Source organism: Xiphophorus maculatus, chromosome 19 (assembly GCF_002775205.1).
Source record: "Xiphophorus maculatus strain JP 163 A chromosome 19, X_maculatus-5.0-male, whole genome shotgun sequence".
Classification (NCBI taxonomy): Eukaryota; Metazoa; Chordata; class Actinopteri; order Cyprinodontiformes; family Poeciliidae; genus Xiphophorus; species Xiphophorus maculatus.
This window is the reverse complement of record NC_036461.1, coordinates 3,389,744-3,461,832: the sequence shown is the minus strand read 5'-3', so window position 1 is coordinate 3,461,832 and position 72,089 is coordinate 3,389,744. Positions and strand designations below refer to the sequence as shown.

General features: G+C 35.8%; 1 protein-coding gene across 4 annotated transcripts; it reads right to left on the bottom strand.

Annotated features, from left to right (window-relative positions):
* Positions 1-28,744: 28,744 nt before the first annotated feature.
* On the bottom strand, positions 28,745-63,736 carry ppp2r5c (protein phosphatase 2 regulatory subunit B'gamma). Of its 4 annotated transcripts, XM_023352807.1 has the most exons (16): positions 62,962-63,736; positions 62,805-62,870; positions 59,680-59,830; positions 41,127-41,326; positions 39,416-39,526; positions 37,749-37,841; positions 37,531-37,661; positions 37,377-37,436; positions 36,098-36,206; positions 35,835-35,888; positions 35,587-35,757; positions 34,424-34,551; positions 33,438-33,539; positions 33,238-33,310; positions 32,063-32,179; positions 28,745-30,521 (listed from the first exon to the last, which is right to left on the bottom strand). In XM_023352807.1, exons 1-16 carry the CDS (start codon positions 62,986-62,988, stop codon positions 30,387-30,389), a joined length of 1,728 nt encoding a protein of 575 aa, XP_023208575.1. In that variant the 5' UTR covers positions 62,989-63,736; the 3' UTR covers positions 28,745-30,386. The 4 variants fall into 4 exon arrangements, with proteins under 4 accessions (XP_023208575.1, XP_023208576.1, XP_005801330.1 ...); XM_023352808.1 differs by lacking the exon at positions 32,063-32,179 and having other exon boundaries at positions 62,962-63,726; XM_005801273.2 differs by lacking the exons at positions 59,680-59,830; positions 62,805-62,870; positions 62,962-63,736 and adding an exon at positions 50,696-50,941.
* Positions 63,737-72,089: the final 8,353 nt, after the last annotated feature.

Here is a 72,089-nt window from a genome sequence, read left to right as displayed (position 1 = left end):
TTTAGTTACTTTTATTTCCAACAGTATTTTCTATTTTCTTGTTTCTCTTTTGAACACAAATTGCTAATAACATCCTGTCAACAGTGGTGGTTAAAAATCCTTTATGACCCTCTTTCCTTTTCTGTATGTCTTAAAGATGACCGACCTGCTTGGTTTCCTTACGCAGGTTAGGACAGGTCTTCGATCTGCACCAAACATGTTCATCACATTTTCTGCACAAAATTACTCTTAGATAATGAGATTTTAGTCTGATCATTTCTGCCTATTTTGAGCTTTTTTAGGGCGTCTTGTCACTTTAAATCCAAATAAGCTGCTGCTGGCTGCAAACAGATGCGCAATTATACAACGTACATCTTTGAAAAGCATAAGTGGAGCCTCCTGCACAACAAAAAGAAAGCAGCAAGTTTATGGTCAAACACTTGTCTTTTCCAGCAGCCATTGTACAGCACATACAGCAGTACAAATCCCTGATCAAGAGGCTGGAGCTCAGCTGGGGTTGCCAGGTAACGAGCTGGGCTTTGCTGGGGTTGCCAGGTAACGCCACTGTGCCTTTCTATTATGAATTAACAATCCAGAGGTTCTTGAAGCAGTTCATTTGCCAGACACCAAAAAAATAAAAATAACAGCCAAAACTGGCTGATTTTTAAAGCACTTGGACAGTTTTTAGAAGTAGTTGAGGCCCAAATGGAAGTACAAAAACGTGCAAAGAATATGACTTGAAAAAAATTTGAGTTACTATTTAACACTTTAAATTGGGCCTCTGTCTCTTTAAGAAGGTCCTGCTCTTAGCAGTTAGTCTGAGGTATTTTTTTGTTTTATTTGCTTCAGTTGAACTTCTTGATTTCATTTGGTTAGTTTAATGTTATGGGTGATTATTTTATTGCTAATATTTGTTGAATCTTTGCTTTTTTACCCATTTTGTTTGATGAAAAGTTATTTAAACATAGTTAAGATTTTAAACTCATATCAACAGATTGTAATTAACACAACAATGGCAACTATTATTTGCATGTTTACTTACATGGTCCTCTAAATTTAAACTTTACAATTTGTAATCATTTAATTTATTTACTATTGATCATGCTGATGTCCTATTTTATTGTTAGTTTCTTTGTAGTATTAGTTTTAAAGTTAACTTCAGTAACCCTAACCATTAGTTGGACATGCTAATTTGCGTTTAGCTAACATCTTTAAAATGTAATTTTATGTATTGTTCCTGCTACAATAAATAATCAAAATATCTCTTCTAAAACCTTCAAATCAAACCCAAACAATTTGAAAAAGCAGGAAGTGTTTGTTTGTGTCAGAATCTTTTGCATTGCTAACAAAAAGTCAAACATGAAGTAAAAACAAAAATGCTAGAATAGAGTTTTATTCTCTTCAACTAAACTTCATCTTTTGTAAAAAGAGATGAAAACAACATATCTGAGAGAAAAAACAAGAAAAGCTTCCTCAACATAAGTTTCAGTCTCCACCTCCCACACAGAACTGAGAAACTTTTGTTCAAATAATCACAACTTGACAGTTTGGTTGCATAACGAGGCGCTTTTAATTTGTGTTTCCATTTTTAATGTGTTTGTGGGGGTGGTCAGATGTTTTTTAGAGACTAAACACCTACTTGCTTACCGCCCGGCGTGTGCTGCCTGGAAGAAAGAAAAACAACCAGAAGGAGAAATTATGTGAATTAAACACCATTTAATTAAAAAGCATTGCAATTATACACTATTATGTTAATGTGAATAAACATTTTAATTCTTTGAATAAAACTTATCTGTAGGCTGAATCATTTTCCAGTCATATATTGAAAGAAAAACCTTAAAATTTCTTTATATTTGTCAAGATTTAATTAGATTATTCACCACTGTTTAGCCAAACAAAATAAAACAACAAAACAAATCTGAACACTAATTGATTTACAAGATTCTAATCAAAAGTGATATTTAGACAAGAAAATTATTCAAACTAGCACCAATTAAACAGATCACGAACTGTTTCCTTTTTAAATCGTTGTGTTTTAAATCGATGTGTTTATGTCCGGGATAGTGGAATCTAAAGTGTGAAATTTTTGTTTTTGTTTTGTTTTTCCTTTGTTTTCTTTTTTTGTCACATAAGACGAATCAAAAAAATTTTAGTTTTTTTTTTTTTTTTTTGTTTGTTTGTTTTTTGTTGTTTTGATCCATAGTTGAGAAAAAGGGGCAGATATTATAAGATTATTTTCTTCTTTCTGCTACCTTTCATTTCATTTTTTTTTAATTATTTTATTTTTTCTTTGTATTAAAAATTTTTTTTATTTGTATTGAATGAAATGAATAAAAAAAAAAAAAAAAATTCACAGTGTTGTGCTGTGTCAGGACCAGGTAGGTGACTTTTACTAGTCACCTTAATTACAATGAATACATAAATGAATTAGAAAGGTCAAGCCGTCAGTTTCGTTTTCAGTTTCAAGCCTTTAGCCTGCTGAGGTGAGATTAAGATGTTGTTATGCATTATTGCTGTAATGTTGTAGATTCATCAGTTGTGTAGCAGTGATGAAAAGCAGTTCAAAATGATTAGGAAAAATAAAGTTATTTTATGTGATTTCTGAGGCTCTAATTCAGTGTTAATGAAGGGATTCAATAAGCTGTGTTGTCACCGATAGCTATATTACAGAATATATTTAATAGAGATGTAACTTTTTGATGAATTAGTTAATCTAAAGTTGATTGATCTTATCGATCAACTTTAGATTAACTAATGATTAGTTGATAAGTAGCTAGTTTCTTAAAAACTAGATTTTTCTCTTCTATGAAAGATTTTTTTCAACACATGAAAGGCTATATTTTTCGTAATATGCTGTATTTAAAAATATATTTTACTTTAACATTTTTTCTCAGCTTTATTAAATGCTGACCAAATCAACAGAAATGCTATTTTTTATGTTGTTAAGCTGAGTCATATATAGAAAATATAACTAAACCGAAACCTTTTAGGTTAGCTTCTTGTTGCAGTTGCCATCTAAACAGTTACAGTTACTCTTTAAAAATGTTTAAACTTTCCTCCATTAACAGCGTTAAGTAAACTTTTTCTGAATAAGCATTGAGATGAAAATTTAGGAGGTTTTCAACAACTTATATTTAAAAACAAAACCACTAATGTGCATTTTGCGTCCCAAAGCAGACTCTTTGGACCGTTTCTCTTTCTCATGCTAATACACAGCCGCCATTTTAGTTTCTGTATAACTGGAGCCGCCACAGCGGCGCACTCTGGTGGATGGCGGCCAAATTACAACACTTAAAGACAGTTCGTCTAAATCAGGGGTCCCCAAACTTTCTCCTGTGAGGGCCACATAACTTGTCCCTTCTCTGATGGGGGGCCGGGGTCAGTTTGTAACAGAAAAAGTGTGACGATTGTAAGAGTGCTAAACATAAAAATGTATTGTTTTTCAGAAAGCACAATCAAATAACCTTTTCTGGATTCTTCAGAGAACAAAAGTCAGGAAATAACACTATTTATGAAATAAATAATAACCAAATAACACTGGGTTCTCCACATAAAAAAAAGGGATAGGGTCAATTATATGCATGTATAAAACAGTTACTAACTAGTAGTTAATAATAAATAAAGTTCATTACTAAGGAACATTTATTTTATTGCAAAAGTCCAACTTATCAAATAAAAATGCACATATATGAAAATACTCTGGTATTGTTCAGGGGGCCGGACCAAATGTGGAGGCAGGCCGCATCTGGCCCGCGGGCCGTAGTTTGGGGACCACTGGTCTAAATGTTATTAGATCAAATGGAATAAATTTTAATCTAGTAAGACGTTATTTGACAATCATTTGTAAAAGTACCCAAAACTCAAGTAAGAGTAGTACTACTTCAGCATATTTTGACTGAAGTAAAAAAAAAGTATGTTATAGGTTCTATCTTTTCCTCTATGTCTGCTAGCCTACTTTTTAATCTGCTTACACTCACACTCTGCAGCTCACATAACCATGTTTATGTGTGTCTGCTGGCACACATTAGACAAGGAGGGCACAGATTGCAGAAAAGAACAACTAGCTAAACTCGCGCTACAGTCTTTGCCTCACCTGGTTCCGTCCATAATCTGAGCTCAGTGTGGCCCGGTGCTGGACGGTGACTCTGCATCTCTTCCATCTGTGTGACATGTGTGGCTTGTAACATTTGGCCATTTTTTGGCATTAAAGCCTGTTTTTCTATAACCAAATCTCATTATTTCTCAAGGTAATTTACACTGAGGGGTTCTGGTCGGGTCCTGAAACTGGTTAACGGACCTGGTGGAGCGCAGAGACAAAAATGAATGAACTCCAACAAGTATTTGGTAAAAAATCTACTCAAGTACTCAGTAACTGATCAATGATTTAATATTTTAAATTTACATAATCATACAGACCAGAATTTATATAGAAAATTAGGCATTTTAAGGACCAAAATGACAATAATTCAAATAAGTAATAAAAAATATTAAAAAAATTTCAGATCAGTTTTTTTTTCAATAGAAAACGTATAAAACTTTAACAGAAACTGCAGCTGTGTGTCTGTCTGCTTGATTGTTGGTTAAAACATGTTTGTTTTTCATTCAGTGGGTAGAAAATCCTGAAATTTCACTCAAGTAATAGTAGAGATACTTCATAGTGAAATTACTCAAAAGTAAAAAGTACAGCATAGGAAAAAATATTTTTTTCAAAAAAAGTTACTCAAGTAAAATTGAGTAAATGTAAAGTTAATTCTGATTATTTGTTTGCATCCCTAATATTCACTATTGTTGCAATTATGCTACTAGATCAAGAGAATATGTGTAATTTAAGACTTATTTTTATTGCTAGAAATATGATTTCCGTTCAGTTGCAAGTAAAATGTTAAATTTTTTAGTTTTCTGCTCTAATTGTCGCAGCTCTTTTCAACAGGGTGGAAAAATATTTTAACGTCTAAAATAACCGTTTGCCTTCTTCTGCTGTTTATCGCAAGCGGTGTTTTTCTCACAGATTTAGACCTGAATTTAGTCCAAATTTACACCTTCTCATCGCAGATGTTACTCGTTGACATGCTGTGAGCAGGCGGGTAGCTTTCTAACGCGGAGCGAGGAGAGGGGGAGAAAAAGAGAGAGAAGGAGAGAAGCCACGCAGCGGTGGGACTTCGCTGTTTCATCGACTCAAAAGTTCAGATGAGGACGCTCTCTGCCTCAAGATTAGCCACAGTTTCTTAGCCACGGTCTTTCACAGCAGACCAAAACATGGAGATTTGAAGAAAATTTCACCTCATATTTCCAGTTCTCCTCATTTAGTGTTTGTATTGATTGTGTGGGGATCTTTGAGGCACGTCAAAGATGTGGGGAAGGACGAAAAAAGAAAAACAAGACACGAATCTGAAACAAAAACGGTTAACCGTGGTAATTTTGTTGACAGATAAATGGCTTCAAGGCTATAGGCCTGGGGGGCGATGGTGGCTTGAATCATTAACGCGTAATGAGAAGCAGAACATATGTGGAGTACGTGCTTAGCATGCATGTCTGCTCCCAACATATCAAACCTGACCAAAAAAAGTTCAATTTTCCAGCATGTTAAAGGCTAAAATGTGCTTTTCTGTCTTCCGAACTGTGTTTTCTCCGTTATATTTTTAGTGATGTCTTTCTAAACTGTGCAGGAAAGGCCTCTTAAGGCCGTCAAGGGGAGCCTTTCCAGGAGTTTTAGATCTGGTAACTTGAAACATCCCTTGGAAAGAAGAAAAATATAAAGTAGAATAACTTATAAATGTCAGTTCGACGACTCAAAAGAACCCATGGCTGACTCACAAGCATAGGCAGTGATTTGTGCAGTGACATGAAAAAAATATACAAGTTACAGCTGTAATGTGGAAGTCCTCCAAAAGAGATCTGATCTGTCAGATAAAGGGAAATAAATAAAGTGTGTGCATTAAATCAAAATATGCCTTCATAAAGATCCTTAGCTGTTTGATTCTAGCGCTGGACATCTCTCTTTTGACGATCTAATTCATGACTAAATCTGGGGGAAAGGATGCCTTTGTGATTTGTTGCTGCGCTCAGTCACGTCTCAGCTTACTCTCCAGAAGACGTGACACATTTCCAGTCAAGATGTTTTTGTTATGGGAAGAACCCCGAAAAACGGTTCCCGACAAAGTGAGTCAGTTCCTAGAGATAAATTCTTCTTTCTGGTATGAAGCTGAGTCTGCTAAGTAAAAAGAAAACCTTACAATCCAACATTATTACCTGTTTAATCTGTTTAGCATGTGTAGCTGAAGCCCTTCTTTGTTCGTCTCATGTCCAGCAGGTTGACTGATTTATTTTACAAAAGATGAAATCAAGTTGGTGGTTAACGTCAATCCAACAGCTTCAGCTTCTTACAGATACCATAAATATCCCTAAACAAACTACAGAGCAATAGCTTCCAGTTAGCAACAGTTATCCGTTGTAAAATTAAACATAGCTAAAATGCACATTAATAATAGTAATAATAACAGTTAAAAATGTATACAAAACATAGCAAAATTACTCATGAAACACTGTAAATGATTAAATTTGTCTAATATATATGTTAAAAATGCTACTTGTAAATAAAACACAGAGCTGATCCTGATACGTAGCCCAGTTACCGAACAAGGCGGAGGAGCTGTCCGGTTGTTACCGGTTGCTATGGTAACCACCAACCGCCAAGAGCAGCGCAACAGAACTTAGTACACCAATAAATAAATGTCTGGAGAAACAACATCTTGACCAAACAAAAATTAATTCAAAGAATAAATAAACAAATAATCTATAATAATGTTAAAATCATATTCTAATAAAAGAGGAAATCAAATTGGTTGCCCCTTAACATTAAATTAAACACAATAAATAACAAACAAATAATAAAACTACACAGCAATAACACCCAATGAGCAGTTAGCGGTCGTAAAATTAAACACAGCTAAAATGCACAACATTAATAATAACGGTTAAAAACATAGCAGAGTTACTCATGAAACACTGCATATAATTAAATTTGTTTAAAATATATGTTAAAATATAATACTTGTAAAGAAAACACAAAGCCGATTCTATATGTCAGTTACAGAACAGCAACGTTACAACGATTGCTGGTTGCTATAGTAACCGCTAACTGTCAAGAGCAAAACAACAGAACTTGGTACACCAATAAATGTCCGGAGAAACAACTTACTGACTAAGCAAAAATAAATTCAAAGAATAAATACATTTTGACAAACTTCACATCTATAATGTTGTTCAAATAAAACCCTGTTACTGCTGTAAACTTTCTTTTTATTTTATTGGTGTATCCATTTCACATCACAATCCTTTAGGAAACATGGTTAATGAAGAAGAGCGAACGCTGGCTTCACGCAACTCATTTCAGAAGTTAAATTAATTCATCTTGGCCATGAAAAGCTGCGTCTCCGTTACAAATGTGCACAAAACGTTTTTGATACTCCGCCAAAGTTGAAAAAACTCAATTTTGCAATTGCGGTGTTTGCATTAAAAAAGAAATTAAAATCAGACAGGAATCAATTTGTTCAGTCGTAAATAATCATGCTGCGCTGTCATCATACCCCACCACTTCCTGCCGTCTCCTTCGTCGTTTCTGCCAGTAGTAACATCTGGTTGCTGATCATGTGACACTTGTGATGTGAAAAGAAGTGTTTCCAAACAAGCTGAACACTGCAAAAATCACAAATATTACCATGTATTGTCTAGTTTCTAGTGCAACTGCACTTGAAATTAGACAGGAATAACCGATACAGTATTAGTTCCACTGGCAGATTATTTCACTTATAATGTGACATTTTTCCATGTTATAAAATAAAAAATCTGCCAGAGAAACAAGACGTTTTGGCTTATTTTATGTGAAAAATGTATTGTTTTGATTACTTCTCTTATAGTTAGTATAATTACTTTTTCCTTAATATTAATGAACTATTGACCTAAAACAAGCTCCTGCCAAAAACATTACTTTTTAGTTAATTTGACCTTATTGGCAATAGAAACTAGACCGACGCTTAGAAAGATTTTGTGTTTTTGCAGTGTGAGGTAAGGTCCAAATTGATGCCTAAATGCATTTCCTCCTCTGTGTATTAGAGAAAATGTGTCATCTCCCGACGGGAACTTTGGTTAACCTTCCCAGTCAGCTGAAAACTGAAACTCTACTGTTAATGTCCCGGTCCATGTGCCTTCTGGACCTCGCGGTCAAAGCAAGGGCTTAGTGTAATTCTCAAGTACAACAGGATTTGTATTAGTCTGAAAAAGGTCAGTAAGGTTAGGAGTTTCTAAGTAGTAGTGTTTAAATCCTTCCTAAGCTTTTCCACCACAACACTACGCACACACACTCCTCTGGACTCGCTTTGCCGACATGAAGCAAGTCAGACAAGCAGAAAGGCAAAAAAGGATGATTGCAGCAAACATGTGTGCGAGTCGGTTAAATCCTTCCAGGATTTCCGGAGGAAATAATCAACCACAGTCCATAACTCTTAACTGTGGTTGGTTCAGTGTTAGTGCTTTGGTTTTGACTTAATTGTTTGTTTACTAGAGCTTCAGTTTCAAATGGTCAACCTGATTTACACGGATACGCCGCAGCTTAGCTGTTGTACAATATCATTGGCTGATAGAACTCCTCTAGAGAGCCGGCAACCATATTGGGAAGAAAGAAGTTTAAGTTCTGTCTGTGGAAATCATTGATTATTTAATCTGATTGATTTGACACCTTCCTGGTGCATTTGATTGCAGCTGTGACCGTGAAGATATCTGAGTTAATGATGCTTTGAGCAGATTACAGATCAGCTCTTTCAGGTCAGGTCACAGGAATCACTCAACAGGCGGATATGAGATTCTCATGGTGCGTGCGTGAAAAACTAGGACTGTACCTGTCGAGTATTTTAGTACTCGCGTAAAAACACAAAATCTTACTAAGTATTTTCTCTAGTTTCTAGTGCAAATATCTTTGTATTCTTGAAATAAGAGAAAACTAACGTACAAGTTGGCCAGTAACTCGTTACATGTGCTTGAGTAACTTTTTTGACAAAAATGTACATTTAGGAGTATTTTTACCATGCTGTACTTTTTACTTTTACTTGAGTAATATTATTATTAAGTTTTGCTACTCTTACTTGAGTAAAGTGAAAAACAAACATGTTTTAACCAAAAATTCACCAGACACACACCTGCAGTTTTTGTTAAAGTCTCATAAGTTTTAAAATACCAAAATTTCCACTTAACTTTATATTTTGGTTAATTTGATTATGTACATTTTAAGTATTAAATGATTGATAATTTGATCAGTTACTCAGTACTTGAGTAGACTTTTTACAAAATTCTTTTTTACTCCTAGTTTAGTCATTTTTCGCATGTCTACTTTTAACTTTTTACTTCAGTGAAAATATGTTGAATCAGTGCTAATCTTACTTGATTACTTCAGCACCTACACCCATAAGTAACTTTTTAGATATAGGAATTTATTTTAAGTCAATAAATCCTTAACACATTAAAAACAAAGAAACTAAATCAAAAATACTTGATATGATTTGGTATTTTTTGCAGTGTGGTTGCTGAGTAGTAAGTCAACATCAAAACAAGTGTCTCTTCCAACTTACATTCAGTGAAAAACCAGCCAACCAAACATGCTGGAGCTCTGCTGGGGTTGCTGGGCAACGGGCTGGGCTCGGCTGGGGTTGCTAGGTAACAGTGCATTGCCCATGGAATGTGACTCAACATGTTATAAGTGAAATAATCTGCCAGTGGATCTAGTAGTTTTTCATCAATATTAAGAAATTATTTACTTCAAACAAGCTTCTATATCTGTATATATCTATATCATATATAGTTTTGTCTTATTTCAAGTGCACTAAAAGTATTGGCACTAGAAACTAGACCAAAATACTCAGTGAGAATTTGTATTTTTGCAGTGTAACTGGACAAAACATTGGCACATTCAGCAGGTTTGTCATATTACAACTTTAGCCCATTTTGTACAATATTAAAACCCATAAAAAATACAAATAAACAATTCAATGAATTTTTAAAATAAGAAAACAAACATTTTATTGCCTAAAATGTAATAACAGCAAAGTTTGATCATTTGCAGCAAATAATGCATCTGCAGTTAAAAATACTTCTAACACTTGGAGTTCTGGCTGTAGCTTATTCAATTACTAAATTAGTTAATGATTGCGTCAATAATCGATTAATCCAATTAACTGGTTCAGCGCTGATAAAAACAATGAAGTGAAGATGTAAATCCTGATCTAACACTTATCCATCCACACATCCATTTTCTAACAGCCTTGTCTCTCTCTAGCGGGGTCAGGAGGTTCTGGTGCCGATCTCCAGATAACGATCCTGGCGAGAGGCGGGGTCACCTGGACAGGGCCAAACACTTATCACTTATGTAAAATAATAAAAATGTTATGGAGGTTTGGAGTCTTACCTCACTCCATGGAGCCTTGTACACATTAACACATGTGAAAATATGTAACATTTGGTGCCAAAATGCTCCTGTGGGTCAGTTCTATGGAACTAAATTAAGACCACAAAGTTGCTCAAAAGAAAAAAAAAAACAACTTAAAAAGACATTTGAAACTGAAAAACACCTGTTTGAAAAGTACTTTTGAACATTTTTGTCAATTTCAAAACACTTTTTTCAGTTTCAAATCTTGTTTTTTCAGCGTCAAAACTTTTTTCATTTTCAATGCTTTTTTTTTTCAGTTTCAAATAATGTTTACAGTTTCAAACTTTTCTTTCAACTTCAAATCTTTTTCCTGAGCTTCAAAATAGTTTTTTTGTTACAAATCTTTTTTTTTGCATTTCTTTTAAACAAAGTTTTTGGCTACATTTTAGGTCCATACACCTCCCCCCAGCTGGTAACACAACATAAATAATAATTTTTCATAGCATTAATCCTTTAATCTCTTCTCTTTTAAAAGTTATGCAACCTTATTGGCAAGCTGTCTGTCAGAGATGCTATTTTTGACGGTTTTCTGGAGTTCCTGGCTTCTCGCTCTGGCTTTGTGGAAGAATGACATGCGGTATGTATTATACATGCAATTTATTATTCACTGAAAGGTTCTCTTCATAAATCTCAATTTTTGAGAAAACTGTGGGGAACCGCAGCATATTCCACTTTAAACAACACAGTTTGATTTAAACAATGGTACAATACCAGATAATTACATTGTAGTTGATTTGCAGACAATTAATCTAATTTACTTAAACACTTGTCTCTGGAAAATCCACATTAAAGGTTGAACTGGACCGGACGCTCAGTCTACGGGTTTGGAAATAGTGAAGAAGAAGAACAAGAAGAGAAATATCTTTTATTGTTTCACAGTGGGAAAATTCAGGAGTCACAGCAGCAAGTTACAGGAAGAAAGAACATCATACAAAGTATAAAAAATATGAGTAAAAGAAAATTTACAACTTAAAAAAATCAATAAAATGCAGGTTTAAAAATATGTGAATAAGTTAGGAAAAAGTTAAGACTGTGTGCTGTATTTTTATTTTGATAAAATTGAACTACTTTCAACTGATTGTGACTAGTTGGATTGGAATTGATTTAATTTGGATTACCGTATTTTCCGCATTATAAGGCGCACCTTCAATGAATGGCCTATTTTAAGACTTTTTTCTTATATAAGGCGCACCGCATTATAAGGTGCATAGAATAGACGCTACAGTAGAGGCTGGGGTTACGTTATGCATCCATTAGATGAAGCTGCGCTACAGGGAATGTCAACAAAATAGTCAGATAGGTCAGTCAAACTTTATTAATAGATTACAAACCAGCGTTCTGAAAACTCCGTTCATTCCCAAAATGAATGAACAGCTGTTGCTTCCTCCACTTCCCACCATTGATTCGTTCATGTTAAATTCTCTGGCTGCTGCTCTGTTCCCGTGTTCTACTGACTGATCGCCTTGAGCTTAAACTCTGCATCGTCAGCTCGTCTCTTAATAGGAACCATTTTGGGGTCTTTACACAAAACCCAGCCTGCACCGCGCGCTTCTTCTTCTACGGGGGAAAATGAAGTCGGCGGCTGCTTACCGTAGTTATGAGACCTGTTGTGGCTCAATATTGGTCCATATATAAGGCGCACCGGATTATAAGGCGCACCGGATTATAAGGCGCACCGGATTATAAGGCGCACTGTCGGCTTTTGAGAAAATTGAAGGTTTTTAGGTGCGCCTTTTGTAGTGCAGAAAATACGGTAGTTTAAGCTAACACCTCACTGCAAAAACACAAAGTCTTACCACGTATTTTTGTCTATTTTCTAGTGCAAATATCCAACTAACTTAATAGTAACTTTTTCATAAAGATGTAGAAGCTTGTTCTAAGTAAATAATTGAATATATATGTTTTTTGTAATGTAGTTCCACTGCCATATTATTTTAGATATTTTCCTCATAAGTAAAATAATATACCTTTGAAACTAGAACTTTTTTAAAATCAATATTAAGGAATTATTTACTTAAAATAAGCTCCTATATCTTGCTGAAAAGTTACTTGTAAGTCAGTTTTGTCTTTTTTTAAAGTGTACTAGGATATTTACGCTAAAAACTAGACCAAATATTTTGTGTTTTTTGCAGTATATTCAGTATATTCAATAGTAGTTCAAATGAATAAAAATACTACTGAATATGTCATTATTATTATACTTTTATCAATTGATAAGTAAAATAGTTATTGATGGGATAGTTTTAGACCCCGAACTGCAAAAACACAAAAAGTAATTTTGGTCCAGTTTCTAGTGCAAATATCTTAGTACACTTGATATAAGACAAAACTAACTTATAAGAATATTTTCAGCGAGAAATAGGAGCTTGTTTTAAGTCAATTTCATCAAATATTGATGAAAAAGTTCTAGTTCCACTGGCAGATTATTTCACTTATGACCTGGGAATTATTGACATAAAACAGCTCTTATATCTTGTTGAAAAGTTACCTGTAATTCAGTTTTGTCGTATTTCAAGTGTATTAAGATATCTATACAAGAAACTAGACCAAAAATACTTGGTATGATTTTGTGTTTTTGCAGTGCATAGATCGAAATGACAGACAAGGAAACGGTTTTCCAACCTCTGAGCTGAAGAGACAAACTGTAACTCATGAGGAAGGATGAGCTCAGATATTTACTCTTCTGGGTTTTTGTTTGTGTACAACACTTCCTGTGTCATCAACATTGTATGTTCGTTTCTTTTTCAGAGTATACACGTTACAGCTCAGTGAGCTAACGCTGCTAAGATAAAGTTGTGTTGATGTGAGTGTTGTCAGCTGTAACCAAATTTTAGATAAATGTTGAGAGAAGCATTTTGAGTTTGCAAGACCATTTCAAAATCCTCATCTAAATTCCATCCTTTATTGTGGGGATTGTTTATCCGAAGCAGATTTACCTCGGATGAACCAAAGTATTTGGCTGTGGGTAGACGTGGGCGAGAAAAAGAGACGGAGAGAGAAAAAAAAGGAGAGAGACGACTGTGAGCAATCTGAGCTGGCGTAGCAGGAGGCTGATTTATAATTAGAGTGAATGTTTGTTCAGTCCTCCTGCTGTTCTGGTGATGGCTCTATTGCATAAAGAGGCCGAATTGCTGCTGAGAGCTTAATTTGAATTCTGAGGCGTCTTTCAGCTTTTGCCGATGATCTCAAAAAGTCTGAGAAAGTCACGAGTTTGAGCTGGATTTTCTTTCATTTTTTAAAATTTACGTCATCTGCGGCTATCGCTTTGATCTGATTCACAGCAAAAACACAAAATTATGCCAAGTATTTTGGTCTAATTTCTTACGCAAATATCTTATTAGACTTGAAATAAGACAAAACTAACTTTCAAGTAACTTTTTAGATACAGGATGTTGATGTATAGTACAGACCAAAAGTTTGGACACACCTTCTAATTCAATGGGTTTTCTTTATTTTCATGACTATTTATAAGGCAAGAAATCCCACTTATTAACCTGACAGGGCAGGTTGACCTATGAAGTGAAAACCATTTCAGGTGACGACCTCTTGAAGCTCATCAAGAAAATGCAGAGTGTGTGCAAAGCAGTAATCACAGCAAAAGGTTGCTACTTTGAAGAAACTAGAATATAAGGGCTATTTTCAGTTGTTTTACACTCTTTTGTTTAGTGCATATTTCCACATGTGTTGTTCATAGTTTTGATGCCTTCAGTGTGAATCTACAATGTCAATAGTCATGAAAATAAAGGAAGCTCATTGAATTAAAAGGTGTGTCCAAACCTTTGGTCTGTACTGTAAGTAGATAATTCCTTAACATTATCCCATTGGCAGATTATTTCTCTTATAAAAAGACATTTTCCCATGTTATAATTGAAATAATCTGCCTGTGAAATCAGTACTTTGTCCTCTATATTAAGAAATTATTTCAAGAAACTAGACCAAAAATACTTGGTAAGATTTCTTACTTTTACAAAGTGGTTTCTGAATAGTAAGTCAACAACAAAACAAGTGTTTCTTCCAACTGATACACAGTGAAAATCCAGCGGACCAAACTTGCCAGAGTTCTGCTTGAGTTGCTAGGTAACCGGCTGGGCGTGGCTGTGGTTGCTAGGTAACGTCGCCCATGGAATGTGACTCTACATGTTGTAAGTGAAATAATCTGCCAGTGGAACTAGAATTTATCAATATTAAGGAATTATTTTCTTCAAACTTTCTCCTTTATCTGAAAAGTTACTTATAATAAAGTGTGTCTTATTCAAGGTGTACTGAGATACACTCAAAACAAAACCAAAGAGTTATATATAAAATCTTTATGGTGTAGTTTCTTGTGTCAATATCTTTCTACACTTGAAATAAGACAAAACTAACGTATAAGAAACTTTTCCGCATCATGTACAAGCTTGTTTTAAGTCTATGCTTCATTAATTTTGATTAAAAGTAGTACCAGCTCCCCTGGTAGGTTATTTCACTTATTACAAAACATTTTTTCTGTGATACAATTAAAATAATATAGTTTTTTTTTTCAATATTTAAGATTCACTGATTTAAAACAACTACTATATCTTACTGAAAAGTTACTTGCCAGTTAATTTTGTCTTATTTCAAGAGCACTGACATATTTACACTAGAAACTAGACTACAAAACTTAAGATTTGTGTTTTTTCAAGTTGAATATTGGTTCAAATAAATGAAAATACCACTAAATATATCATTATTTAAAAAAAATACAAGTAAAAATAAATAATGATTGGATTTGGGTTATTGAAGTTCATTTAAACTGGGTCACAAACGTAACATATATTTAAAGTACAGAGCTGGAGTGTGGAATAGGATATTTAACATTAGAAAAGATTTTAAAAATGGTCAAATGCAAAATGTTTTGATAGATGCTATTGAGAGAAAAAAGAGATCTTAATCAGATTATTGTAAAGTATTTCTCTCCTCATGGATTTGATCTGTTTTTACTTTTATTTGTCAAACTGAAAAGCCTCAAATGACCAAACACATTTTAACATCAGGCAAATTTAACTTTGTAATGATGTGTTGTTTGGCAGGGCCAAGGCACAGACTTCCACTGTTGAAGATTTTAATAAAAAAACAAAGAAACATACAATCCTGGAAACAGATGCAGGACGCAGAGACACAGGAAATGGCATGGAAGAAATATCAAGGCATAAAAACGGACAATCCAGCGAGGAACAAAGGAAAACTCTGGAGCTTTAGACTTAAACAAAAACAAAAGTCCAGGCGGACGACTCGGATGCAAAGTCTGGAACGAAATCCTACGTTTTTTTATTTTATTTTATTTTTATTAATATTTTAGCGGATCACTGTTGCAATGCAGCAAGAAAATCCTGAGTTCAAATCCCAGGCCTTGGACTTTCTGCATGGAGTTTGTTCTCCTTGCCAGAGTTGGGTAGTAATTTAATTACATTTACTCAGTGTAACTGAGTAACATTTAGTAAAAAAATAACTTTTAGGTGTACACTGCAAAAACACAAAAGCTTACCAACTATTTTTGGTCTAATTTTGTGAAAATATCTTTGCACACTTGACAGAAGACAAAACTAACTTACAAGTATCTTTTTTTAAGCAAAAATAGGAGCTTGTTTCAAGCCAATAATTCATTAATATTAATGAAAAAGTTCTAGTTCCACTGACATAATTTTAATTGGAACATGTTTAGTCTGTGCCGTTACCTAGCAACCACAGCCAAATCTGCCCGTTACCTAGTAACCAAGGTGGAGCTCTGGCACATTTGGTCAGCTGTTTTTTTTCCACTGTATATGTTGGAAGAGACACTTGCTTTGTTGTTGTCTTAATATTCAGAAACCACACAGCAAAAATAAAAAACAGTATTTTTGGTTTAGTTTAAATTATTCTTTAATATTGGTGTAAAAGTACTAGTTTAGATTGTTTTACTTATAATATGGAAACATATATTGTAAGTGAAATAATCTGCTAGTGGAAAAAGTACTTTTTTTGTCAATATTAAGGAATTATTTACTTAAAACAATCGGCAATACATTTGCTGAAAAGTTACTTGTATGGTAGTTTTGTCTTATTCCAAATGTAATTAGATATTTGCACAAGAAACTAAACCAAAAATTCTTGGTAATATTTTGTTTTTGCAGTGCGTGTCACTCGTCTGATGCTTTTTTTATCTTCTCTGCATATTCTGCGATTGCTCAGTTTATGATCAGATCAAACAAAATAAACACACTGCCTTCAGTTGCTGTTTAGGATTGTGAAATAAAAATGATCTTCATGAAAGAAAACATGCTACATTTTATTACAAATTACGACTCTAAAAAGTCAAAACATTCAGTAGCACCAACCAAATTAAGTTGCAGCTTAGTCATGAAACAACCTCAACGCATTTGCCCTCTAGAAAGACTTAAAGTATGCAAGTAATTGCACGCAGTATCGCTGTGCAGCTTGCATTTAAAAGCATGCTGAATTTTATTAGAGGTTTACTGCCAGCTGTGCTCTTTTGTTTGACATGGAGCTACAAACACGAATGAGTAAATGTTGTGTTGTGATGGTGATGCTGTCAGCCTTGTGATTCTTTATGCCACCCAAGAGGCTTGTTTGTCTGCAACATTCAGTCTTCTTCTAGTGTAAACTGACAGTCAAACATATAAGATCATAATCTTAGCTTTCTGTAGGTCACAGTTTGTGCCATCATGGTGCGATTTCAAGACGTAAACAAGGCGGGATATACGTTCGCTTTTATCTGTGGATGTGGGTGATTACTGCCCGACATTCAGCAATTACAGCTGCACATGTATGTCTAAGAAGTTTCTGTTTCTAGCCTCCGAAATCTTCAAAGGGGAATATAAACATTTAATAACTACACACAGGACTAAGAAAGACAGACGAAGAGAAAATTAACTTTCATTCTTTCCGTCATTAGGTGCCTTAAATCCAGCTAAAATCTCCAGGATATTTGGCTCATAAAAGAAAATGGTACTCCTTTACACCTAATAAAAGACACAAATAAACACAAATCCTCGTGATTCAGCACAAACCACAGAATAACATCTAAATAGCTGAAAAACTCCAGCATCCAACATCCTAAGTTAAATTATCAGTATGTTACGTTATGTAGGATGTCGATGTATATAATTTTCCGAACGCTGTCATTACCTAGATGTCAGTATGAGCATCCTGCCTTCTCATTAACGCGAAAAAGAAAGCACAAGCCATCCACTTCCTATATGTAGGCATTATCCATAGCACGGTAGGCATTAAGTTCGGATGCTTTCAGATGTTTTCCACCGTCTGAAGTTAACGAGGCTCCATATGATTACAGATTATCAGCTGCAGCTTTGACATCCTGTTTTGTCTCACAGTGGACAGCGATAAAGGAGACATGGAAGATACATGAAGGGTTGAGAACCAAACATGTGCGGTAAGTCAGCCGTGTACTGGGAACCATATGGAGCCAAATCGCCACATTTTTAAAAAACCATCTTATATAAATAAAAACCTCTAGAACCCACCACTAGAAAGCATTCAAATCTATGCCTGTTGGACTAAATCGATTAATCATGTAACAGATTAAAACGAGCCAGATGATTTCCATGATTATTTTTCTCTCTGGAGACGTTCACACCAGCCTGGATTAATCCGCTCTAATCAAACCCCAGTTTGTTTGCCTAGAAAGTCTGGTTCGTGTGTGTAAATATGCGATGGGACCAAAGAATGGACTCAGGTCCATCTACAAACCAAGATCTCGGCAAGGTGTTTTCCCGCCTGATGGTCCGGTAGACTTGGTTTGATTTTGGACCAAAATTGCAACATTTGTTTCATTTTCAACTGCTGCAGTCCTCTTTTTCACTTCACTGAGTCAAATGAACCAACCTAATTAAAAAACCAGTCCCCCTCCTCGCCTGTGGCGGCGCTGCACCAAAAACTGCTGGTGGAAGCAACATAAAAACCTCTGAAAAAGACTTCGAGCCCAACTTCTATCTTTATGAAATGTAAACAAAAATGAAGTAGCATCTGATTTCAGCGGTTGTAGGATTTTTCTTTTATTTCTGGTTAAAAACCAAGAGTCATTTCTCCTGCTAGCGCTAAGCTAACGTATTTATTTTGGTTGTATTTACCCAGAATTCCCTACGCTGTAGTCCGCTTCCTGCTTTTGGGGCGGCCTTTGGTCCACTTGGTGTTCACTTAAGGATCCACTTTGGTCCACCTATAAGTCTGCGTTTGAAAAACGTAGGTTTTCCCACTGCAGGGCGGACAAACCCGGTCCGGTCCGGTTGTAGGGGCGCTAGGAACTCTGGTCCAATCTTGGTTGAAGTGAACTCTGCATATATGAACGCCAAGCAGACTGGAGACCGCTCCAAAGGTGGGAAGCGGAGTACAGCACAGGGCATTCTGGGTAAATGCAACCAAAACAAACATGTTAGCCAGGCGCTCATGTTTTTATTTTTTTATTTTATTTTTTTTACAAAAGACAAAAGATAAATCCTACAACCTCTAAAATCAGAGTTTTTTGTGTCGTTTCCTTCAGTGGTTCTTGGTGCAGCGCCGCCACAGGCGAGGAGGGGAACAGCTTTTCCAATTATTTTATACAATTTGATAGTGCAGTGTCAAAGAACCACACAGCTGAAAATGTAACAAATGTTGCAATTTTGCTTATTAATCCAACAAAAATGGTAATTTTAGGATTTTTTCTGTTAGTTCTTATGCAAAATCTTCAGATAACTATCAAATAATCAAACTATGCTACCTATTTTTCTTTATTTTTCATATTTATTGAAAAGGCTAACAATCTACAAAATAGTTGTTTTTTGTGATAAAAGATTAATTTTGTTCTAAAATCTGGAAATAGAAATAGATTTTACTTTAGCTTGTTTTTTTGCTTCTTGAATGAGGTTTATTTTGTAGCAGCGAGGGCAAAAGTGTCGTTTTGAGTGCAAAATGCAACAAAAAATTAGTAGAATATTAATTAAACAATTATTAAGTTTAAATCTGATTGGTTAGCCTGTGCACTAACTATTTGTTAAGCTAATTTATTTCATATCCTCTGGTTAAAATGATAAAATGTAATATTTCACAGATGAGGAGCTAATTAACCCAATACTTTTTAAAAGTTTTATAAACATTTCATTGGTTCATTTCTTTTTCTATGTTACTCTAAATAAATTAAATGAAAAAACATCACAATGCAGCACACTTTTCCTGCATATATGAGTGTTTAGACGTAAAACTAATCAGAGGGATGTGTGTTTTACGGTACGCAGTGATGAATCACACAGCCCATTTAACCTCTGATTACATATGGAGCCTGTTACAGGACAAACATCGCTGAAACCAATCTAAATATTGCCAAGGTCAAGTCATATCAAAGTGAAGACTTCAAGAGGTCCACCTGCGCTTTTCTCTAAACACCTCATTACTTCAGGCAAGCAATCAAATAAAAGTACAGTAAAGTGAGAGATGAGAGAAAGTTTAGCTAACACTGAACTAAACATTACAATGGAAAATCTATAAGCTAAACCTTGTGCGACTTTGATCTGGGTCGTATATTTATGTTTATTCACCATATCATTCTCTGATGGAACATTAGCTAAATTACCTGTGATTTATTAAAAATCTGCATTTTTCTAATTTAAATTATTCTTACTGGACACAGATTCACTTAGCATTAGCATGCTTAGCCATTAGCAGGAAAATACTGCATACAATTTTGGCTGCGGTGAGTAAAAATTTCATATCCTGAAATGATTAATTGAATTAATTGTGATTAATCAATTATTAAAATAATTGCTAACTAATTTAGAAATCAATCAATTGTTAACCAGAGTATAAAACCTGTAAGAAAATCCATTTACTGAAAGAAAAACATACTCAGAGCAGCAATAAAGCCAAAACTGTATACAAATTTATACGTTTTGCATTTAAGATAAAAAAAACACCAACTTTTGTCTTTAAATATGTTCTTTCCAGAACTCCTCAAGTGGCATACTTTTAGCTTCACCTGGTTCAAATTCTGTAAAAACAAAAAAACCTTCCATTAAGCACCTTTTGCTATCCAATTATTAATGTATTACTTCAAAAAATGATCAACAGATCAGCTCTACACTGTATCAATGATAAATAAAGCAGAAAGCTTTTCACATGTTGATGTTAGAAATGTATATTTTTAGGCAGCAGAAAGATCCAAAAACGGTCTGATCCTGTGAAGGGCTGAAACGATTAATCGGATTAATCATCATTAATCCACTATTGAAATAATCAACTAATTCAGTGATCGATTAATCGATTAACTGAAGTTTACAGACCCAAAAAGAGGCCATTTGTGGAAACCTAACCCTAACCCTGTACCTACGGCTGACACCAACATTTAACCAGTTACTAATTGATTATTTCAATAATCGATTTAGAACGATTAATCTGATTAATGCTTTCAGCGCTAAGTACAGGCTTAGGCGTAGGTTTAAGGTTTGCTTTTTGCAAGTGTCCATTTTTAGAACCTGTGTACTGGAGTTAGCAATTAATCAATTGCTAAATTAGCTGATTATTATTTCAATAGTTGATTAATCACGACTAATACGATTAATCGTTTCAGCCCCAGGTACGGGGATAGGGGTTCCTTTCCATAAATGATCTTTTTTTTTGAGTCTGTATACTCAAGTCAACGATTAATTGTTAGTGGCATCAGCTAACTCACTCACTCTTTGGTTACCTAGCAACAACCTGTTGAGTAACTTGCGCAGCAGCAGTTTCAGGTTTTGCCATTGTGCCTAAAAACGGCTATAAAATAAAAAACAACGGCATGAAGTGAAAACTGGATAAAACAGGAAAGGTAACACCACCAGTTTGGCAGTATTTCAGATATTTAAAACAAAAAAACTAATCAATAATTATTGATATCGACTGATATGAAACGCTTATTTCGCCTGTTGCTACAAATAATCAAGCGTCCACTAAAGGAATGCCATGTTATTGAATTTTAGGTGATAAAATGTTAATTTCCTCACTGACAAAAAGGAATTGAATTGTTTGTTTTTAATCTATTTCTAAATAAAGTGTGGAAAAATCTGCAGAATGCAGCAATTTTATTGTCAGAATTAAATAATAGTTGATTTCCTATATCAAATAAATTCAATAAACAAGTAAACAAACTGATCTTTTACATCTAAACTCCTGTAACTTCCACATGACTCCAGATGGGAGCATGAAAGTCGCACCGGGCCGAGTTGGAGTCTGAATCAGCCGATTAGATTACTTTGCTGGGGCCGGAGTGACGCTGCAGGTCGAGGCCGCCACCCAGACGCTCACCTCAGCTGCCCTCTCGCTCATCCCCGCTGTTTCCCGGCTGCTGCTCTGTCCCAGCAGAGCTACACCGCCCCCTGTTGGTTAGAGGCAGGACATCAGGCTGGCATCCCACACATATTCAGAGGATAAAATATTTAAATCTTCAGGAATTATGTTAAATCTACAGAACAAGATTAGGGCCACTTAAAAAAACAAAGATATGTTGACTTTTTCACAATTTAACTTTTTTTTCTCACAATTGTTTAAATTCTTGGGGAAAAGTGAGAAAAATGCAGGTTTACAAATCCTATAATAAGGAAGAAATAATTATGTGATTATTTTATATATATTCATCCATCCATTTTCTAACACCCTTGTCCCTAGAGGGGTCGGGAGGTGCTGGTACCGATCTCCAGCTAACGGTCCGGGCGAGAGGCGGGGTCACCTGGACAGGTCGCAGGGCTTATATATATTAACATAACGGACATACAGCTAAGAATGTTTAGTTATTGATTTGGATTTTCATGTTGATTGACACAAAATTAAAATTTTGAGGAAAAAATAGTCAGAAATCTGAGTAAAAGATGTGAATTATGAGAAAAGGTCTGAATTCAGAATTTACTTTTGAAACTCTGAAATTTCATTTTTTTAATAGAAAAATTCTGAGATTAATCTAAAAATTTCTTAGGTTTTTCAAGCAAATTTTTAACTTTTCAAACTCAGAAATCTCTTCTTTCTTTTTAGAATTTGTTTTTAAAAATGTCCTTGTTTTTCCTACCCGATTTTTGACTTGTCGAACTTAAAAATGTCCTGGCTTTTTCTAAAACCCCCCGACGCCCCTAAAAAAACAACAAAAAAAACCTTTTGCAATTAACCAAAATTTTTGGGGGGGAGGAAATTTACTCTTCCTTTTTTCTGACTTTGCCATTGTAGTTCCTAATCTCAGATTAATTTGAGATTAATCTCAACATTTCTAGATTTTTTTCTAGTAAAATTTCAACTATTCAAACTCAGAAATTTCTCTTTTTTCTAGAAAATTTCTGAGATTAATATAAGCATTTCTGAGTTTCCCCCCCAAATTTTCCACTTTTCAAGCTCAGAATTTTTTTTGGCAGAAATCTGCTCCTGCTTGTCTTTCTTTTCCATCTACAATGGCCCCAATGCGCCGTCGTTGTAAACTTACTGCGAGGGAACTCAAATCCGAAAACTCCCCCACGTCCCCGTGGAGGTTGGATATAAATATGACCAAAAGCAGAAACGTTTGGAGTGAAGTTTAAAGTATCAAAATTACTTTTACAGACTAGGAATCATAAATTACTGGTTCTGGGTGTCCAACATCGCAGACCTGTGAGGGATGTGATGGAGGTGGGTCACTGCAGGAGAGTTTTGAAGTTTTATTGTGGGAGCAACAAACAGAAACGAGGAAGATCCACGAAACGCAAGGTGACACTTACATAAGTCTGGGTTGGATGCAAACAGACACTAGATGAACTGCAGGTTGTTTACTGCACAGATGGAGACCATCAGGAAGAGAGGTTATGTCATCTGCTAATTGTGCAAATTGCTGATAGTAGTTGCTAACAGCTTTCTGAGAGTGAGGATTAAAGCCCAGGCTGCTCCTCCGAGCTTCCCTGAAGCGGCGCTGCTTGGACTGGGATGAAAGCACTGGAGAAATAAAAACACGCCCACCGCGTCCTCCCAGGTTCTCCAGATGTGGGATTTCTCCAGTATTATTCCCTCAATGGAGCGTTTTATAAATGCTATCTGCTATGAAAACACAGTTTTACTCTGAAATGCACGTTATTTGGCCGCTGGTTGTTAGTAATAAGCAATCTTGTCATGTTTTTAATTGCAGCCGTTTCTTAAAAAAATAACTCGCCACAAACGTTGAATAGCAAACAGACGAATTATTAATTTTAATGTTTACATTCCTAATGTAATATTTTATCTTTATAACCTCCATAAATTTCCTCAGTGGGTTTTTTTGTGAGTATTTTGTCACACACAGCAAAAACACAAAATATTATCAAGTATTTTTAGTCTAGTTTCGTGTACAAATATTTTAATACACTTAAAATAAGACAAAACTAACTCATAAGTAACTTTTCAGCAAGATAAATCACCTTGTTTTAACGAAATAAATCCCTTATTGTGATGAGAAAGTTGTAGTTCCACTGGCTGCTGTTACCTAGCAACACCAGCCAAGCTCAGTTGGTCACCTAGCAACCCAGTTCTAGTTCTACTGAACTGGGACAATAGAACTACTTTTTGTCTTACTTCAAGTGTACAAAGATATGTGCACTTGAAACTAGACCAAAATTACTTGGTACCATTTTGTATCGTTCAAACTCGACTTTCAACAGTGACAAATTTTTGTTTTTTGTCTGAATTTGAGATCAACTGAGCATCCTGACAAATTTCTACCAAAAAATCTCTAGAAATTTCTAGAAAATCCCCCGGAAATTTATGAGTTTGAGATTAACCTAAGAAATTTTCAAGAAAACAACTTGGAAATTTCGGTTCCGACTTTTGATGCTCAGAAAAATTCTGAAAATCAAAAATGTTTAACTTTTGAAATCTTCAAGGGGATGATGGAAGTCTTAATGTTTTTTTCTAGAAAATTCCTGAGAATTTTAGCCTTTTGGAGCTCAGAAATTTCCACATTTTTCTCTTGAAAATTTAAAAGATTACTCTCAGAATTTTGGAGATTTTGTAGCAAATTTTCAACATTGCAAGTGCAAAAATTTAGAAATGTTGCTTTGCAAATTTCTGTGTTTACTTTTAAAATTTCTGAGTTTAATGTTTTCACGTTTTTTGTAGAAAATTTCTGAGATTAATCTAAACATTTTTGAGTTATTTCTCACAAATTTTATACTTTTGGAGCTCAGAAATTTCCATGTTTTTTATTTTAAAGAGTATTCTCAGAATTTGGGGGGTTTTGTAGCAAATTTTTGACATTTCAAGTGCAGAAATTTAGAAATTTTTTTAGAAAATTTTTAAATTTAATCTTTAAATGTCTGAGTTTTTGATGAATATTTCCTTCCCCTTTTTGTTTTCTATCTACAGAGGTCCTGATTTGCCACTGTTGTAGTCAGCGCCCCACTTTAATATGCCAATACTGTTTTTTTAGCATTCCTGAATGTTAGACTCTAACATTTTCTTATTTGCTAATGTGTATGCATATAATTATTTAATATATTAATCTAATTTATTTGATGTATTGATCTTACGTGGGTAAGCCTTTCTGGAGGTAATCGATCAGCTACTTCTTAAGAGAGTTTTCAACCATCATATTGAGTTTTTCTGAGTTTCTCCATTTCTTCTTGGTCACAATAAAGACGAAAGTGGTTCACAAATTTAATCCAAATGAATTGTAAACAGTTTTATTGGAATTATTTATGTCCAGCTAATGTCTGTGCAGACATAGAAAGTGTTTATGTAAGATTTTCTGCGAGCCGCGCTTGGCAGTCAGCGAGGTTCCAGATGGATGCCGGTTTCCTCTCCAGCAGACTGCGAGTCTTGGTTGCGCGCCATATGTGAGTAAGGTAGGGCAGGTGAGGACATCTTGGCAACAACATGGTACTCTTTCCAAGAAGAGGTTGTTGGATTTCAGGAGAGCACAGCGATTTCTGATCTCCATCAGGGAGTATTCATTTTTTGTTTCTCAGAAACAGATCGCACTTGCTCAGCCTTGGGCATATAAAGTATTGAAAAGGTTTTTTATTTCTAAAGTTTCTTTTCTGCTCCTTCAATACACCAACACTGCAAAAACACAAAACCTTACCAAGTATTTTTGGTCTTGTTTCTAGTGCAATTAACTTCAAATAAACCAACTTACAAATAACTTTCCAGCAATGTATTGGAGATTGTTTCAAGTAAATAATTCCTTAATATTGACAAAAGAGTAAAACATTATGTAACTTAAAACATGGGAAAAAGTCTTGTTATAAGTTATATAATCTATCAATTTACTAAAACATGTGTCTCTCACAACTTGTATACAGTGGAAAAACCAGCTGACCAAACATGCTGGGTTGCTAGGTAACGGAATGGGCTTGGCTGAGGTTGCTTGGTAACCATGGAATGTGACTCAACATGTTAAAAGTGAAATAATCTTCCAGTAGAAAAGGACATTTCTCCCCAATTTTAAGTTAAAATGTCTTGTTCCACTGATTATTTAACTTATAATTAATACATTTTAATCAATATTAAGGGATTATCAATATAAAACAAGCTCCTATAGATTGCTGAAAACTTATTTGTAAGCTAGTTTTGTCTCATTTCAAGTGTTCTAAGACATTTGGAAAGATTTTGTGTTTTTGCAGCGCAGTTTCGGTTCCTCTCATTTATCACTTAAAATTAGCAAAAAATCTGCTTAAAAATCTCAACAATTCTTATGCACAACTACAGATATTTATACCTCTTATAATGAGCATATGTGCTAATGTTAAGCCAATATAAATAAAATACAATAAGTAACTTTTCAACAAGAAATAGGAGCTTGTTTTGAGTCAATAACTCATTCCTCACGGCTGCTCGTGAACTTTTACAGGGCGATGATCGAGAGCATCCTCTGCCTCAACATGACTGTGTGGTATGGTAGCTGCACAGCACTGGAGAGGAAACAACTGACACGGGTGGTGAGAACAGCGCAAGGCATTGTGGGATGCCCCCTCCCAGACCTGGACTCCATTTACACAGACCGGGTCAAGAAGAGAGCTGGATCCATAGCCATGGATTCCAGCCACCCGGGCCACAGACTGTTTGTGCCGCTGCCATCAGGCAAGCGGTACAGGAATATATGGACTACAACAAATAGACTGAGAAACAGTTTCTTCCCCACAGCCGTCAGAGCCATTACTCCCTGCCGCCCCCCCCTCCCACACATATCATAACCTCGCAGTCACACATACATATCCCCCACCCCCACACAGCCACACTGTTCTGCACTTTGCACTGTCACATTATCTGTATTTTGCCATAATTGGACCTGCTGCTTCTTCTTTGGTGTGGTTGAGTGCCTTTAGTTAATTTTAGTTGTATATATATTGTTATTATTATTATTGTGTGTTTGTTTATTTTATTTATTGTATATATTTGACTTTTTGCACGGGAGCTGCAATAGAAATTTTGTTGAATCCTGTTCAATGACAATAAATGCTATCTATCTATCTATCTATCTATCTATCTATCTATCTATCTATCTATCTATCTATCTATCTATCTATCTATCTATCTATCTATCTATCTATCTATCTATCTATCTATCTATCTATCTATCTATCTATTATTGGTGAAAAATAACTAGCTATAAATGAAATAACTAAACATTTTAACTTAAAATATGGAAAAAATGTCTTGTTCCACTTATAACAAGTACTTTCCCCCCAATATTATTTACTAGATGTTCTCACTTGTAACAGGTTATTTTCCCCTCATTATAAGTTAAATAATCTGCCAATGGAACTACAACTTTCTCATCAATATTAAGGAATTATTTACTTAAAACAGCTCCTGTAGCTTGCTGAAAAGTTACTTGTAGGTTAGTTTTGTCTTATTTCAAGGGTATCAAGATATTGACACTAGAAAGTAAACAAAAATACTTGGTAAGATTTTTGTTTTCGTGCAGTGAACTTGGATTCCTTGAAAGACAAGAATGACAATTCAATTAAAAGTTTTTTTTCTTCTTCTTCTGCCAAACATGGGAAGAAGTTGAGAATTGTTAACCATTTCTAAAAGAGCATTTCTCCTTTTTAAGCAGAGTAATGTGGATGATAGAAACAACCGTCAGTAGCAGCTGGATGCTGCGCAGGATGTTCGGTTATGGCGACATAAAAGTTCTGCAAAGTGTAAACATTTTATGTCAACCAGCAGAACACCTGCGGAGCGCAGACCGTGAACACGTCAACAGGTGAAAACGTCAGAGGAAACGTAAACCGAGCAGACTTCCTGTGTGATGTTGCTGCCACCTGCTGGACAAACAAGGAAAGGGGTTTCTGTGTTATCTGCTATTTTACCTTACAAAACGTTTCAGACGTGCAGGAATGTTAATTTGTTTAGTTTTTATGGTTGCAATGCAGACTGATCTGATGATAAACTCATTTAACATCATCATAGCTGCAGTTAATCCGCATTATTATCCAAAATTCACTGGTTTAACGGTTTAACGTGACGTTTTGATGTGGATATGCCTCCCTCTTGTGTCCATAAAAGCTCACTGCTAAAATGTTTATGGTAATTTAAACAGATGGGGGAGAAGATTTTCTTCACACATGCAGTTCTTCATGAAAGTGGTAACATTTCTAACCTCAGGCCATTTTATAAACTAAATATTTCAATTTATTAAGACATACTAACTGACAGAGTATTGTATTGATATGTTTTTTTATTGAAATGTGTCTAATTTAATGATAATCGGTGTAAACATCATTACATTTGGGGCTTCATCTTACATTTTTTGGTGAGATTTCTAACTGAAGGTTACGTAAAGCTGCGTTTACGTTACAAATGTGCGCAAACTTTGTCTAAATTCCACTAATGTCGAAAAAACACTAAATTAGAAACGTAATTAAAGTCACACGTGAATAACTTTGTGAAAACGATGCTACTAAAAACATGCTAAGCCATTATCCTCCGACCACTTCCTGCCGTTTTCTTCTTCGTTGTTTGCGCCAGCGCCAACATCCGGTTTTTGATCACGTGACTTGAAGAACGTATAAACATATCATTTCACTACGGCTAAAAAAAATTAAAAAACACTTGATCCTAGCGCCAAAGGTTTTATTGAAAAATTATAGATTTTTTAATTGACATGTTTCCTTCAAGAACATTTATTTCTGAAATGTTAAATTGCGCAATTATATAGTTAAAAACACAGCTATTGTTATTGAAACTGAAAATCTAACCCCGGCACCCCTCAATAAAATATATCTTTATTCTACATTTAAGACAAATGTTCAGGAATGACCTAAAACATATTTTTTACACTTCAGAGACAAATAAAATAGGACAGTAGGTAGCAGATGAATTTCTTTCACTTGCTATTGTATGTTTTATTCTGTACAGAGGGACAATTTGTACAAAATAATCTAGATATATAACACTACATGAAACAAGGTAAATCATATATACAATAAATGAATCATATAGTACAGGTCACATACAAAAGGACACTTAAGTTAACAAGTTTTGGAAATTATGTGTTAAAATTAAAATACCTAGATCCTGTGGAAAGAGAACAAGCCACCAAATAATTTCTAAATCATCTTTTCTTATTATAAATGACTTGTTTTCAGCATTAAAAGAACATTTCAACATTCTGGACTGAATAAAATAAAAACCCATTTCTCCCAGCAGGCAGAAATGTATTGACCGACAGAAGAAACCAGTTTGGTGAATGGCATTCCTCCAGGGTAAAAGGTACATGTTTGACATGGTCAGTCTAAATTTACAGCTTTTTTTGCATTCAAGCAAATACAGTATTAATACAGTTCAACTAAGTCACAATGTCAGTTTTTTTATTATTATTTTTTCACATCTGGCATCTTTGAGGTCATTTTTCACACCAGTCTGTTTCAGCACTGGGCTTTTTAAATGGCCAGGGATGGAAAAAAAGACAAGAAAACAAAATAAAAAAGATGTAATCCAGCAGATGTTTTAAGTTTAAACAATGGTACTTACTGGGAAACACAAAGAGGGACTTAAATTATTTAACTTAAAAAAAATTATTGATAGTTTGACTGAAGGATAATAGATTTAAAAATAAATTACCTCTAATATTTTAATTGCATTCAAAATCGTATAAATGTAAAACAGAAGAATAATAAAGGTCCTAATCAAAGTTTTCAGATGTAACAGAAGAGATTTTTTCCTTTTACCCGTTCAACCGTGCAAATCTTTCAACGTGCGCACAGAAAAAAAAAAAAAAAAGGAAAATAACTTTTTATGGCGTTGCCATGGCAACAGCACAAACATTTTTCCATGTCATTTTCTTCCAATGCAGAAAGTACCATTGTTTTAACTCATCTGGTTTTCAAACATAGAAATAGATATTAGGAAAAAGAAAAAGGAGCGGCATATGGCACAAAAACAATTAGATGGAAACTTAAAAAAAAAAAAAAAAAATGTCCACAGGACATTTAAAAAAACGGTAATCCTCTTCTTTCCTCGTCATTTTTTTATTTGTTTTTTTCTGAGCAACGCAAGGCTGAGAACAGGCCCAAGTTTGGTTTTCAGTGTGCTGGAGAAAAGAAAATCAAAACAGTGGCAACAAACAAAAAGGCAGGCAGTAAATAAATCAAGCATAAAGAACGCAACAGTCTTGGCACCAAAACAGAAATAAACTACTATCGTGTTTTATTTCTTTAACTCGGAATAGCAGGGTTCTCTGTTCCCGCTGAACTAAAGACACAAACCTTAAACGTCTGATTGGTAGAAACCAACGTTGTGCTGTCCACAATGATTACAGTGATGAAAGAACGGGGACGAAACGGGATAAAAGACACAAAACATCATCATCATCCTCGGAGAAAAATAAAATAACCTGAGAAAGTGGAGAAACAGAGAGGCGGCTGAAGAGTTTCTGCAGGAATGAAGACAAACTGAAGGATTCTGGGTAAAAGAAACGCGTTTCGCCAGCGTTATTCTGTCCGTGGCTCTGGAGGGTCTAGAGCCCGTCGTGGGTGGTCAACATTTCCTCAGCTCTGCGGTGGGACTCCAAGGCTTTTGTGGTGTAGATATCCTGAGGCAACTCAGATTTGCGTCTCACCATGGGCCGCTCTTTTCGCTGCTCCCCCTGCAACTGAGGTTGGGGACAAAAACAGAAATTTTGTCATGCTCAGCGTGTTTTATGGAAGTCGCCAGGTAACGACGCGCCGCGTTGTTTTGTTTACATTGGGAAATTTCACGCCTGCTCACAACGCTGGAGGGCAAAAAGACGATTGTTTTACTAACCGTCTGTTAAATAAATGAGGCTGGAGATGTCGCTGATTAATTCAGCACCACAGCAAAGGGGAAAATGACGCAGAGAAACCGTTATGAAACAACTGACACCTGCTATGAAGGGAGAATCGTTGTCATAGCAACTGACAACAGCACTTTACGTTTCAGGATTCAACAAAAAATACACTCAAACATTTCCCACATAAAGAACAGAACGCTACACTTTTATGTTTTTAGGCTCAATGTTTATTTTGCAATTATTAATAAGGAATTGCTGTGTTAGCTTAGCTACCGCTGCTAGTGGCTAAGCTAACAGCGGACGTGGATTAGCTCATTTAAACACCTCCTCAGCTGATGATTTATCAGAGTTGGTGTTTAGTTCACCTTTTTTTAATAAAAATTTCAACTGAATTCCACAGCACATCTTCATGTTAAGGTTGTCATAGTCAAGCTAGCATAACTGACCTACTTCCTTCTGCCTCGCAATTTCTTTTTCTTATTTAAAACTTTTTCCTGACCTTGTCGTCTAGTTGTCTTAGTGTTGACAATTATTAGCAAAGCCCTCTGTCCCTTTTTCTTTTCTATATCTATAAGATATAGTGCGCTATGTTGATAATTTAACAGCTAAAACCAAGGCTAGTCATCATTAGCAAGAAGCTTTTTGCCTTCCAGCAGGGAGATGAGGGCGGGATCATCTGTGACTGTTGAAGAATGACTCAAAACCACATTTTTCCTCACTCTTTGTCGGCTACGCTACGCACAGACGCGTTGCCATAGCAACTAACAACAACGCCGATAATGTATCACGATTCAACACCAAAAAAAAAAAACGCAAACATTTCCCATACAAACAGATCATTCAGTCCGTTAAGTTTTATATTTTCATTTTTAATAAGTGATTAGCTAATTAGCTCCCACAAATACCAGAGGTTCACTCTTTCAGTTTTAAATTTTCCCTTTACAGTAATGTATAACGTTTTTCATTTTTATTAATTTATTTTACTTTGGGAGAACAGTTTTAGTTTTGTCTTTAAGAGTATTTACGTAAAAATTTATATTTCTGTAATAACAGCAAAATCCCAACCTACATTTATGGGAAAGCAGATATTAAACATTATTAGGCAGTTTGGTATTTTACCAACGATAAGCTAAGACTTTTTCTATAATTTAAGTCAGATACAGTCATATATTTCATATATCTCTCTTCAGCTATATTCTTTTCTTACTATTTTGGACTTTGCATTACTTAAACACTTAAGAAGATGTCTTTATTGAAGTTTAGTTGTTTCTTAGATGTGTCCCTGAATTTTTCCGTAAACGAAGAAAACTAAATAAATTTTAGTTGAATAAATTAATTAGTCTAAGAAGGATAAGTGGAGATGGAGAGAAAGTCAGGTTTACCTGAGTTGCGCCCTCCTCAACTGCCCTTTTTAACCTCTGTACATCTTCTATGAAAGGGACATCCGTTTCCATAGCAACGGGACTTATGATGTCATAGGAATCAAGATACAAACAGAACTGGATCGCAAAGAGAGGGAAGCAAGAAGAAGAAGATGGAGAAAGGAGTTTCAGTGGCATGCAAAGGAGAAGAAGAAATCAAAGCTAATCTTCAAAACTCTTCACTTCTGGGGCAAATCTTTAAAAAAAAACGTAATTATTATTAATTAATATTTAAAGTTATAAAGATTTAAAAAGTTACAGGTGTCAAACAGAATCCGCTCAAAAAGCTCTTCTTACATGTTTTCTATATATTTAAAGTTTTCCTGATGTAAATTTGTGAATATAGACTTTTGTAGATTATGTTGCTAAAATAAAGTTACAACAAACACTGACTCAACACACACAAGTATCTATTAGTCATTCATTTTAGTCACATGTGATTGTAATAACACAAAAACACTTAAAATACGTTAACTTTAGACTATTTTGTTTAAAACAACAAAAAACATGTTAAATCGGTTTGACAAATTTCCTGTTTGCTGAATTTTGGAAGGTTATTTATGAGTTTTGATGCATTTGATTGTATCTGGCTAAAAACATTTTTTGTGTGATCATGGTTTCTGTTTGAACATCATTATTTTTTTCTTTGTACAGATGGATTATTAAGCTGGATTACATGTTCATATAATTTGTTTAGGTTTTTTTCAGTTTCACGTCTGTTTTGTTGACCTCCTTCCCCCGGATTTCACAGAACTTTAATTTAAATAAAACTTTTTCATTATGAAAGTTTTTGTATGCCAACATTTTGGTAGGTGACTGGAATCAGCTGATTTTACGTTGCTTAGGTTGAGCTAAAAATAAAAAATCTGATATTTTTCAGGTCAGTGAACACACCATATCTGTATACTTTCAAAATCAGAAATGTATTAAAGATTAAAATTGAGCTGTTTTATTCAATTTTAGTACATAGTTGTAAGTTATGGGTTTATTTTCACTCTTTTGCTCACTAGCTAACATTTTAACAACAAGCTACCTGTTTAATATTTAAAGATGAAGAATAATGTGAGGACTGGTGAGAAAACACCCTGGTTTTCTAGAGAGAAACAGGTAAAATAAATGTTAAACATGGAGTTTACCTGTGGATTTGACTTGGCGAGATTCTCAATCTTGATCCATGCCTCTTCTCGTTCTTTCGACTTTGCTTTTTCTCTGTTCATCAAAACACCAAAATGTCTCAGATTTCATCGTTTTCATCAACCAACAAATTAAAAACACAAAAATCCAACAGCAGTAAAATCATCTAAATCATCCTAAAATGATGAAAATAAGGACTTACTTATTTTTCTCTGCCCTGAACTGCTGTGTGCAATCATCAAACAGTTTCTGGTTCATTTCCATGAAAAGCTTCAGAGCGTTGTAGATGAGGCCGTGGATGGTCCTGTGGGAAAAAAACAAAAAAATTATAATATTTAAAAACAAAAACATAAAGTTCTGCCACAGAGCGACAAATTTATGCAAATTATCTTTCAATTTTCTGGTCAATTAATGGATTTTGATTACTTTTAAGGTTTCTAAACACTTTAAAAAACAAAACGAACATGACGTTTGGTCTAACGTAACGGGAAAATTAAACATTTATGTAGAGAATTGTTGTGAATGACAGAAATTTATTGTTTATTATGTTTAAGTGTTGCGGCTTAAATATAAATTCAGATATATATTTTATTCATACCAGATTAAAATTTTGATTTCTTCATATTTTTTTTCTACTTTCTTTTCTAATGAAATAAATTACTAATGACAGAAAATGTTTTGAAAAAGTGGCTTTTATTTTTGTGAGTCCTGCTGTTAATAGTACCAGAAAGTATTAGCGCCCAGCTATGAGAATAATTACATTCCTGTAATTAAATAAGTTATAACATTAGCAGAAAAAAGGCAGAATTTTACCAGAAAGACATCTTAAAATTATAAGAAAAAGGTTGTTTAAATTAGAAAAAATATAATTGTTTTTTTTTTTTGTTTTTTCTATTAATGGGACTTTTTAGCCTCATGTTACTACAACCGTATTCTGAGAAAAATGAACTCTGAGGGAATAAAAAAATCTGAATAAGGAGAAAAGAAGTCAACAGGGAAAAAAGTCAAAAATTCTGAGGAAAAATGTCAAAACCTGAGATAAAAAAAGACAACCGAGAAAAAAACATCAAAACTCTCAGATTAAAGTTCTGAGGGAACAGAAATCAGACGGGACTGATTCTGTTTGCAGTACAAATTGAGCAGAAACTCCCCAAACACAACAGCAGGTGGCGACCTTGCGTAACTTACTTGTTCCAGTGAGTCTTTGAGTTTCGGTAGAGAGACGGAAACATGATGGGCAGAATCTTTGCTGCATTGTCGCTGATCAGACTCATGATGTACTCGTTGTTCCAGTAGTACAAGGCCCGCTCCGCCACCTGACGGAGGAAAACAACACATCGCTCAGTTTACACAAAATCACAGTTTGATACAAATCCTGACACAAGTCTTTACTCTTCAAGGCTAAAAACCCCAAATACAGATAGATCTCTGCAGGTTGATTTTGTTCTGATTTCATTTTTAAACTTCTGACTAGAAGCACCAAGAAGCAGCTATTAGAAAATTACAGTTGATAAGGTTTACATATGATGCTGAATCACTGCCAAAAATACATAATTTATTTTTTATGCATTTTGTATATTGTTCATTTATTGAGTTTTGTCTTTCTATGTCATGGACATCATTCTCTGCGGTGGGTATTTTGGTGGAAAGCATTTTTCAAAAGGGGCAATGGTCCCCTCTGACCCACCTTTTGGGATCGCCACTGCCTATGTCAAATGATATAGTCAAAGTCCTGACAGTCATTACTATTTTAAGACAAATTGCCATTGAAATCATGCTCAGCTGTGACATTATTAAAAATGTCTATTTTTTTTTTAAATTCGTCACTAAAATGTAGCATCTTGGAAAAATAATAAGGAGAAAAGCTTGAAAGTACAAATATTTCTTCTTCTTTATCTGTTGTCTTTCTCAACTTCTCCAGATATGGGGGGAAAAATACTTAAATCTGTTCTCATTGGTGTGGTCAGATCAGGCCAGTAAAATTTTTTAGTAAGGCACAACTTAACTTTTCTGAATTATTTATTCTGGATTTATTAATTTATTGGGCTTCACATTAATATCTTCATTGAAGGAGATCACTGTATGTCTTTCTATGACATGAACATGATTCTCTGGGATGGGCCTTGTGGTGGAAAGCATTTTCCAAGAAGGGCCATGGCCCCCTTAAGCCCCCCTTTTGGGATCACCACTGCCCATCCGTAATAATGACATAACATTAACTCAATCAGTGCAATTTATACCTCTAAACTGTTATATTTATCTAAATAAGTGGACTTCTTGTAAGTAATGTAACATTTTGAAGGTTGATTGAACCTTTTTAATTCTGTTTTTCCTTTATTTCTCTCCCGTACCTGGAAGTGTGGGCTGGATACACACTTGGCCAGCTGCCGGAAAAGTGGCTCCTGAACTTTAACGAACTCCGAGGGCTCAATGACGTCCAGGATTTCCTCCAGCTCATTGAGAAACATCACCTCCTTTGGGCTGTGAGTCTTTGGCCAGTACTTTAGCAGAGCCATTACTACCTGTGGGGATAAATGCAGGTTGGAAACCAGTTATAAAGGATAAAGTGACAAAACAAAAACTTATTTATTGAACGTACCGGCTCAGTTAATGTGCTGTCCTTTTCCAAAAACTGCACCACACAGTAGGCCAGCTGCATAAAGCCAAACATTAAGAAAAAGTTTGAATTTATTCAGAAGAAACCCCGTTAAGCAACTGTGCAGCGAGGTGAGAACATTCTGGCCTGTTCAACAACAGGTCGGGACAAGAAAAATGTAAATAATTTACATGCCACACCTAACAGCTTCTTAGAAAAACAACAAGTTGAGCTTTTATTGGTTTATTTTTTCAGTTGGAACAAACCTGTGGATGGTAGACACTGAGTGATTTGACTTTGTGCAGAGGCAATAAAACCTTCAACAGGAAAATCTTGTGCTCCTCTTTCAGTGGTAAGGCAAATCCATTGATTATGCTGAAGAAAACATAAAAAAGCCATAAAAACTTTGAACTATTTCAGTTATATGACAAAAATCCTTACAAAACATAAAACTTTAGAGGTATGTAAATCAGAGAAACATTGAAAAGTGTATTAGAAAGATAAAACCAAGCTACTTCCAAGTAGTTATTTGTATTGTTTGATGATTATGGCTTTTTTCTCCATCAAAATTTTATATAACAAAAAAATGTAAATGAGGAAAAATGTAATCAAAGATTGATAAAGTTGTGGAGAACAGTTTGTTCACAAAGAATAAATTTCCACTAAAAAAAGAATCTAGAATATTTTGGACTTGAAACTAGTAAATTCCTATTTTGGTGGTGACGCAACACTCATTCACTGAGTGCTAATAGAAAATTGAGTGGAAGGAAAAAAACATATTAAAAACTTCTTAAGGTTGTGAAGGAAACCACATTCCCAAAGAGTGCTGTATCCAAGCATTTCAATGGAAAACTGAGTGGAAGGGAAAATGTAAGAAAAGCTTGATAAAGTTGTGGAGAAAAGTTTGGTCAGAACATTTCATGTCAACATTTCAAAGAATAAATTTCCACAAAAAAAAAAAAAAAGAATCTAGAAAACCTTTGACTAGAAGCTAGATTTCTATTTTTCCTCAAATTTCTGAGATTAATCTAAAAGTTTGATTTTTTTTTCTAGTAGTGTTTTGACTTTATCCAGAAATGTCCTTGTTTTTCTTTTAAATGAAATTTCTGAGATTAATCTAAAAACTGCCATTTTTTCCCAGAATTATTAAATTTTTTAAACTCTAATTTTCCCGCTTCTCTAGAAAATTTCTGAGATTAATATCAAAATTTCTGAGTTTTTTGTGGAAATTTTCTACACCGACAGTAAAACAGGGTACAATATTTTCTACTATGAGAAGATTTTAATTTGTTTTCATTTTCCCCCTAATTAAAAATAAAAAGCCTTTATTGCATCGTTGTTGAATTGCAGTCAGAGGCTGTGAAAAAATAAGCTGGGGGCCGCAAACGGCCCACGCGCCACACTTTAGACACACCTGATCTACTCAAATTTTCTGAGAAACTGAAATCTGGGTTTTCATTAGCCATAATCATCAAAATAAACACTTGATTTGTGTAATTTCTAAGAGTTTACTTTTGGTCTGGAGTGACTGAAAGAATGTTTTACCTTCCAAGTATTTCCAGTAGTTCAGCTATACCGTTATGGTGCTCAGTTTCATAGATAAACCTGTAAAAACAAAGGCTAATGTTAGTCATGCTAACCCAAATCAATGATCTGGATGCTAGCAGTGTGTTGGAGCGAGGAGCAACAGGAAACTGACCTATAGAAAATGTTATTGATCTGTTTTCTGATGTACGCCCGCAACCCCAGAAACTTCCCATAGATCCGGTGGAGAGTGGTTTTCAGGAAGTCTCTCTCTCTGGGATCCTCACTGTCAAATAGTTCTAAGAGCTGCAGAGTCAAACAGAAAGCACATTTTTATTGGAGTTGAGTCACCGTGTCTTCTGTGTTTTATGTTGGAGAAATGTTGGGCTTTACCTGCATAACAAATTTCTGATCAATGTATTTCTTTGCTATGTTGGGCTGGAAGTCGGGAGATTCTAAAAACCTAAGAAAAAATTCATAGACGAGCTGCAAAAAAAAAAAAGAAAAAGAAAAAAGAAATGCATTTAAAAGCTGGAAAAAACAAAAGAATCTTACCAAGTAGGATCTACAGCAAACATATTAGTACACCTGAAATAAGACAAAACTAACTTTTCTATCTACACACATACTGAAAGAAACAAATATTTTTATTTGTATATAGAAACTAAACATATCTTTTTAAAATCAGCAATTTCCCAATACCTATAATTCTATCAGCAATATCCTCATGTCAGTAATTTCCCCATATATGCATATTTTTTATCTGCAATTTCTCCATATATGCATATATATACAGTATACATACAGTGAACCCTCGCTGCTTCGTGGATTTTTTTGTGCAGTTTTTTTTCCACAGTGCTCGGTGTTCTGCGTCCTGATTGGCTAAACAGTCTCCGCGCTTCTGCTCTACATACCGTAACGTGCCAATAATGTTACGGTATTTAAATATACATAATACAGCAAATTTTGGCAAATGTTTTTGCCCAGAAGAAAAAAGAGTGACAACAACTACAGATAACTATGTTCTTCTCTCGAATAAACACACCTGCACCGCAGGCTTTAGAAGAAAAAGCCACTAGAGAGCGAAGTCACAGTCAGAGGATCAGGGAAATACACGAGTCACAATTTTTCTTGTACTTCATATTGATGATTAAAATGATTATTTTACTGTAGTGATTTGTAAGTAAGTGTTATATTTGTTTAAAAAAAAAAGCTTGGTCCTGATAACAGGTTTTTGTTCTTTGGTTTCAATGTAGAATATTTAATTATGCTGTATAATAATTGTAAAAACTAAAGGTAACTACTTCACGGATTTCGCCTATTACAGGTTCTTTTCGGAACGCAACCCCCACGAAAAACGAGGGTTCACTGTACATATACAGTACAGACCGAAAGTTTGGACACACCTTCTAATTCAATGGGTTTTCTTTATTTTATGACTATTTATAAGGCAATAAATCCCACTTATTAACCTGACAGGGCAGGTTGACCTATGAAGTGAAAACCATTTCAGGTGACGACCTCTTGAAGCTCATCAAGAAAATGCAGAGTGTGTGCAAAGCAGTAATCACAGCAAAAGGTTGCTACTTTGAAGAAACTAGAATATAAGGGGTATTTTCAGTTGTTTTACACTTTTTTTTAGTGCATATTTCCACATGTTATTCATAGTTTTGATGCCTTCAGTGTGAATCTACAATGTCAATAGTCATGAAAATAAAGGAAACTCATTGAATTAAAAAGTGTGTCCAAACTTTTGGTCTGTACTGTATATATATTTTTAATTAGTCTTGTCTTGCTTGACTGATTATTTCACTTATAACTTTTCCATCAACATTAGGGATTTCAACTACGCAGTTAAAAAAAGCTCCTATATGTTGCTGAAAGGTTTCTTGTAAGTTTGTTTCTGTCTTAATTCAAGTGAACTGAGATATTTGCACTAGAAAGTAGCCCAAAAGCACTTGGTAAGATTTTGTGTTTTTGCAGTGAACAAGCATAAATTTGCATGACAAACCACAGATTGCAGAACATTCAGGTTAAAACTAGTTAAATTCAATCTGGACCTGCAGGTGGGGCCACGCCGCTTCCAGCGTCGGCTCGTCCTCCTCGGGATCAAACTCCGCTCCCGTTGGGTTGGACGACGGAGGCAACGTTCTGAACATATTCACAGCAAACTGAAAGAAGCAGCAGCAAAACAGGAAGTATGCTCCCATCAGACGTTTTCATTATTTACCTGCAGTTGTTTATTCTGAGAAAACAGAAAGACCTGATTTTTCACCCTCCCTCTCTTTATTTTTCTATTCTTTTTTAAGGTTAAGCTTAACCCTGTTCCTACAACCACCCTGGAAGGTTTTGCCCCTCCATAATTTAACAGTCTTGTGTTTCTGGTCTTTGTCCGTGTCAACTGACTCCCCTGTGAGCCGCCGCACAGATCACAGGACAACGCAGATGGCCTACTAAAACACTACGAGCCTTGTTAGAGAAGATAAGCTACAAAGGTAGGCTGGAGTGCGCCCAGTGCACCCAGTACACCCTGTGACGGAAACTCTGGATGCTAAAATCATGACCAGAATGGCTCAGTTGGACGGAAAAAACAAATTAAACTGAGAAAAGTTTGGATGAGTTGGTAAAATCCTAGGGAAAACTAAAGGAAAAACTGAATTAAGTGTTTCAGATTCAAATCATTTTTATGTTAGACCAAAAAAACCAAAGTACAGTGGATTGCAACCCGTCCAAGAATTTGCTAACAAAGTCTTACCAAGTAATTTTGATTTATCTTCGAGTGCAAATACTTTACTACACTTATAGTAAAACAAAAACTAACTAAAAAGAAACTTCTCAGCAAGTTACAGGAGCTGTTTTAAGTGAATAACTTCTTAATATTGATGAACAAGTACTTGTTCCATCGGCAGATTATTTCATTTATCACAGGGGGAAAAATGTTTTATTTTAAGTGAAATAAGCTGCCAATGGGACTAGCATGTTTCTTCAAATTTAAGGAATTGTTGACTTCAAACAAGCTCCAATATCTTGCCAAAAATGAGTACAAATAAAATAAGGTAAAACTAAGATCTGACTTGAAATGAGACCAAAATTACTTGGTAAGAGTTTCTGTTTTTGCACCGCTGTGGAATTTAACTCAGCATAACACACAGAAAATCTATCCACACATTTTTTTGTAGTGCATATCCAAGGCTACGTTCACACAGCAGGCGAATGCGAACCAACTGCACATTTTTCATCACAGTCTGAACGGCCAAATTCCAACCTTTTCACCCAAAAAATGATCAGATCTGTGCTCATTTATTATTTTTTATTTTGGATATTTAAATATATTCCAGTTCCAGTGTGGAGTGTTTGATACTAAATTAAAGTTTATTGGTCTTTGACTGGTCTGCCATTGTGAATATTGTCACCTTGCTAAAATAATGGCCCAAGTCGTCTTATTTTTTACAAAAACATCAATAACATATATCACCATCTTCAGCTCTGAATAAAACATAAACTAAAATATCACAGGCCTGTCGATGTTGACAGTCAACTTAACCAGGTGGCAAAGTTTTTATTTGCATGAAAATTAAGTAACTGCGACTAGAATGGTTGCCTTATGTTAAACGTGAAAGTATAAGTTGCCATAATTAATAAAGTAAGCTTTAGAAAGTAAAGCTTTCCATCGTGCAAAAACTTCAACAAATCTACAAAAGTTGCGTAACTGAAATGGGTTGGATTCTTTTTTTCTGCCGTTTCTCCCTGAACAGTCGGCGGCCTACTGACCATGTGCACCACCTCCGGGTAGATGGGCTCCGTGATGACGTTCCTGTTGTGGGTGATGTACTCGACCATCTCGCTCAGGGCCGCCCGCTTCACCTCCTTCCATTTCAGGTCACTCAGGGGGTCAGAGAGGAAGTCGAAGAGGACGCAGCACTGCCGCAGCTTCTGGATGAACAGCTTCTCCTGTTCTGCTGGAGCCACATCTGCAGGAAAACAGGAAGAGGAAAATCAGTCAGGAAGAAAAATAGAAAATAAAGAGGGAAAAACCCTCAGCAGCAGAGAAATACGACGCAGTTATAACAAGATTGTTTCTTGTTATAACCTGAGCTAGCAGCAGCATGTAGGTATTAAATAGTAGGAGTCCGAGGACTGAACCGTGTGGTACTCCACATGTGATTCCTGCCTGTTCTGATGAGAAATTAAATGACATTTACAAGTAAATATTTTTAGAAATCAACGATTGATTAATCAGATTTTAAAAATGGGCACATTCTGCAGATTTTTCCATTCAACATCTTGTATTAGAAATACTTTAAATTAGTGCTGCACTGATTTCCTTAATTTTGAGAGATCGGTGATCAGCCGATTTTTACATGTGAAGCCAATTTTATCCACAAATGTTATCAACCTCAGCAAACGTCTAAAAATCAACCACTGTGCTTTTCTTTTCTCCCGTAAGAGAGGTTTGCCTGACAAACCGGCCGACCAGGTCATGTCAGCACATTTGCAGTTAACGATAGTCACCCCATTGTTGCCAATTCAGCAACTTTCTTGATATATTGAGCAACATTTCAGACAAAAAAAATGGTATCAGCCAAAATCGGAATTGGTAAGTTAGTCTTTTTAAAAGATCGGTCATCGGCGATCGGCCAGAAAACTGCAATCGGTGCACCCCTACTTTAAATGATGCGAACAAACAATGAAATCTTTTTTAAATAAGAAAAAACAAACACTTTACTGCCTAAAATGTAATAATATAGCATTCTTTATTGGATTTAACCAGGTGAAGCTAAAACTTTGCCACTTGAGGGGCTTGGGATAAGATACATTTACAGACATATTTAAGTATCTTAAATGCAAAATACATTTATATTTTGTTCAGGTTGGCTTAATTACTGTTTTGAATTAAGTTTTTTCCAGTAAATGGCTATTTTTAATGTATATACTCCAGTTAATGATTAATCGATTACTGAAATAGTTGATGCTTATTTCAACAAGAGATTAATCATGATTAATTGTTTCAGCCCTACTTCTGTTCTTTCGGTAAGATTCAAACCAATTAAGTGAAAGTATGAGTTACCCTGAAAGAAAAACAACGTGACAATAAAATGTTGAAGACTTAAACAACAATTAGCAGCATAACAAGAGAGCAGACAGCCAGAGAAAGAGAAATGGTGGGTTTTCTTTCTAGGACTCTGATCTGACCGTCTTTATTTCGTGGGCCTCTGAACCCAACAGCAGGAGGAAACATCTAAATTTCTATCTGGCTGCTCGTGTGATGCAGTAATAACAACATTACGCCGTTATTATCCAGCAATGTGACAACTTGTGAAGTTCCTCTTCACTCCATCTCTCATAACAGGTTATGTTTCATAGGTTTCTGTCAGCTGAAACAGACTGAATAAAACCAAACACTCAATGAATCTGAAAAGTTCATTTATCTAAGTGCAACATGAGCATCTGTGTGGACAAAAAGGCCTTGTTGATATCAGATTAGAGGAGAGTGGACAGTCTGTTTTCAGATAACAGAAGAGCAACAACAGTGGCTCGAATATTAATTTGTTACAACCAAAGTATGCAGAATTCTCTTCCTGAAAACAAAAACAAGTGGAACCCCGACACAAATGGACAACATCAACATCTAAGAGCAAGGAACCATGCGGCTAAAAATTCACATCCTGATTCAACGTTCAAATATGATCAAAATTCAGCTAGATTCTCATCTCCCTTCACTGCTCCATCTGGGATTTCTCTCATTGAGCTCAATTTCTCTGGTAGAATTTAAACCGGGGAAATCAGCAAACAGAAAGAGAAGTCGTGAACGTTGACTTTAATTTTCTAAGCCGTTTTTAGAATTGTATTCTGCCTGTAGTTTTAGCAATGGCAACAAATAAAGTGAACAACGTTCATTACATTTTCTGAACAAAATCATTTATAGACAGATTTAGCTGTTTCAGGGCATCTCGTCTCTAAATCCAAATAACCTGCTGCTGGCCACGCCCCCAACTCAATGTTTACACTCACCCTTTGAAAATGGCTGCTAACAGATACGCAATTACACAACCATGCATCTTTGAAAAGCAGAAGTGGCGCCTCCTGCACAAACAAAAAGAATGCAGCAAGTGGCTTCTGGATGATAAGTCAACAGCAAAACACCTGTCTTTTCCAGCAGCCGTTGTACCAAACATGTCCAGACTTTTGCATCCAATCAACTGCAGATAACAAAAATATTGCATTAATATGCAGAGTAAAAATCCAATAATTGTGTTTTTTTAGAGCTCTGCAACAGAGAGGGCTGCTACATCTGGCAATGGCTGAAAAGAAATAACAGGCAGCTGAACACATTCACTCCTTGTTATGTGAATGCACATGTAAAGTCATAGCCTCTACAGAAAGGAATGAAGAAAAACGCACACAGACTTGGTGTAGAGCATTCCTACAACCTGGCAGGTTCTAGGTAAGCAGAGACATGAGGGGGATTTGGCTCAGACACTAACACACACTTCTGCAGCGTCAGTCTAAGGTCAGCCAATTTATCCCGATGACAGCGCGAGAAGGCCACAGCTTTAGAGCCGCCATGTGTGTAAAAAGGTCCAACATCTGTCATATTTATCTTTATTAGCTGCGTTTCCATCACAAATACGCACAAAACTTTGTCAATATTCAGCTAATGTCAGAAAATTGACCTTAATAATTATTTTAGCAGAAAAAAAAAAAATTGAGGGGCATTTTCTTCCACTGTAGCAGAATACATTTAACCATACTACATGTGCTTTAATTTTAAAATTTTTTAAAACATGACCTTTATTAATTTAAATAAAATCCCAGTTATGCATTTAGTGGTCACACAGTGGTTCTAAATCTACGTAGGCTTAGAGCAAAGAACATTTTTACTGCACTATTAGATAAGATAAAGATAAAAGATAAGATAAAAATAAATCTTTATTGTCATTGTCACAAGAACAACAAAATTTAAAAAGTGCCATCAGTCAGTGCATATGCTTAAAAACAAAAAATAACTGTCTCACAATTCACACACAATGTAAGAATTAACAAATAACTGGTAAAAAAAAACACACACACAAAAACAACTAATAAATATTTAAATAAGCAGATATTTATGATAAACGGAGGAGAACATCCCAAATTTCAGGGAGGGGAAAGTTGTAACCTCAGGTATAAAATTATATGTGTTATTGGTGCTAACACAATTTAACTAAAAAAACTAAACAACTGAGAAAGACATTTGATACGACTCGATGAGTAGGCCTGTCGCAGTACTCAAAAAATCTAATTATCGCATAATAAATTAAAACAAGTAATAATTACCATGATTTGCATGATTTTATGTTGTTTTTTTTCTCTTTCTACCAAAAACTGGATGATAATCGTCTTCAGGCTGGTTCTTTGCTCCTGTAGGAGATTTTTTTTCCCCAGAAACTTCATAATTCCTTTTATTTGTCATTTTGTTTATTTACTTTAGACATTTAAAATTCCAGTGTTAAATGTTTATTAGTTTCAAAATGTATTGAATTTTGATATAGGCCATTATCATTACATTACTTGAAAATGGTCTCAAAAACAATAATATTATTGTTTATTGCAATAACTTCTGGGACAATTTCTCACCCAGGAACATTTGTTATAAAACCATCAGTGAAAAGCAGCCAATAAACGTTTTCTACAGTGGATTCTTCCGATGTTTATGTAACAAGATTTTATTTTAACAATATTATAGATGTGGAGTTTCTCAATATTCGTTTATTCTTTTAATTATTTTTTGTTTAATTATTAAGAAGTTGTTTCTGCAGACATTTATTTATTGGTGCATTAAATTCTGTTACGCTGCTCTTGGCAGTTGGTGGTTGCCATAGCAGTTGGTGGTCACCATAGCAACCAGTAACAGACAGCTCCACCCCCTTTTTTCTGTTGCCAGTCTGTCACTGCCGTATGTATTAGTATTCTAATTAAACATTTATTTTAGACTATTTTAATTATATACAGTATTTCATGAGTAATTTTGCTATCTTTTGTCTAAGTTTGTAACTTATACAAAAGTTAAAAGCTTCCATAAGTTCTTAACTTATACAAGTTTTCAACTTATAAGTGTTAATGTTGAAAAATTAAACACAGCTAAATTCACAACTGCTAACTGCTCATTGGGAGTTTTTGCTCTGTAGTTTGTTTAGGGTTATTTATTTTATTTACTGTACAGGAGCAGAAGCTGTTGGACTGGTGTTAACCACCAATTTGATTTCCTCTTTTGCTAGAAATAAATTCAGTGAACTTTCTGGACCCGAGACGAACAAAGGAGGATTACAGTTACATCAGCTAAAAAGCTTTCAGTTCGGGGTCAGACATGGGACGTCCCGTAATGCACAGGGACATACGGACGGACGGGAACGTGGCGTAACGCTTCGCTCCTCTGGCGCTGTCAGGACTTAAGTTGCCTCTGTTACATAAGCCTGTCTCCTTGCATTATAAACTTTCTGTACGCTCTGAAAATACCCACCGGCTTGTTGTGCAACAGATAAAGAGCCAGTGTTCTGATCCCAAAATTGATGTTTGCCACAATGTGACTTCTATTAACGTAATTCATGCGAGCCTCAGGTGGGAAACAGTCATGCAGAGGCTCTTTGTGTCTGCGCTCACACACCAGGCAGGACAGAGGGAGATTTATGTGAATCGTTTCTGTTCAAAACAGAAAGATAATGAATAAGTGGACTCACACTGGGACCCGTCTGTGGTTCCGTCCACAGAGCTGTGACTGCTTTTTACACAGAACCATTTGTGATCAATGCCAACATTGACAAACTACTATTTATAGCCACATAGAGAAACTTGTCACAGATTTTAAAGCCTGTGTGACCAATTTGGCTGCATGCTCAACTTAAAAAAAAAACATACACTAAAGTTCAAATTATTCTGAATTTGCAAGTAAACTTTTTAAAATTATGTACAATTCGACAATTCATGAAACAACTACATTAGGGATGCACCGATTGTCTTGATTGATTTCGATTTTGGCCAACACCAATATTTTGGGGGGCTGAAACGTTGCTAATTATCGTCGGATTATTTGTTTTAAACACACCGGATCCGTGCGCAACTCGACTGCAGAAAGAGCCGGCCTGGTTCACTGGTTACCATGGTTACCCTTCATTTATCCTGCCGTTTTAGCATTAGCTAGCATGTTGTCAGTGTACGACAACTGTTTATCACAGTGTGATAAAATAAGTTGTTCTACCAAATCGACTTTAGGGAATTAAATGCTTCTTAATGACCTGGAAGCACTGGATGCAGACGAGTTGATAAATGACGAGAAAAGACGTTTCAAATGGAAATTAATTACTGCCAATATTAAAGCAATGTGTTCACGGTAAGATCGCCAGCTCTCAATGAAATATTTTGAGTCCCTCCAAATGAAACAAACATAAATAGTGAGCAATTAAGGAACTGGAATACAGGGTTTTCCTAGTATGTAAGTTTTTATCTAAAAAACAAAAAAGGAAGTCATATTTGTCCTGCAAAAGATGAATAAAATGCAATAATTTCTTCCTAGTTTGGTCACAATTAGAGGGAAAACACAGATGTAGCTGCATCCATCAAGGCAGGCGATAAAGTAAATTGGCTGGCCAATAAATTGGTGCACACCGAAACTAATTTACTCTGGACTCCGTTGTCAGGACGGACTTAAAATGTTCACAATATATAAATAAGTATCAACAAGAGCTGAAAGGTCACTCAGTGAGGAACAGCTGGGCAAGTCACAATAAGCAATTGATCAATTAATCAAATGATAAATTAAAACAAATTCAGTTTCCATTTTGCATGATTTATTTTTCCCTTTCTACCAAAACTGAATAACAAAGTCTTCAGTTTGTTGCTTTGGTCTCAAATAGCTCTTTATTTCAAAGACCATTTTGTGTAGAGAAACTTCATAATTCATTTTATTTCATGTTTTTTTTTTTTTTTTTTTTTTTTTTGATATTTAAAATGTCTTCCAGTTCCAGTGTTAAATATTAATTTAAATTTGTTATTGTTTATCGCAACAACTTCTGGAACAATTTATCATCTGTAAAAAATGCACGAAAACTTACAAAATATACATTTTTTTCATTCCAAACACAATTTTTTCTTATTTTCTTGAAATAAGAAAAACTAGCGAGCAAAAATGTAATACGCTAAATAAGACCAAAAACAGTGAAGAACTGAAAAACATTTGACTTGCAGTTTTCTCCAATTCTGATTGTTCTCTACTAGTAACATGAATTTTTGCTAAATTCTTAGAAAACGTACAAACTCCTTTGAATCAGAGCAGAAAACTTTAATATTTGCTGCAGCTTTTAATAAAAGCATCGCACCAATTTCTCTGGTCACTGATAAGCGACTGAAACATCAAATAAAAAATTTTATTTGATACTTTGATTTCCTATAACCCATTTGGGACTGTTGTGTATAAATGAGCATTTGGCACAAATATCCAGCGTAGGTTATTGGATCTGAAGGCATTAAATAAAAACATTTTGACTGCTTTCAGCCAATTTCAAACAATTAAACAGTTACTTAAGGGAATATTCCAGGGAAAGAACTAAAATGGATTTAATAAACTCTTTGTTGAGAAGAAACATGTTATAATTCAGGTTACATATTGATCCGTTTGTAACGCGACTCTATAAGGGCAGGGTGGCACCAATCTGATTTTTCCTGATCAATACTGATTTTCTGTTTTTCTCTGACATCTGACCTTCAGACAGAGTCAGGTTTTCCTCTGATAAAAACAAACTATAAAACAAAAGAGAAATAAATGTTCTGCAGTTAGGCCCGTCACCATAAATTCTGCTGGGCGATAAATTGTCCCAGAAATTATTGCAATAATCTATAATGTTGTTTTGAGACCATTTTTGACTGATATGGCATAATAATGCAAGAACATTCACAGGTAAATAAACTAACTAACTACAGCTGATCGATTGCCTCTTATTTAAGATCAATTGGTCAAATTAAAAATATTTAAAAGAAAAATTATAATTGTATCAAAACAAAGAACTCTGACCATTTTCTTCTGTAAACACATCAATCAACAATATTTATTTTGATGCTGATAAAATAAAACAACAGAATTTTGTTGCTAACTTCCAGTAAAAAACCTGCACAGCAAAGCGGCCTGGACCTACATGGCTATAAACACGAACAAACGACGGAAAAGTTCTGAAACATCCCATCCTTTGGCATCTTTCAAAGCATTTATTTTGTGTGAATCACAATCAGTAGTGATATCCACAGTGGTCCGCTGCATCGTCACCGGGTGTGCCACCGCCTCCGCCAGACAAGCCACAAGTTTTGCTTTCAGTTTAATTCATCCTAAATCACAAGGCGACTGAATAATCCGGATTTTATCCCACTAGATTATGAAATATTATTGGGTCTTTGTTGCGATATTTGAGCCACAATTGCACCAATTCACCACAGAATGTGTATAGGCGAGTTTAAGACTTTTGAAGACCTTTTTAATGCCACTTTGAATTAAATTTAAGGCCAAAACCTTATAAATAAAGGGTTTGTTGGAGGATCCTGCTGTACAACACTGCATTTGGTTCTCGACAGCCTCAACCCCCATCCTGTCGAGCTTAAAAGTGTTTTTTTTTGTTTGTTTTGTTCTTTTTGCAGAGAATGCACCTAGCTTTGCATGGGTTAGCATAGCAACATAAGTTAGCTGGTTAAATCTAGTTTTTTGGCTAGCTGGCTAAATTTTATCTTGCCATGACAAAATTTAGTACCTGTGGTAACCCTGTTTAGGGCCAACTTACATTTTCCTAATGAATTTAAGACATTTTAAGGCCTTCATTTTAGATACATGAACGTAAAACATTAACCATGCACAGACACCCTGCACCATCATACACAATGTAACTAAGGTTGTTGCAATAAGCAATAAATCAATTAAAAATCATCGTTTCTGTCCAGTGTTTTTGTCTCAACTAGCCTTTTTTGAAAGCAAGTTTTGTCTACAGACTTCATAATTCATTTATTTGTTGTTTCTGTTTCTTTATTTTGTATATATAAAATGTCTTCCAGTTCCAGTGTTAAATATTCAGCAGAATTTAAAGTTTATTGTGTTTTTAGAATGTGTTCCTGCATTATTATGCCATCATTAATTGAAAATGATCTCAAAACAATATTACCGTTTATCGCAATAACTTCTGAGATAATTTATCATTCAGCAAAATTTGTTATTGTGACAGGCCTGGGTGTAACATGACCTTTTGCAGTAATAGGGAATCAAATTATGTGTTTTAGAGAGTCAAACATGTTGTAAGGTGGTAAACAATTATGTTTTGTTTTTGTGTGACATTGAAATAAAAGCCAAATATGGAATAGCGTGACTGGAGTACAAAAGAAAAGAGAGTTAGCAAGTGAAACCAAAATTGGTATCCAGAATTGTACAGGGAAAAAACCTGATCGGTGCATCTTCAGTCAAAATAGTCTGACTTGAATCCACACACATTACCACTAAAATAAAAGTTTTTGGACAAAACATTTGATGGAACTGGAAGCCACAGTAACAGAATGACGCAGGGAGAGTCCGATTGTTCCCAAACAGAGTCATCATTCAAGGCAGTCGCCTCTATGGTTCAATGGACTGAAATCAATAATTGCCTACGGATTCATCCAACACTGGGCTGCACTCAAGTACAGTGGTAACAAACCGGCCCTTTCAGATGAGACTGAGCACACATTTCATTTAAAAAGCAGAGTCAGCCTGTATCCTGTTGGACAACACTCAAAACAGAGGCAGGCTAAATATGTTCTGAAATCTCTTTAGTGCTCAGAAAAGCGGCTGCCCTCAGCCTGTACACTATGACCAATTTGTGCCCAGATTAACTGGAGTGTGACATGAATGCCGAGGCTGCAGAAAAGAGGCTAATTTTATTACCTCCCCTCCTCTTATTCAACAAATAGCTGCACAAAAACAAAAAACAAACTCATAACAACAATAGAAAAATAAATAAACATTAAAAAAAACTGAGAACAGACCCTTCCCTTGGCTATGACATCACTTCCTTTGACATCACTCGCTCGGCGGGGGGATGGGCAGAGAGCAGCTAGCTAGTAAAGCTGATTTTTTAAAAAAAATTTTATCTCTTCCAGCTTTACATAAATGCCTAAACAAACCATTCCTCTGTTTCATTCAGACACAACGGAGCTTATATCCAAAAGCAAACGAACGTTGATCCCGTCCGAAGCGGCTGAAACGCTGAATAAACCGAGCGGTTTCCAGTGGAGCAGCAGCACAGCGACACTCAGCTCCCCAATTCCCCGGGACAATACAGGAAGAATCGCTTACATACCTCTGAAGTGCATAAGAGCCACCGGCTGGAAAGGCCCGTTGGAGTTGGGTGCATCCACAACCATCCTGTCTCCAGATTTATTGCATGTCAACATCTAAAGCCCAACCAGGAAGGCGATCCACTCAGGGCGAGAGGCCAGCCTCCATTTTAGCACAAAAGCAGATCAGAAAATGAAGCGCTGCTGCTGCTGGAGGGAACTGGCTTGTTGGCGACGTCAGCAGCGGAGCCGCGAGCTGATTGGTTGGACTCATACCGCTCTGGAGCAATAGGAAAGCAGACTGCTGTGGGTGAGGGATTGTGATTGGATGAGAGAATAGACAGGAGGCGGAGTTACGGCGCTTCCATCTTTTTCTTTTTGCTCCAGTTTCTTCTTTCCAATCAGTCCGCTTTACAAGGAAGGTTCTGCCACAGATCTTAGATCAGATTGGCTTAAATCGTTTCCACAGTATTAGCTGGGGTTTCAACATAATCTGATTTAGGAAAAGCAGCTGGATAGAGGAGTGCTTAGAGAGGCTGGGAAGTCTTTTATTCTCATCTTTTTCTAGTAATTTTTTATGAAAAGGAGGTCAAAATGAGGGTCAGAGTGGGAATTTAAATAATTGATTCAATGATTAACAGATTAAACCATAAGAAAAGAAGACTGCTGAGGTAACTATAGGAATTTATAAAGACAGTTTTGACATGAATGTCATTTGTGGCAATGAATTTTGATATGAAATTCATAAATACAAGTTCAAATATGTTACAATACCAAATGTTGTACCAATAATCATTGCGATAAACAATATTATTGATTTAAGACCATTTTCAAGCAATATATTGATTGTAGTTTGCCCTCTCAAACACCAGCAAACTTTAATTTTGTAAAGAACCCTTAACACTGGAATTATATATTTTAAGTACTCAACATAAAACACACCAACCAAATAAAATGGCGACCGCAAAAGTTGGGATAAAACACCAGAGTGAGTTGGTTGTTCGACAATAACTGAATACATTTTTGATATCATCTGCTGAGTATTTATCACCAAATTGAAGAAAACATAATCCCATATTTGAATCCTGCACCTAAAATTAACCAAAGTATGAAAAAACTAAAATTACTGCTATTACCAATAAGAACTAAACAATATTTAACTAATAACAACTAATACAACCCAGCAAACACTCTAAAAACTACCGGTAACTGAATTTGACGAACAAAAAAATCACAACAAAATAAAACGAAACTATAATGAAAAACCCCAAACTGTTATAAACCTAATAAGAACCAACTTCAAGACGATGTCAGCAAATGTATGTAAGCTTTTGAACTTGAAGACGTTACTAAATTAATGTCTAGCATATCCTGTCCTGATTGTGGCATTTAACAAATAGAAATACTTTTGGTAATTTTAGCTGACCTAAAACAAGAGAAATTTGATCTGATTTAACTTCAGCGTGTGTCGGATGTATGTAAACATCTGGTTTCAATTGTTCAAGGTGACTATTCTCTCCAGTCTAGACAGTTAAAAAAAATATTGTTTAATTTATAACTAAATGGGACCATAATCAGCCACCTTCAGTCACTTCATGACTCAGAAACTTTGAAGGATTTTGTTATTGTGATGTTTACAAGTTGAGTGAAATTAACTCAGAAACAGGACATGAAACTGAGTCAAGATAGAAAATTGAATATGCAGAGAATCAGCACAGCAGCTTTAAGTAGTCTTATCTCTTTTATCTAATCTCAGAAAACTAAAAATCACTAAACACATGTGTCAATAAGTGTTTAGTAATGTTTCCATTTATGTAATACTTGAGGATACTGAATGATTTATCTGCTGTTCTTTGAAACATAATGAAGTGGCTGTCTGTTTTATCATGTGATACATCGGAGGACATACTGATACAGAGCGAAACCACACTGACACCACAAGACAAGCCAAAGCCTTTAAGGACAGCGGGACTCTAGAACCATTTTCACATTTAAAAGCCAAGAAATTACAGTCTATTTAAAAATGGACACTCAGTTTAAGTGGCTGCTTCGTTTGCTTTGTTAAATACTAACCAGAATACAGAGCTGCATTGGCCTCCTTACCGATTTCTGCTGTTTTTGCCACACTTAACTGTTTTAAATCATCAGACTTAAATATAAGAGAAATATCACGTCTATTCAACCAACCAGGTCCAATGTGAAAAAGTAAATGCTCCCTAAATCTAAGAGCAGTTTGTGCCACTCAAGGTAACAACAACTGCAATCACCCTACAAAAATAGAAATAGATCCTACCAAGTATTTTGGTCTAGTTTCTTGAAATAAGACAAAACCAATTTACAAGTAACTTTTCAGCAAGATATATGAGCTTGTTTTAAGTACATTTCTTAATAATGATGAAAACCCAAACATGCTGGAGCTCCACCTGGGTTACTAAGTAACAGGCTGAGCTCGGCTGGGGTTGCTAGGTAACCGAGCAGTGCCCGGGACTGTACCTCAACGTGTTATAATTTTAATAATCTGCCAGTGGAACTAGTACTTTCTCATTACTGACTTCAAAAAATGTTCCTATATGTTGCTATAAAGTTACTTGTAAGTTAGTTTTGTCCCATTTCAAGTGTACAGAGATATTTGTACTAAAAATGAGAATTTGGTAAAAAATTTTACTTGGTAAAATTTGTCTTTTTGCATTGCAAGACTGTGTAATAACTGGCAATGAGTGAAGGAGCTTTGGCTCACACTCCTATGCAGAATTGTATAAATTCAACCACAATGGAGTATTTTTGAGCATGAAAGGTCAGTTTAAGGTCATACCAACGAGTCATTAGAACCATTAAAAGGGTGGCATTCAGGTTTGTTAGGATCATTGACCATGTTTCCATAAATGTTTTTCATGCACATCTTGAAATAGCAATAGAAATAGTTGATAGAAACAGCAAAATTCAAAAGAACTTTGTCAATTTCACTTGAGGTGGTTTTCTGAAAAAGAGCTAATGCGCTAAAGGGGGAGATGGAAAAACATTTGCCGAATAAGTTTTGACATGGCAAACGCTCCATTCACTGGTGGACCTGTGCCTTACCAGAGGCACAAATGTGAAAAATTTTAAAGTCCATACTCTGAGCGTGAAGGGAAAACTGTCTATTTTTCTGAGATGTGGTTCACGTCTCAATGTATACTTTGCTAGTTTGCAACATTTCCATATTCATCTAACAAAACTGCGTTTTGGTTAACCAGGTTGATTCTCTCCACATAAATAGATGAAAACACACAAAATTCTCTTATTTGTTTGTTTGTTTGTTTTTGCAACAATTTAAAAGTTTTCTCTAAATTTGAATGACAGTTGGCTGAAAACATAGTTACTGTCTTCTTGTGCTTAAAGTCACGAATCGATGGGTGAATATTTTCCGGTAGAGAGCAGAATTTGTGATTCTGATAAACAAGTTGAGCAGATTCTGAATCAGAAACTATTATATTTCACCATGATTCAGATGCTCTTTCTGAACTTTTGTGTTACTTTTATATCATATTTAACGGGAGCCACACATTCCGAATAAAAAACAAAACAAAACACAGATTATTTTTTATTTTGAATATTTAATCTATTTGTGAATAATGGTTCTCCAAAAGCTTTAGAAAAAGTATTATGATCTTTTCCAGACTAATATTTGTCAAGTACTTTGTTTCTAATCTGTTCTTTAATTTCTCTGGATCGTAACATTGTCTATTTTAAAAAATAATTTTTTTTAATCAACCCTCCTTCACGACACACTGTCCTGAATTTGTGACATGTTTTCCTGCGTTAGCACACCAGATTGAGATTAACCATCAATTGAAATCAGGTGGTGAAGCAGAGAAACATCCAAAACAAACCATCAGTTTAAAAACGCTGCTTCATGTTGTCAAACTGGTTCTACTTAAATCATTTTCTTTATTCTACAGGTCTGACGGCAACCAAGCCTGGGTGCAGCAAGTAAACTGAACCAAAAATGTGGTTAATCAGCCAATTCATGAAATAACAATGGGAGAATTCACTTCCATCTACGGCGTTGAATGAAACCATCGGTAGATGGGTGTATTTAGTATTTACTTGTGAGCCACAAGCAGAGTTGGGTAGTAAATATTTACATCTACATGAGTAACTTAAAAAAAAATACTTTCAGGAGTAAAGAGGCCTGACAAGAATAGCAGAACTGTTTATAAATAAGCATTTACATGCAATCAGAAGAATTAATACGTTAAGTTTTAAAAGCATCAAATAGTAAAAACAGCTAATAAAAAACATCTTTCAGAAATACTTTTAGCTCACCGAGAGTCACTTTCTCCAACGCGTACTAATTTTAATTTTAGGAGTTGTCATTTTATTACAAAGTATCACTACTTTTACTTGATTAAAGTTTCTGGATTCTCTACCCAATGTGAGTAACTTAACCAAATGAAGAACAGGTTTGATTTTACCAAATATTCACCAGTTTTTATTAAAAGTTTCATAAGTTTTACGTTGACAAATTTGGATTTTGAAAAATGTTTCTTTTGCTTGCTTTTGTTTTTATATGAATTATTTCCATTTTGGTCTTTAGAATACCAGATTTTCCACACAGCCTTATATTTTGGTCCGGCTGATGATGTAACTAAATACTAAATGATGTTTTGTTCAGTTACTCGGTACTTTAATAGCTTCATAGTTGTTTACTCTGGAGTAATTTCTTGGATGGCTACTTTTTACTTTTACTTCAGTGCTACTCTTACTTGAGTACAATATTTGGATGCTCAACCGGAACCCGGTTCACACAGGAAAAACTGAAGAAATTTGCAAGCAAACGTGTTTTATGCAAAACTGAATTCAAACAGCAGAATAAGGAATTACCACATCACTTATAGGAATGGATAAGAGTAGTTTTAAAGGACAGGATGCTGAACTGGACAGGATCCTACCTCGGTTCACACTCTTGGCACTAAGGGGCCAAAGCCTCTCTTCGGGTGCCATCACATTTCACCGCCATGACAACAGGAAGCTGCCATTTACATCTTACTAAAGCGGTATAGGCTGACTACAGCAGTGCACAGCAAAGAAAAATGGATTCTTGCTTTTTTAGTGTTTGCTCTGTAACAAATCATTAACATACCAACCAAAAGTGACCTTTTATGCTTCCTTGAACAGGTTAGGACAGATCTATCCAAAACATGTTCATTACATTTTTTACACAAAATCATTCTTAAATATTGATAAGTTAGTTGTGTACAGCTCATACGGCGGTAAAACTATTTGACCAAATGTGCTGGAGCTTCTCTTGGTTGCTAGACGACAGGCTGTGGTTGCTAGGTAACGTGCTGAGCAGTGCCCGTCAACTGTGATTTAAGTATCAGAATCAAAATCAGAATATACTTCATTAATCCCCAACGGGAAATTGATTATTTGTTGACATGGTACTTCATCTGAATTGTTAAATACTGTATTAGCAAATATAAATAAATGATATATAATTCATAAAAAACACACACACATCAACGTGGTATAGGTATTTTCACAGCAAAGAAAAGGACCAAGACTCTCCACCAACATGTTAGAAATGGAGCTTCTTGGTTACACTAAAACGAAAAGTTTAAGTAAGAAAAATATAAAGTAAAAAGGTGAGCAAAAGTAACCACAACAGACTGCATACACTTTGGAGAATGCTCATTTCAATCGGGTGGATTTGAAAGGGTCATTTTCCAGACACCAAAAAATATTAACTTATTTCCAAAAAACAGCTGGATGGATTTTTTTAAGCACTTGGGATGTTTTTAGAACCAGTTGAGACTGAAGTGGAAGTATAAAAAACGTGGGAAATGTTAATTTTGTGATTTGCGAAGGTAATCCCATTTCTTTTTTTCACATTTTGTCATAGTGCAGCTTTTATTGTAATCTTATATTTCAGGGAGGGGTTATTTTAAAGAAGAACAGAAAGCAGTACGTAATAGGAAAGTGGAAGGAAAATTATACATATTCTTCACATTTCTCTATAAATGGAAATCTAAAACCTGTGGAATATACTCTGTGGTGATTTTCAGTGCTACTTTTCTCCAAATCATTTAGCTAAAAACCAAAAAGTTCAACAGGTTTGATGCCTTAGAACTAAGTCAATAAATATCCCTGAAAATATAAGAGATAATAAATGAGTGAGAATTATAAACAAAGATGTTCAATAAGTACAATATAAAAACATTTTCATAACATTAAAAAGAAAAAGGTAACAGCTTTTAAAAAGTACAAGAGGTCAGAGTCAGACTTTCTGTTTCATCCAGCAGGTGGCAGTACAGGTAAACCATTTCAGCCAGAGGTTCTTGGAAACTAACCCCATCACTGAATGATTTACTGACACCTGGCAGAGCCTACTGTTTAATCCTCTTCATCAAATTTGCATGGCTGCTCTGCTGACAGGATTCGGTTGATGGGCCTCCAGCAAACTGGAACTAACAGAAGGACTGGTTTCTCCTCCAGTTCTACTGACAGATGTGATATTAATAGAAATGTGACACAGAATTTCTTGGACAAAATAAAACAAATTCAACTCTTTTTAAAAAATTTCTCTACATGGATGAGCTAAATAGTTATTGCATCACACATAAATCATATATTTGGATATATGAGCGGCTAAAAAAGCAAACATGTTGCAATAAAGCACTCGAGAAATTTCTGCTATTTAGTCTGTACATGTTTGTGTAAAAACTGTCATGCAAGATAAATGTTTGATAGGCAGCTGGACCGGTTGCTTGTTTGGGTTTGTAGTGAGGCGCATATTTAAAGTAACTGGTGACTGAAGATCACCAGTAACTGGTGATCTTCAGTCTTCACCAGTTACTGATCGGTATTTGTGGATTTTACCTATTTGCAGGGATTGTAGAGATTAACATACAATTGTATTTCTGTATGTTTATTTTTATTTTACTTCCGCTGTAAAGTGCCTTTTGGACACCTATTGGATGTTGTAAATCACTAAATAAATGTTGATCGATTGAAAATGTTTTGGAGAACCTGGAGACTGCAGACCGGTCTTAACTCACGGCTGTCATAGATAAAACCTCCCGATTTTAAAAGATGAAAAGAGAACAAACATGTTTAACACCTTTTGGTTACAAGACGCAATAATGTTAGCCAATGAGCCAAAGTGGAAGGGCTGTATTGAGTATCACAATGCTTCCTGAGGCCCTACAAGCCATTTGTCTTGAACACCTGTATGGGGGGGGACGCAGCTCATCCAGGTATCTGAATAGAGCGCTGCTGTGTATCAGTTACAGGAAAATACTTAGGCCAGATACCGTTTGTAATGCTGAGTGTAAACAAAGAAGTCATAAAAGATTGATGCAAATCTTCAAACCTCAGCCTCGCCGTCTCTTCTTCGTTTCTCCATTAGTGGAACATGTAACAATTAAATCAATCGGACAAAAATTCACATTACAATCATTATAATATGAGTTTGTGCACATGTTGTTCTAAATGATGATTGTACGGCCCAGATTTCTCACCATCCTTGGGTTTCCGGTTGATTGAGTGAGTCGGCCTTTTGTAGAGGGAGTAATAAACGTAACTTTCAGGTAAGACGGAGATGCAGCTGATTGCACATCAGCTGCATTAGAGAGCAGGCGGATGGGCGGCCCGCATAGCTATCAATAATGTAACAAGCAAGAATCTCCACATTTGAAATGTGGGAATGAAGATCCACCAAGGTTATGAATTCTTAAAGGGGACCTATTATTATATAATAAAATTAACTTTTAGCATGTTTTTCTACTTCCATTTGGGTCTTAGCTGTTTCTAAAACATCCCAAAAAATTAAAGGTGATCTATTATGCTTGCCTTAACAGGTTAGGATAGGCCCATGGGCGAAACAAAACATGTTCATTAATTTCTTTTGCACAAAATTATTCTTAAGACAATTAGATTTCTGTCTTGAGCTCCTTTCAGAATGAAATGTTTTAGCGCATCTTGTCACTTTAAATCCTAATAACCTGCTGCTGCTCACAACTCCCAACTCAACTTTTACACTCTCACATGAAAATGGCTGCAAACAGATGCAACCATAGACCTTTGAAAAGCAGAAGTAGAGCCTCCTACACAACCAAACAGGATGCAGCAAGTCAACAACAAAGCATTTGTCTTTTCCAGCAGCCATTGTACAATCCATACAGTGGAAAATCCAACTGACCAAACATGCAGGAACTCCGCCATTTTAAAAAACTCTAGAATATAATGTCACAAATCAGCACCCCGTTACCTAGCAACCCCAGCAAAGCTCAGCCTGTTACCTAGCAACCCAAGCTGAGTTGAATGTGCTGTACAATGGTTCCTGGAAAAGACAAGTGTTTTGGTGTTGACTAACCATCCAGAAACCACTTGTTCCATTCTTGTTGGCTGTGCAGGAGGCTCCACTTCTGCTTTTCAAAGATGTACGGTTGTGTAGCCATTTTCACGTGCGAGTGTAAATGTTGAGTTGGGGAGCGTGGCCAGCAGCAGGTTCTTTGAATTTAAAGTGACAAGATGCCCTAAAACATTTCATTCTGACTATGATTTCATTATCTAAGAATGATTTGGTGCAGAAAATGTGATGAACAAGTTTTGTGTAGACTATAGATCAGGGGTGGGCAACTCCAGGCCTCCAGGGCCGGTCTCCTGCAACCTTTAGGTGTGTCTCCACTTCAACACACCTGAGTCAAATAATGAGGTCATTAGCAGGACTCTGGAGAAGTTGACTGCACTGAGGAGGTGATTCAGCTATAAGTGTGTTGGACCAGGGAGACGTCTAAGAGTTGCAGGACTCCGGCCCTCCAGGACCAGGATTGCCCTCTCCTGCCATAGATCTATCCTAACCTGTTCAAGAAAGCATAAGAGCATCTTCAATATGACTCTGAATTTTATCTACATAAATGCAATCTTCAAATTGTATTCCTCGACTGTTATTTTTACAAACTGGTTAAAATTAGACATAAAACACCTTGAAACATTTTAAAACTTCAGCTTAGACTCAACATACCAGCGAGAGCTGGAAGTTTCTGCAGCTCTCTGTTAGCGCTGAGGGGGAATAAGGAGGTGCTGAACCTCTTCTCTCTCTTCACCGCTGAGTGGGACCCGGCCTGCTTCACCCTCAACAGCTGAGCTGCAGGGGGCGCCTTCTTACCTGAACCCTGTGGAAACACAAACAGCAGCGGAGTGAGGTCAGGTTGGACGGTTCCTGCTCCGCAGGAAGTGGGACAGCAGCCACTCTAATCAAGTGAAGACAGAAAAGCGGCTGAAGGCTCCGCCGTAAAGAGGTCAGGTTCCTTTCCTTTCCGAATCAGATCGAGTGGCTCTCGGTCAGGAAACACGATCGCAGCGGGCCGGTGTTCTGCTGATGGGACGCGGCAGACAAAATAAATGATCTCAGATTGAGCTGATAAAGCTGTCACTGGAACAACTGGAGCGAATTTAATCTGAATTTACAACCCGAAAAGAACCACACCGTCATGCCTCTCACTGCAAAAACACAAAGTCCTACCAAATACATTTGGTCTAGTTATGGTGCAAATATCTTAGTACACTTGAAATTAGACAAAACTAACTTAAAAGTAACATTTCAGGAAGATACAGGAGCTTGTTTTAAGTCAATAATTCCTTCATATAGAGGAAAACTTACTAGTTCCACTGGCAGATTATCTCATTTATAAAATGGGAAAATGTTTTGCTATCAGTCAAATAATCTGTCAGTGGAACTAGCAATTTTTCATCACTTATTCCACAGATAGTGATACATTTTACTGTACTGCAAAAACACAAAAAAGCATTTTTGTCTAGAGCAAATATCTTATTACACTTGAAACACAAGTAGTTAAAACTTACAATAACCTTCCAGCAACATAAAAGTTAATACTTCCTTATTATTGATGAAAACATACTAGCTGTTAGTGAAATAGTCTGCCAGTTTCCCATATTATAATCCAAAATATCTTGTTTCACTGGCAGATTATTCATTTATAACTAGTACATTTTCTTCAATATTAAGGAATTATTAAGTTAAAACAAGCTCCTAAACATTTGTGAAAAGCTACTTATTAGTTAGTTTTGTCCGATTTCAAGAAACTAAACCACAAATACTTGATAAGAATTTGTATGGTTTCAGAATAGTAAGTCAACAACAAAACAAATGTCTTTTTCAGTGAAAAACCAGCTGACCAAACATGCTGGAGCTCCACCTGGGTTGCTAGGTAACGGCGCAGTGCCCATAGAATGTGACTCAGCATTTTACAAGTAAAATAATCTGCCAGAGGAACTAAAACTTGTTCATCAATATTAAGGAATTGTCGACGTAAAACTACGGAGCCCTTTAGGGGACATGGGGAATTTTTTCTTTTCCCTCGACATACTGTACTGATCAGTCATGCGGCATAATTGAACACTGTAAACCTTTCTTACGGTGGCCGCCGTACTTTCTGCTTTAATACAAGGTTAGGTGAGGTTTTTCCATGAATGTTAATTTCTCGTTGTGAAATATCTGAAGTTTTATATCTTTAGATATAAAGGCACCACAAACCTATAATATAAACAGAAACTTTCCGTAAGTAGGAAAGAAAAAAAAAATCCTAATTTGTACTATTTCTGAGTTATTATCGGAGGTAATAAGTCATCTGACAATTTTGATTGTGTCTCTGTTGTGTTCGTAGTCTGAAAATCAAATCCTGGAAACTTCAATATCTTCAAAAGTCTTTAGTCATCCTTGTTGCTACCACAACTTTTCCTTCCACTCAACTTTCCATTAAGATGCATGGATACATTCCTCTGCAAACAGCCTCCATGTGAAGAGTCAGTAACTGTCTGCTGGACAACTATAAAAGTCAGAGTCTTCCTCATGTTTGTGCGATAAAGTAACTTATGTTTTTGGGGAACTTTAGTTATGAGTTTCATTTTCAAAATTAAGTCAAGTCAAGTTTATTTGTTCAGGAATTTTCAAAGTTCAAAGTAGTAAATTTTACATTTTATCAAATGACATAATCAGAATCATCAGGCAAATACACAAATATGTTAATCAGTGCTCCAATTACTACTAATCAAATGCAACTCTAAACAACTTTGCTAAAAAAACACTTAAAATACTTTTGTGAGACTCAAATTGCTTAAATAAATGCACCAAGTTACTGACATTCACCTGTATCTGACCTCATAGAATCTTTTAGGCCTAATTTTAAAAACTGTTAATAATTTTAGAACAAGATGGCTGAATATCTGTGGTGAAGAATAGATACAGAAAGAACACGGGCCTGAGGCTTTTGTCCAATTGCTACATTCAATCAACAGAAATAACTTGGGACTAAGATAACTGCAACAATGCCCGGTATTATTCCCGCAGAATAAAAGCACTTTTAAGGAAAATAAAGTCACAAGATCTTGCCACATGTCATATGAGCAACTTTTCCTGGTTTACACTGAAACAAAAAGCCAAAAAAGTCTTAAAACAACAAACGCTCTGACCTGTAACAACGTCTGGTAAATAAACAGAGCCGAGGTTCGATTACGCTGCAGCGCATGCACATTTAAAATCCCCAGAATGCACCACAAATCTGGAACAAACGTCCAGAAAACTGAAAAACTGCTGAAAAACAGACTTCCTTTATATCAAGACTGGAAATCCTAATTTTGATCAATATTAAGTGGAACATTGATCAAAATATTGATGATTTTGATCATATTTGACGAACTGTTATGTTTTCTGCCTGTTTTATAATTGGTGATGTCTTTATGGTGACTTAAAACAAAAGGTTAGTTTATTCAGGTTCCCCGTTTCTTTTCTACATGGTCACATCACTTCATTACTTCACTAAAACAATTTTCAGAAATTAAACTAAAAAACAATATGGAAGACAACATGGCAGAATATATGTAAATTTAGGTTAAACACATAATTAACTCTAATATATTAGATTCAGTTTACTAAAATACTATTTTATCTGTAATTTAAAATTCTAACTATCATTAAATAAAATAAATTCCAGAGTTGCATTCATACAAAAACAAACAAAAATCCCCTGAAAACTCATACAAAAATACTTAAAATATCTTTGAAAGTACAGGAAGAAGCCCCAGTGCTCAGCCGTTGTTTAAAAATAAAATAAACTTTAAAAATTTTACCTCTTCTTCCCTTTCAGGTCCATTTTTGCTTCCAGCTTTTTTCGGTCTTCCAGATTTGGAGGATTCCTTCACAAAAAAAATAAATTAAAATAAAATAAAAGCTGAATTAGTTACAAAAAAATTAAGATATACAAGCTAAACTAATCCATACTGCTACCTTTTCTTTTTTGCTCTTGTGAGGCATCTTGAGATGAAAACCCCCAGAGTCGGTGGAGGTGTTGTCTCACTCGGATGTTTCCACTGTGATCAGGCTTTTCCCGCTGTCCATCCATGCGCCATGTGACGCGGTCCGAGCCTCAGAAAGGTGCCATCCCGCTGGGCTGGCTGTCCGACACAAGTCACGCTTTGTTGGAGGGAAATCCTGACGGCCAACTTACTGCTGCGGCAGCCGCACTTCGAGGCGCCTCGCAGCCTGAGTCATAGGCAGCTGCCCAGATGCAGGGCGCAAACCGCGCCACCAGAGGGCAGTGTTGTCTGGCGAAAAGACATTCTCCAGGCCAAAGAGCGTTAACTTATGGCTTTGTAAAACAACAGACAAAATATATAAAGAAACATCAACTTTTAGACAGTTTTTTACTCACTTTTCGGGAATTATGATATTAATTTAGCATTAGATTTTAGATGGCCATGAGTTTTATAGACACACTGCATGTTGAAGGTTATTGTTTACATCCGCACAACCAGGACAAAAAGACTTATTTCACTACTTGCCATCCAAAGCCGCGCTGCCTCCTAAGAACAATTGACATGATGCCACTTGTCAGTCAGTTTAGGCGGTTTGCCAGCAACTGACCAATCGGTGGTTGCTATTTATCCTGAACATGGCGCTAGGGTCATAGAGATATTGTAGAGATATTGACCTTGATGTTGTTTCCCGCAAATAAGCTTACAGACCTGCTGTAGGACTCCTTGGAGAAGTTTCTCTTCTCCTTCTTGAGTTTTACTGGCGGTTTGCAAAAAAAAACCGTTAAGTAGCATTACCGCCACCTGCTGGTTTGGAGTGTGGTTATGCCTGTCATCTTTGCCTTGGTGTTGGCTGAAAAGGCAAAAATGACTCAAAAAATGAATCAGGTAATGCACTGAGTCCCACTACCTCTGGCATTAGTTATTCTAACTTACATTATATATAATTAATTGCTATGATTTTATTTTTTATTTTGCATTTTTGTTCATCTAAACTTGCTGAGGTGCTCACAGCGCCCCATGGCGGCCCCCCATGAGTCTGCGGCCCCCACTTTGAAAACCACTGCTCCAGCTAATTAATATTCATGAAATGCCCCCCATCATGGTTGATAATATTAAGCACACAACAGTCACCGTACTAGTAAATTGTACATTTACTAGAGCAACTTTTTCAGGAGTATTTTTTACCACCCTACTTGTACTTGGAGTAACTAGGGTCAGTATTGTTAGTCTGACTTGAGTAAAGTTTCTGGATACTCTACCCAGTGTGAGTAACTTCACTGAATGAAGAACAATCTTGCTTTAACCACAAAATTACCAGATATCTCCACTTCTGTTTAACGTGGAAAAAAATTATTTGAAAAAAGTTACATGCCTAGTTTTTCTATTCATATGAATTACTTTCAAAAGTTAAAAAAAATTCACATAACTTTACATTTTGATCCGTTTGATGATTTAGTTTTTAAATGTTACTTGAGCAGCATACATCTTTCACTCTTAATTTCTTGCTACTTTTTATTTTAACTTGAGTAAAAGTAAATTAGTGCTGCTCTTACTTGAGTATAATTTTGTGTACTCGCCTTTGATTGTTTTCAGTCCTATTTTCTCTATTGCACGTAATAAATAAAGTGGTTAAATAATGTTCTGGATTTTAACTAAGGTGCTGTATTTCAGCATTGGCACCACATGGTGGCAGTGTGGTATCGTTTTGTACTTCAGTATTTCAATAAATGACTTTAGGGCTAGGATAAAGTTTTATTTTCTTGTAATAAAACAAAAAATAGCTAATTAAAATGGATTAAACAGTAGTATAATCGGATTTATTCATTTTGGAGAATAAAAATGTTCCTCTTGCTCATGTTCTGCTGAGTCACGTGATTTTCACACGGTTCGTTATGACTGATTACGGTGCGAACCGAGATGAGCTGTGACTGCATGACTGGGCTTTAAAACAGACTGGGTTTGTTTTTTGACGTGTTGATGTTGTATTTATCAGTGTTTTCTGACGCATTGTGTCACCATCGCTTCACAATCAGATCTTCATCATCGGCTCCGTGTTATTGCTGTATGATATGGCTCCATTCATTTCCTGTCTGCAGCAGCCCAGACTGCAAAATCCAGGGAGGAAAATACCTCCCTGGATTTAATTTATGGTTTTCTTTAGGCTGTTTTTGTAGTTGTGTCTGCATTTTGTCCTAATCAGATAGTGATTTTTCCAGCTAAGAAGTTTAGATACCCTCATTTCCAGCTTTAATGTTGTAATATTTTGGGTATTTTGGTGATTATTTCCCCCCAAAATAATAACAAAACATACACTGAACTCTGGTCCGCCTACATACCTCATTCTTGGTTCGGTTTGAATTCATATACTGTATGAACGCCAAGCGGACCGGAGACTGCTCCAATAGCAGGGAGCATGGCATTCTGGGTAAATGCATCCAAAACAAACGTGCTAGCCTAGCGCTAGCAGGGAAAAATGGCTCTTAGTCTTTTACCAAAAACAAACAAAAAAGTCATACAACCGCTAAGATCTGATGCTACTCCGTTTTTGTTTACATTTCGTAAAGAAGGAAGTTGCACTCAGTGTCTTTTTCAGTGGTTTTGGTGCAGCGCCCCCACTGGCACGGAGGGGAACAGCTTTTTCAATTAGTTTGGATCATTTGACAGTCAGTGAGAAACCGAAAGCTGAAAGTTTGTTGGGTAGTAACTAGTTACATTTACTCAATGACATTTACCTGAGTACATTTTTTTGGGAGGGGGGATGAAATACTTTGGAGTATTTTTACTATTCCATACTTTTTACTTTTACTTGAATAATTATATTATGAAGTATTTCTACTCTTACTTGAGTAAAATTTCTAGATTTTCTATCCACTGAATGAAAATCAAACATGTTTTAACCATAAATTCACCAGACACAGACACCTGCAGTTTTGGTTAAAGTTTTATTGAAAGAAACTGATTTAGAAACATTTCTTTTATTTTTGCTACTTATATGAATTATTTTCGTATTAAGTCTTAAAAATTTCCACTTTATATTTTGGTCAGTATGATTGTGTAATTTTTAAATATTAAATTACTGATAATTTGATCAGTTAATACTTGAATAGATTTTTTTTTACCAAAACTTTTTACTCTTACTTGATTAATTTCTTGGATGTTGACTTCTTACTTTTACTAGTACCGCTCTTATTTACGTAAAATCGTTTGGTTTTTTATCCACCTCTACTCAACAATCGGAACATTTTTCAAACAGCTCTTTTTACTTTTACTTGAGTGCAAATATGTTGAAGTATTGCTACTCTTACTTGAGTAAAATGTTTGGGTACTCTGCCACCTTTGGTCCCAAATTGAACCAAATCTACTGGACTATTAGGTGGGGAAACCTTGAAACTGTTAAATCTACTTTTAACCCTCCTGTTGTCCTCAGGCCAAAATGACCCGCCACTGTGTTAAAACCCCCCCAAAAATCCACTAAATGTAATTTTTTTAACTTGAGATTTTAAGACTTTTCCTAGATTGGCCAAAACAATAGAAAAAGTTAAATGTTGCTTTTATTCACATTTCCATGTAAGCTGTACAAAAAGAAGGTACAAAGATGGTCTTCGGGTCAAAATGACCCATGAGGCAAATAGAGTTGAAATCAAGGTCACAGAGTTATTTACAAACCACAGAATGTTACAAAGTTTTAGATGTGTCTCAGATCAATCAGTAGCAGAAGTAAACAAGGCAAATCAGGTGGTGTTCTCGCAGACTTCAGAAGACCACCTGTTATTTCCAGAGGTTATAAAGGTCCTGCATAACAGGACCCTGAATTGTGTCTGTGCTGAAGCCATGAGTGTGCGTTACAACGCTGAAGAGGCTTTAGAGGTGATTTTCTCACATGTCCAGCAAGACAACTCTGATTCAGAAGAGGAAGTAGAGGATGTATCCGAAGAAGAAGATGGAGAGGAATACAACCCAGAGCATGATGAATCATCTTCAGAAGAAGAAGAAAACCCTGAAGCTGAAAGTGAGACTTTCCTTTCAAAAAATGGCAAAATAACATGGTCCTCAGCGGCATATGACCAACACGGCAGGCATGCAGAACACAACATTATAAAGATGACATTATAAAGGTCTTCTCCTCAAAGTTTGCCTTCACGCCCACCACCACTCTAGTTTCCTACCTCCCAAAGAAAAACAAGAATGTAGTTCTTCTGAGCACACTGCACAAAGACGGCGACATTAGTGATCGTGAGGACAGGAAGCCAATCATCATCCTGGAATACAACCACAACAAAGGAGATGTGGACAACCTAGATAAGGTGATTGGAACATATAGCTGCAGAAGAATGACTGCCCGCTGGCCCCTGGTCATCTTCCACAACATCACTGATGTGTCCTCCTACAATGCCTTTGTGATTTGGAGAGAGATCAACCCAACCTGGATGCCTCATAAGCATAACATAAGGAGGGTGTTCCTGGAGCACTTAGGAAAGGCAATCGGAACTCCACTCATTGAAAGAAGGAAGCACATCCCCCACACAGAAGCCTCAGCAGCAGTTGTGAAAGCTATTCAGAGTGCAGCAGCTCCTGATCAACCTGAGGATCCATCTACCACAGCCACTTCCCCAGCTAGGTCATGTAAGAGGAAGAGATGTCAGTTCTGCCCTCAAAAGAAGGACTGTAAAACACGTACTGTGTGCTGCAGGTGTAAGAAATATATCTGCAAAGGCTGTGCGCTTGCATACTGCCCTACATGTGCTAATTAGTTGAATGGGTTATTTTTCAAATTTTTGTATTGTACATTCTCTTAAATTGTTCACTGGAGAAAAGTAAAAGAAAATGAGTCATTGAGATGAATAAAAATGCATTCGAAACTCCTTTTTGCACATTTTTTTCTTTTCTTAAGCTATAGAAATTCAAGTGGAGAGGGAAAACTCAAGTATTCACACATTTTGTGGTGAATTACAATATACAAGATGAAATTTGGTGTTTAAAATTCAATTAAGCTGCTTATATTGGGGGTTTAGTGAAGACGGGTCATTTTGACCCAGAGGACACAGGGTGTATACAGAAATGAGGTCAAGACGAGGGTTAAGGCAGATAATAACCCTGAAGGGCAGTCAACCCTTGACTCTCATACTTATAATTGTAGTTTTATTTTGTCAATGTATATTTATTAAACAATTTTTGTGTTAGAAATAGTTAAAAATTGAAAAAAAAAAGTTTTTTCACTCGAAACAGGGAAAAACACACAAACAAAAAAGGTCCAGGCAGGTAAAAGCAAAACTCAACACCTTCATGATTCATTAAAACCCTGAACGCTCACATGCACTAATTAAATGGAGGCTATATGTATGTACAGTATATATAAATATAACCGACTAATGTAAACATCACCATATTTCTGTTTATAATTTTTGCACTGTTAATCTGTTTACAGTGACAAACAATAAATTCAATCAATTCAGTTAGAGTCAAAATGCAGCTGTTGTGCTAGCTGCCATGATGAATCAAACTGGATCAATGCTCCATTCAGTTTATATCTAATTCTTTTCTATTTTTATGTTTTTTAACATAACAACATTGAACCATCTGCTAAAAAAAAGGAGCGCTGTATAATTTCAGTTTTTGTTGTACAATAATTGTCCCCTCCAAAAACTGGAACAAAATAATATCAGCACATATTTCCTTTTCTATTATTCTTCATATTTAAAGTGATATAAACTTTTCTGCAGCTGCTGAGCTGTTTTACTCAGATGTCGTTCTATGTGTTGAGTGAAGTGAGTTGAGGAAACAAAACCGTGCAGCCAATACAGGCTAATGAGCGGGCAGCACAACGACGGCCTGTTTGCTTTTCCAGGAGAGAGAGAGAGATGGAGGTAAAGATGGAGAGCTTGTTAAAAAACAAAAACAAAAGACACCTTAGTTTACTGCTGTCATGGTTTAGTGACTCAGGTTCACAATCAGCTGTGATTACAGCTAAACGTTCACATGTTGTGTCACTTTTCACCATGAACTGACCGATATATTTGTGTTTTACCTTCTGGATAAACGTAAGCTTTATTTTGCCTCCTTTGATTTCTACAGAAAGGAGAAATCAAGTACCTTTCTTCTATGAACAGGTTAAGATATGTCTGTGGTCTATACAAAACACGTTCATCACATTTATTGGCAGTTCTGCCCATTTTGAGCTGTTTTAAAGCATCTTGTCAATTTAAATCCAAATAATCTGCTGCTGGCCACGCCCCCAAACTCAACGTTTACACTCACACCTGAAAATGGCTGCTAACAGATGAACATACAAACAAACAAACATAGAAGATAAAAAATCTCTTATTTGTTAAGTCAGCTGTCACAGGCACTGAGCTGTTACCTAGCAACCCAAGCTGAACTCCAGCACAATTGGTCAGCTGGCTGTATGTGCTGTACAATGGCTACTGGAAATGACAAGTATTCATTTGTTGACTTACTGTCCAGAAACTGCTTGCCTCATTTTGTTGGTTGTATAGAAGGCTCTACTAATGCTTTTCAAAGTGTACAGCTGTATAACTGCTCACCTGTAGCAGCCATTTTCATGTGAAAGTGTAAACATTGAGTTGGGGGGCGTGGCCAGCAGCAGCTTATTTGGATTTAAAGTGACAAGACGTCTTAAAACAGTTCAATCTGAAAGGAGATCAAGACGAAAATCTTTTTATCCAAAATGAACATGTTTTGTATAGGCCATAGATTTATCCTAACCTGACAGTGTAATAGGTCATTTTTAATTTATGGACAAAAAATGGTTTCGGATGTTTTCAGTAGCAGTTGAGACCCAATCAGAAGTGCAAAAAGTGAATTTTGCACAACAAATCCCCTTCAGAATAAAACCAAAATGGTTCACATTTAGTTTATGTGTTTGCAGAATGTGTTCTCCATGTTGTTCTGCGGTAATGTAAGCTCACTGTGCCCCGCTGGGTGCTGACGGGTTTATGTTTGACATGATTAAGCGCTCTCCCTCTGCGCGCTGACATGGCTTCCGGCTGCCCTCCGTCTCCCCAGCAAACGGTTTGTTTGACAGCTTGTGGAAAACATGGTGTACCTCCTGCTTCCCTAACACTCCGCTCCGCTCAGGGACTCGGGTTTTCAGCTGCTCAAAGCCCATTTCACAATCCTTTTCTTTTCTTTTTCTACCTCATATTTTCTGCTGCTGCTTGGGGACATCGCCGTTGGATCTCACCTCATGAGATCTCAGCCCACACCTGGCGAAACGCAGACTTCAACCTTTTTTCTTCTGTTCCCCTGAGAGTTTCCTGAGCTTCACCCTTTTACTTTTGATTTCTGCCTTTTACAAAGATGTTTTACTTTCTGACTTCTTTTATCTGTCAGCCTGAAAAGTTCACCGGCAAGTACATCAAAAGGCATTTAAACTTAAAAAAAAATAGACTCCTGTGATGTCGCCTACATTTGTGTTGCTTCAACTATAAATGGAGGAGAACAAACTGGATGCTGCAATTAAATAAGAAAAACAGTGAATGGATATTCTGAAGCTGCCCTTTACTCCTGTAAAGTTGCAAATCTAAAAAGGAAGTTAGTAACGTTCAGGTTTGCTGAACTTTAAAGGTTAACATCCCTGATACCTTCATCATGAGCTGAAATATTTAAAGGTAAAATAATATTTTTTATAGAAAATTACAAATAAAGAAAATTTTAAATGATGAAACATGAAAGACTGCCTGTTTTGTCATTTTAATGCTCCTACTAATCAATCATCAGTCAACAAAATTTGGCTTTTTTCCTAAAAAAATACCAGTTAGAATCAATTTCTGCAAAAATAATGACAAATAAATAAAAATATAACATAAAATAAATGCACAAGCAAAACAAGCTAAAATGTTTAGCCTGAGTTTTCATAAATACAAGATTTTCTGTGGATTTAAGAAAATTAACTTGCAGTGTGTGAAATAATTTGTGGGCCTTACAGGAAGTAATGGGTCAAATTAAAACATGGAAGCAGAAGAATCTGAAGGCGAGCAGCGAAAAGGAGGAACAGTGAGCGCCAACCGAGAGAAAACAGCCAAAACCACTTAATGGCAGCGAGATAAAGCCGAGAACACGGACAAAAGAGAGCGGCTTGTTTTCACTGGCCGACAGACAAAGGCACGACGCAGCCTGCTTTAAATTTTTATGAGCACAAGGTGCTTCAATGACTGTTTTAATTAAACATAAATTCATCTTATTAGAATTCAAATTGGAAGGTCTCTGCAGGAGAATGTACGTTTTTTGCGTTTTATTTTTTTTCCGCGGGTTTTTCTCCTGCTCGATGGCACAGAGGCCAAAGGCAATCGGGCTTTCTGCGGCAGATTAATCTAGCAGAGCCTCCAGAGTGCAGGATCCATTAGACTGTATCAGGACCGGGCAGCAGAAGTCACACTGCTGGGCTTCTTTTGGCTGCTTTGCGTTGGAGGATTGGCGGGTTTTGCTTTTTATTTGCCTGCTCTTAAGCCAGAGCTTCCTGAGAAACAGCGAACCAAGACACACACAGTTCATATTTCAGATGAAAACATCTATATGAAAAATCTAAAAAAATCTGAATCTGGTCCCTTCAGACGGAAGCAGAGGAATGTAGCTGATTAAATCAATCAATTAATTAATCACGTTTATTTGTTAGCATGAAATCGTTCGAATAGTAAGTTTTAGTTCAAATATCTAAGACAAAACTAACTTATAAGTAACTTTTCAGCAACATATAGGAGCTTGTATTAAGTCAATAATGAATTAATATTAAAAAGTTCTCATTCTAGTGGGAGATTATTTTACTGTTAACAGGTTGACTCACATTCCTCGGGCACTGCGCCGTTACCTAGCAACCCAGGAGGAGCTCCAGCACGTTTGGTCAGCTGTTGTCACTGCAAAAATGCTAAATCTTACCAAGTATTTTTTGTCCAGTCTGTAGTGCAAATATCTTAGTACACTTGAAATAAGACAAAAACTAAATTACAAATAACTTTACAACAACCTGAGCTTGTTTTCAGTCAGTAGTTCCTTAATATTGATAAAAAAAAGTTGTAGTTTTACTGGCAGATTATTTTACTTATAAAAACATTTTCCCAAGTTAAAAGTGAAATAGACTCAAAA

Coding starts and splice junctions, on each gene's coding strand:
- ppp2r5c (XM_023352807.1), bottom strand. CDS start 62,988: ATGCCTCACAAGAGCAAAAAAGAAAAG. Junction 41,327..59,679: donor GAAACTTCCAGCTCTCGCTG/GTATGTTGAGTC, acceptor GTTTTCCTGCAG/ATGTGGCTCCAGCAGAACAG. Junction 32,180..33,237: donor TCGCCAAGTCAAATCCACAG/GTAAACTCCATG, acceptor TTTGCGATCCAG/TTCTGTTTGTATCTTGATTC.